The sequence below is a fragment of the Ambystoma mexicanum genome, chromosome 10 (genome assembly GCF_040938575.1).
Source record: "Ambystoma mexicanum isolate Mex_15411 chromosome 10, UKY_AmexF1_1, whole genome shotgun sequence".
NCBI classification, from domain to species: domain Eukaryota; kingdom Metazoa; phylum Chordata; class Amphibia; order Caudata; family Ambystomatidae; genus Ambystoma; species Ambystoma mexicanum.
In genome coordinates, this window is record NC_090932.1 from 160,255,010 (window position 1) to 160,327,098 (window position 72,089).

Below are 72,089 nucleotides of genomic sequence, written 5' to 3' on the forward strand. Positions count from 1 at the left end.
GTGACCCTCTTGGCCCTGAAGCCTGCTGCAGTGAAACTGGCCTGATCCATCCATCAGGAGCGGAGAAATCACCACTGTCCCGTAGGGAAATAATCACTGTATCGCCGGAACTGAAAGCCGCAGAGTCATCCTTTTTGTCACATTTGAACCTGCAGCCGCAGTGGACTCAACTGGCGAAGTTTGGTCCGAAGTGCGCCTGGTACCCGTGCCTAACCCTAACCGGTGGCCCCTAGCACCTCAATCTGTTTTTATGCACTAGTGGCCCCTGGGGGTCCCTCTCCTTTCCACTGCTAGTGCGAACTAGCGACCTATTCCCGAACCTTGGAATCACCTCTGCCTTCAAGTGGCAGCCTTCCTCGAATAGTGGGAATCTATTATTCATCGCCTCACCCACCTTCCTGAGACCCCTGAAGAGGCCCCGTTTTGCCCATTGGAACAACCGCATGCGCCTGCACTACATGTACTATTGAGCATAAGGCTCCTCTCTTCTTAGGGTTTGGACTGCCTCTTAGTTAGGTGTGTGTTTGATTTTTAAGGGGACTAAAGACTATCTGCACTGCCTCGTTTCTTTCCCCTCTAGGTTGTGAACATATTTTGTGCCTTTTAACCCTTTAGACCCCAATGGTCTTGTATATATCTTGTACTGATCGTGTTGTGTTGGTTTAGTACGATTGCTGTGATTGTTTTGCTATGTGTTGAGTTACAAAGGCCTTGTAATAAATGTGTTTATATTTTTGTTGTATACACCTGTCTGGGAGTAATTTGTAAGGGTCCTTGCTCTGTGTGCTCATTGAGGTCTTTCAGTCACCCTCACCCCTTCCTGAGACTTAGTCTTGACCGCCTGCCATAGCTACCTTGATTGGTCTGGCTTGTCCAGAGGTTACCCTGTTCCAAGAAACTAGGCTGGCCTTCTGAACCTCTGCACACCAGGTCAGAGTTCAGAAATCCGTCTTAACACGCATCCCATCCAGACCTTCAGGATGGTCAAGGGTGATGTCCCTGGCATTGGGCACCCGTCTCCATGTGGGTCGACCATCCCCAAGCCCAGCCTGGAGCTCTGGCTGGGCTACATTACAGCCTTTCCCTCCGGGAAGAATGTATACCCTGCCGGAACTGCCGCTGGACTTGGGGTCGGTCGACCCACATGGGAGACAGCCACCCAAGCCCAGGAACATCACCCCTAACAAATCCTGGAGCTCTGGCTCAGCTGCCTTACCGAATTTCCCTCGGCGAAGCGATGGGGACCCTGCCGGGGCTCCTAGGACAGCCGCTGCACTTGCGAATGGTCGCCCCATATGGGGGACAGCCCACCAAGGCCATGGACATTACCCCCAACTATCCTGGAGCTCTGGCTGGCCTGCGTTACAGCTTCTCCCTCTGGGAAACGTCAGGGACGCTGCTAGGGCTCCCTGGGACTGCCGCTGCACTTGGGAATGGTCATCCCGCATGGGAGACAGCCACGCAAGGCCAGGGACATTACCCCTGACTTTCCTGGAGCTCTGGCTGGCCTGTGTTAGTTTTTCCCTCTGGGAAAGGTTGGGGACCTTGCTGGGGCTCCCTGAAACCGCTGCTGGGTTTGGGGGCGGTCAAACCACATAGGAGACAGCCACCCAAGGCCACGGACATCACCCCCGACCATCCTGGAGCGGTGGCTGGGCAGGGGGACAGAAATTCCCTCGGGAGAGGGAAGGGGACTTTCCCGGAGGAAGAAGCTGTAACTCAGGCCAACCAGAGCTCCAGGAAGGTCGAGGGTAATGTCCCTGGCCTTGGGCACTGTCTTCCAAGAGGGTTGATCATCCCCAAGTGCAGCGGCAGTCCCAGGGAGCCTCGGCAGAGTCCTCGTCCTTTCCCAGGGGGGAGAAGCTGTAACGCAACCCATCCAGAGCTCCAGGGTGGTAGGGGGTGATATCCCTGGCATTGGGCGGCTGAATCCCATGTGGGTTGAATGTTCCCAAGCTCAGCATTGGTTCCAGGGAGGTTTGAGACATTCCCTGTCCTTTCCCAGAGGGAGAAGCTGTAACGCAGGCCAGCCAGAGCTCCAGGAAAGTTGGGGGTAATGTCCCTGGCCTTGGGCAGCTGACTCCCATGTGGGTCTTTGCTGGAGCTTGTGGGTAATAAATTCTGGGGTGATTCACGCAAGTCAGACATCTTTGGATTCCCAGGCGTGTCTTCTTTTGAAATGGATGGACTTCCCTGTTTTCCTTGGTGGCTTTGACACCCTAGGCCCAAATCTGTAGGTTGTCTCCCCAAACCCTTTGGGGGTTACCAGTGGTTAAGCCTTTTCCCTTTGCGCGCAGGTAGGTGCACCCACACATGTGAGGAACCTTTTTCGTCCGGGACACCTGTGAGAACGCGGGATGGTAGGACATGTGTTGTTGGCGGCATGTTTCGGTGGGTGGGCGTAGTGAAATGTCTGAAAATGTTGTTTTTTCCCCAAATTTCGAAATGTGCCGGGGGTTGTGGGTCATAAGTTCTGGAGAAATTCACGCAAGTCAGACCTCTGTGGATTCCCACGGGTGTCTTCTTTTCGGAAATGCATGGGGTTCCATGTTTTCCTTGGTGGCTTCGACACCCTAGTCCCAAATCTGTAGGTTGTCTCCCCAAACCCTTTGGGGTTTACCAGTGATTTAGCCTTTTCCCTTTGCGTCCAAGTAGGTGCACCCACACATGTGAGGTACCGTTTTCATCGGGACACCTTTGGGAATGTGGGAAGGTACGACATTTGTTGTGTTTTGGTGGTTTTCATAACGTTTCAACCCATTTGCTGCTGCCCTTTGTCACACAACCCTTTCATTTCCCAAATGTGACCTACATTTAGTTACTGATTTAAGTACTATACACTTTTGTAACCTGCACAAGTCACCTACCCTTCAAAAGATCTGCCTGTGCTCTTTCAAAAAATGTATGCTTGCCCTTCCTCATCACATTTGTTTTCCTTATTTACACATGCTAAGTACGTCTGTTTAGATTGTAAGCATAAAACTCCTGTGTACCATAGCTCAATTTTTGGCTTGTGGTATTGCTTGTCTTGTGAAACGTTACAAACAATGTGTGATTTCCTAACTGGAAGAGTTGGGGTAATGTAGCTGAGCATTGTTTTTCTCAAAATTCACAGAAGCCATTCCCTTACCGGGCCAACTATGTCCACCACATACCTTTTTTTCTGTCATTTTCCTGATTTTTCCCAAAACTATGGAATTTTTCCCTTCATAGTTGTTGCCTGACCTGCGCAAATCACCCTTTCCTAAACTTGGAATTTTGTCTACTTTTCGGAAATGTATGCGTTTCTGTCCTCCCATTCAACTTTCCTACCCTTTTCTTCCATTCCGTCCATGCATGTCCTATTGGAAAAAAGGCCAAAATCGCCTATCTCTCACGAAATGGTTGATAACCATATTAAAATAAGTTCTTTTCGTTTCCACTCAATCTGTTCTTGAAAGCCGGAAAAATTAGGAATTCAGCACAGCAAACCATTTGTTCCTAGCTCTTACAAGGAAAAAAATCACAGGCTTCTTTGTACATCATGTTATTGCCATTTTCTGAAAAAACCCAAAATGTTCTCCTTTTTTGGTTATTTTCTCTCACCACCCTACAGCAAACTAGGATTCCTGGGTGGCGTTACGACCGCCTACATGTGGGAAAAAAAGGGGCCACATTTGGCTGAGATATCTCATGCAACAAAAAAGTTACAAGAGATTGAATGGCGACATACTGAAATCACCAAAAAAGGCCTTGGCACTGAGGGGGAAAACCCATGGCAGTTAAGGGGTTAATGCATAATCATTACAATTTATTCCTCTAAAATACAATCTGAATACAACTACATACAATGGGCATATTTCATAGAACCCACGGTTGTCCTGTTTACATCACAAATTACTATATATTCATAGTCTTAACTTCACTGAATTACGCCTTTAACATTTAAATCGCTTTGTATGTTTGGGGATATGTCTCACCCCCCTTCAGTAATTCTTCCTCACAGCATTTTGCACCATTGTGTGTTATTAGTCCTGACGAAACAAATAAAGGGGTCCGACTGGGTACACTGCACTTAAGTATCTGGCTATATTTTCAGTAGTAAAGTATCCATAAGACTGCTCGGCATGTCCTCAAATGAGTAAGGCCTGAGAAGTGGTGGAACAAGCAGGTTTTAGGGAGAATTCTCCAGAATGGCTAATTTCCCTTACATACCGAGTACCTCAGCAGCTTTGATGGATTTCTAGGATTTATTTTTTTCATCTGGTAAGAATGTGAGCCTTTTTTGCCACTCTTACATGTGTTTTACTGTGTGTGTTTAACATTTTTATGTTCATAGACTGTGGAGCTTCACCTACTCCATAGGCATCATCTTTTTACTGTGTGTTACACAGCACCTTTAGTGCAGTGACACAGGGTAGTCTTTTTCAGACTTCCCTCTTTAAACCCAATTTTCTGGGACTGACTACCTTCTCCCAGAACATGTAACGTTGCCATTGACTTTATTAGTCTTTTTAAATTCACAGACCCAGTACACACAATCTTACATAGAGTTCTGGAAACGGTTAATAGTTATCCCTTTTTGTCTGTTTCTCAGGGAACATTATTTCATTCCTCTTTCTTTAAGACTTGGCTGGTGGCTGTGGTATCTACCGTATTTCTTCTACCGCTGTCTATTTAAATAGTCTTGGCACTGTTTTAGGCTAAGTTAGTAGCCCCGAACTTAAATCCGCTGGACCCCATTTACCTTTATTTGGTTCCAGCTGGGTTTATTCGCCATTTCTTTTTGTAAATGTCTTTCTCGTGTTTTACTCTACACGCCAAACCAGGTTTGGTTCCTTTGTTCGCCGTCATTTGGCGGGCTTCTTCACAGAAGCCCTCCTTAGGCCTCTGAATGTCTGAGGGGGACAGGATGTGAGGGAGGGGTTTGAGACTCCCTGCACAGGGTCTCCTTGGAGACCCATGTCGCACTCTGTATGATTGGCTGTTGTGACTGTCCCGCCGGGACAGCCACCCTGCTGTGTGATTGACAGCCAGGCTTTGTGAATGGAAAAAGCAGGCCTCTGGGACTGAGAAGGCAGAGTCGCCACTGGATCGGGAGAACCGAGGAGAAGCTGACAGAAGAGGACCTCTACCACGGCTGAACCTCCCAGTGAAGCCCTGCTCTGGGTCTGAATCTCCAAACTTCGACGACAGAGAAGATCTGCAAGGAATCTTCTCCCCTTGAGCTGGTGGGACCAACCAGTTTGCCAAACTACAAGCCAGGCCTCCCTCCTCTGGTCGAATTTGCTGTGCACAGCTACAGTGAACCGGATAGCCAGGCGGACCGGACCCTTCTTGGGTTTTAAGGAGCGCTCCTTTTATTTGTTGCTTTGCTCTGCTGCTGGTTTCTTCCCTGGGCAGTGCAGGACCCTGCAGTCTTCCTACTTCGTGTCAGTCCGACAATCGCTTCAGGAACCGTGAGCCTGCAGGACCTGCCAGGAACGTCTGCCTCAGCTACAGCCTTCTTCTTTGTTTAAGGTACTGTTCTAACCCGGATGTTTGTTCTGTCCGACTGTGGTGAAAGTGTTTGAAATCTTTCGCTAACCCGAGGACTTGTCCTTCTCTATTCTTTAAAGTAACTTTTCTTCTGACCAACTCCGTTCCGAACTCTTGGCAAAGACTTAACCGCAAACTACTCTGAACTGTGTGATCCTCTGCAAAGACTCTGGTCCATTGCCTTTGGCTGAGGCCTCTTGATTTGATTTCCTCACCTTAGTAGCCTTTTCTAGATTGCTCTGCTTACTTACTTGTTGGTGCTGCTTAATTTTTGTCTAACCTTGTCTTTCCCTCCCTTTTAAATTGCTGGAGTGCCAATTTGCTCACACTTCATTTTGAGCTTTACTTGTCCAGAATCTATTGGGAGGTGTGTAGTATATTAAGAGTGTGATTTTTCTATTGCTTTAATTTAGTGAATTGTTTTATAACTGATGTGTAAATAAATGTATATTCTTTTACATGGTTCTCAGCAGAACTAAAAGATCTCTGTAACTTAAAAATAGCGGCAGAAACCAAATGGAGAAAAGCACCCTCTCCGTCCACTAAAGATACATTCTCATCGGCAGCCTCCTCCTACAAATCCACTATCTTAAATGCTAAAAAAGAGATTTATAACTTGAGAATACACAACGCCAAATCTGGCACGAAAAAACTATTCTCGATTCTAAGAGAGCTTGAATCACCACTACCACCCACTGTGGACTGTACCAAGGATAAAGCCTGGTGCAATAATATCCAACTAGCCCTTTCTAACGAAATTGCCATTCTACAAGCCAAAATAGAGTCAAAAAAGCCAACCTCTCTTCTAAAGACCACCCTCGTAGCAATAAGAGCCACACCATTCCCGACTGCCCGCTTTTCCACTTTTCCTCATTCACTGAGGATGAAGTTGTAAAGATAATTGCCACACTCAAAGCTTCTAATTGCAAAGGTGACCAATGTCCGGCCTCAGTCATCAAGGATGGAGCGAAAGAGCTAGCACCATTTATCACCTCTCTGATTAACTCGTCCTTTAAGAATTCAGTTGTTCCCAACAACCTCAAAGAAGCCTGGGTCCTACCCCTTCTTAAAAAACCCAATCTAGATCCTAACACTCCCACAAATTACAGACCCATCACTATAGTACATTTTCTTCTCAAAATACTAGATGGAGTGGCTTACCTCCAAATACAACAGCATTTGGAAGACAATAACCTTCTAGGCCTGCGACAATCCGGCTTTAGACCCATACACGGGAAAGAAACAGCCCTCCTGGATCTAAAAATCAAAATGGACAAAGCCAAAAACAAGGGCATGGATGAAGCCAAAAACAAGAGCAATCTGGCCATTTTGCTCCTGTTGGATCTATCCACTGCCTTTGACCTGGTTGACCACCAGATCCTCACACAACACCTCTCTTCGGCTGCCGCATTCTCCCAGAATGCCACCAAATGGATTCAGTCATTTTTTTCTGATAGGTCGACTAGGGTGTTCACCCCTTCAGCTGCTGCTGACCCTGTCCCAATCCATTGTGGAGTTCCCCAAGGCTCTTGTATTTCTCCTGCACTTTACAACATCTTCACTAAGCTTCTCTTTGACCGTCTTAATGATCTGGGTGTCAGCTACACAAATAACACAGACGACACCCAGGTCCTCATCACACTCACTGGGCGCTATGATGAAGACGTTGCAAAACTCAATGAAATGTACCTAGAAATTCAAGCCTGGATGGCCACACACAGCCTCTGTCTTAACGATAACAAGACGGAACTGCTCATCGTAGGTTTGTAGGCTCGCCTCAATAAACTGGACACCAGATACCAATCCTTCACCATTGATGGCAACATTATACAAGTCTCCAAAGAGGTCAAAACACTAGGTGTTTACCTTGATTCCACCCTATCACTGAAAAAACAAACAAATACCACCATCTCATCTCCCACCTATACCAACAAACTTATTTTATTTTTATTTATTTATTTATTTTTTTGCTTACAACCTCAAAGGTTTTAACAAAAGGTTGCTGGTTTCCGTTTAGATCCTTTGCGTACTACGTAGCGACACCACTGACAGAGGAGAAGAATTTAAAGTGTTGGTGTTAGTGTGTTTTGGTGGATTTGTGGAGTGCTTGGCGTTTCACTTTGGACAACAGTGACTTTTTTGAGTGCCACTTCAAGAAATTTGGCCGCAGCCCTCGACCATCTGGCCAAGTCTCCTGCTATCATTCTACACCAACAAGTTTCTTCGTCGAGGCTTGCAGACTGGTTGCTCAGTGGTGTCAAAAAGGCATGCCTTTCCTTTGTTAGGCCCGGACAGGATGTGAGGAGGTGGCAGATTGATTCTACTTCGTTTTGGTTAGCGCAGAAACGACAGTCTTGGGTCGGTGCAAGAGCTCTGATGAAAAGGATTTCTCTTGTCGGAAGTAAATTTAGGCGAGCCCGCATGAAGCTTTTCCTTAACTCTTTTTCCGGAATCTCTCGCAGTATTTTAATGGGACTTTCAACCTGTTGTGCGTTGTTGGTAGGTGTTTTAGCGATTTGTAGGACTGGCTTTTTTCGATTGAGTTTATCCAGTCTTGCTGTTCCAATTTGATCTTTACACGCCCTGGATTGTGAATTAGCGTTTCTTCGTCACACGCTACCTCTTCTAATTTTACTTGAATTTTTGCAACCCACTCCAGTAGTGGTTTACAGGATCCCTTGTCGATCTCGGAAGCGACCACCTGGAAAATTGGAGGTGAGTCAGGGATCAGGATTTTTTCGATACAGCTGTTTGGCACTCTGGGTTACCGCCACCGCTAGTGATGACAAACCTAGATCTCTTCTAATCGCTGGCATCGGTGCTGCTTTTGGCAAACCCAGTACTGATTTCCAGAATAGACCTTCCAGCTGAGTCCATAGTTCTTCTTCCAAACACAAGTTTGCCGACATCCCATAGGTTACTGCAGGAACCACTTTTGATTTGTAGAACAGGGTTGTAGGGCTCCACGAGAATTTTCCAAACTTTCTGTCTATTGCACGAGCTTGCGCAGTTAAATTTCTCATTTTGTCCCATAGTATTTTTTGTTGCGAGTTCTCTTTTAAAGAGTTGTCGAGCTGGATTCCCAAGTATTTATATTCATTTACTTGCTCGATTTTTGAATTTTCCATGGTCCAGCAGTTGTTGGATTGTTCTTTCCTCGGCGCCTTGGTCCATATTAGGATTTTGGTTTTTGATATATTTACTGTTAAGTTGTTGCTTTCCATGTATGTGGCTAGGTTTATCAATTGTCTTTGTAGGCCTATCGGTGTCTGGTCCAAAAGGACCAGATCGTCGGCATACCACAGTCTTGATATCTGCTGAGCACCTACTTTCGGCGGAAAAGATCGCAGTGTTCTCTCTGAATCTTGGAAGTCTCCAATAAATGCTACAAATAGCGCTGGCGCCAGTGGGCATCCTTGTTTGACCCCACGATTAGTTTGGATCCTGTCCGAGAGCGTGCCTTGCCGGCTTAGGCGGACCCGAAGCAATGTTGAGGTGTGAAGGGCTATTATGGGCTCAAGCACCGGACCTGGGCAGTTCCACGTTATTAGCTTCGACCAAAGTCGGTTTCCGGTCTACCATATTGAACGCTTGGGATAGGTCCACCATCGCCAAGAAGACCTTAGGCGCTCCACTTTTTACTTTCGCTTTTATAATATTCAGAATTAAGAGGTTCATTGTTGTTCCTGCCCCTTTCTGGAAGCCTGTTTGAAAGATGTCTGCCGAGGGAGAATTTCTGGCCCAGTTCTTGAAATGAGGCAACAAAAGTGACGCAAAGATCTTGCCGATGATATCCAGGAGTACTATTGGTCTGTAGTTTGCCGGCACACTTTTGTTTCCTTTCTTGAATATTGGGACTAGAACTGCCTCTGTCCACGTTTCTGGTATCTGCCTCTGAATTTGACATTGCTTAAATAATTCACTGATGGCATAGGCCCATTCCATCGGGTGTTCTTTAAGATCTAGGTTTGACAGCCCGTCCGGGCCCGGAGCTCTCGATGCTTTTAGGTTGGTAATTATTCTAGAGATGTCTTCTACGTCAGTCAAGTTGATCCATTGGTTTGTGCTCGGCAGCACAGTACGTGGTTCCTGGGTTAGAGGAGCTTGGTATAGATCTGTAAAGTGCTGTATCCAGCTTTGTTCATTTACTGAGTTTGAAATCAATGGTACGGTCTGGCCATTAGCAGTCTTTAATAGTGACCAGAGGTCTCTTGTATTTCTTGAGGCGAGAGTGCGTGAAATGGCTTCAGCATCGTTTTGATATAACATTTGTCGTTGTGTCTTTAGCCTTGATTTGTAAGATCTCGCTAAGGAGTCATGGGCGGACCACAGAGCGGTTCTTTTCATTTTTACTGCCAATTGTTTCGCTTTTTTTACTTCTCGTCGTTTTTCGGCAACTGTGTTGTTGAATACGAGGGTATGTGGAACCTGAGTTCGTGGTTTCCCGTTGAAGGACACCTTGTGGGCTACCAGTAGGGATGTATATTCAGGTCTTGTTGGCTCCCCCGGCTCCCGGTCGTGGGTCCTTTTTAGGTTTTCCCTGAAGGCTGTAATGTCTGATGCGGTAAGCCGGAGGCGATTTTGTTGTATATTTGTCTCCACGTCTGGTAGATACTCAGGTCTTTCCAGCGAGTCTCCGTTCCATGTCATCTGAAGCAGATTGTGGTCGCTTTCTGTCGTTTTCTTTACTCTATAGTCCACGAAGTAAGGAATCAGGCTTTCCGAGATAAATATGTAATCTAATGTGGCCGAGGATTCAAGCCTTTCCCATGTTGGAATTTGGGGGCCACCGTCGCCTAGCTCTGCCACGTTGTAGAATTTTCTCGATTTCATTAGGTTTCCCCACGCGCGGCCCCTTTCGTTGTCCTGGAATGTGGCCGTTTGTATTGCACTCTTTGATGGGTCAACCTTACACTTTGCATTCAAGTCGCCACAGATTATGATATTTTGGACTTTCCTGTCCATCGTTATTTCGTCAATGCTCTCGGCTATTGAGTTACAAAAATCATCTGTTGTTGTTCTTTCTGGATTCCAATATAGATTTAATATTGCCAGGTCGGAGTTTTCCCAGGCGTCTTGGGCATGATTGAAGTGAAGCCAAGTAGTTAGTGACGTCAATTTGCCGTAGCTCGCTGCGAGTATGCCCTTTGAGGTGAGTACTGAGCCCACTCGGACGGCGGTCAGTATGCCCGCTGAGGGTCGACCAGCTTTACTTCTGGTTGCCCGGGATATTTCGATTTCGTATACGTCTAGGGATGGTTTGGTCGTTAGCCAGGGTTCCTGTAGACAGATCAAGTCAAAGATGGCCAAGTTTAGGTTGTTTGTTCTGGTTAGGTGGCGGTGTCCTTTGGTATTCCACAATGCCATTTTTAAGGTGCTGTTGTGGCACTGGGTCAGTGGAGTTGTGATTATCTTTCTGACTTCAGAGGGACCCGCTGGTCATTGCTATTTTTTTGTTGTTGGGAGAAGGTATCTGTAAGCCATCTCCATGGTTTTGAGGCAGATACTTCTTTAGATTCTCTTATTGCCGGGGTCGCCCCTCGTTCTGAGTGGAGGTTCTCGTGTTGTCTCTCATCGCACCTGTATTTACTAGTGCTAAGTGCTGAGGTTCTCCGATTCTGTTTGTTTGAGTATTCTGAGTCGACTTTTTTGCCCTCCATCTCCACTCTCCTCTCTGGCCTTCTGGGGTTGGTGGACGGGGGAATCCTGTCTCGTCGGCTCTCCGAATGCGCTCCTTCCTCTCTCTCTCTGAATCTCTGGTCTATTTTTGGTTTCGCGAGCAGTTGAATTTTGAGTCCTAAGCGCTGGAGATCTTTTGTTATTTCTGGAGTGATTGTACTTGTCGCCTTGCTTCTGATATGAAGATATGCTTTAGCTCTATGTTCTCGATGGTAAGGCTCAATTAAGGTGAGGTCGTCAGATGTTGTATGTCGGAGGTTTTCAGTTTTCCCTAATAATCTTAGGACTGTTCTTCGGTTGAGGACCAGGTAGCTGTCTTTGGCTGACGTTTGCTCTACTTTGAAGAGCACTGAGTCTGCCAATTTCGAGTTTTTTCTTGTTTCTGCCTCCCGTGCTCTCGTGTAGTTCTTAAATGAATGCGCTCTAGGTCTCGGATAACGTAGATTTTGATTTGGTCTCTCTTCTCGTTCTCTCTTTGGTCGGTCCTCTTCAATTTCATTTAATTTCTTTGCGGCTTCGAGGGCTGTGCTTGGGGAGTTTGAGCGCACCCTATTCTTACTGTCGGCCGGCTCTCTAGCTGGCGCCCAGTTTTGGACATAGAGGGCGTTGTTTCTTGCTCGTTTGCGGAGACTATGGGGTCTTTTTGGGCACTCGCTGTGTTTGTGATCGAAGTGGTGGCTACCGTTTCATCTACCAGGTGCTGAGAGATGTCCATTGGGTCCGCGGACGTGTCTTGGGCGTCACTTATTATTAGAACCACGGCTTGACTCTCCTTTTCCTGTGCATTGGATGGTGTCGATCTGCTATTTGTATGTTGTTTTGAAGCTGTTTGTACATTGGTGTTGGAACTCAGTTGGAAGTTTGGTTCTCTGGGCTTTGTTTGTTTACATAGGTTACAATTTTGGAGGTTTTTCACCCTTCTTTGGGGACCGGTTTTTGACTGTTTGGATTCTAGGTCCGCTGAGGCGAGCATGGCAGGTTTATTTCCCATTTTGACGAAAATTGGGGCCATGTCCGATTCCTTCTCATGCTCATCCGTCTGAGTTGACTTTGAGGGGGCGGATTTCAGATTTTCAGCCTGGTACGTTCTAATTTTAAGGATCTCCTCAGTCAGCTTGTCTATTTTTTCTCCAAGTATAGACTCTCTAGATTTAGAGTTCTGGTCTACAGCAGTTAGGTAGCCCTCAAAAAAGGACAGTTTGTCTTTCATATTGCTTATCATGGCTGTGTTATTTGTAAGCGCCTCGTGAATGGCTTCATACAATTTCCCAAATGGATTTAGGGCAATTGTAAATTCCGACATGATGGACAGCAGGTCAGTTTTCTTTTTTGAGGGAGACTCTTTTTCTGTGAAGCTTGGTATTTCACTTGGTCGCCGTGATTTGGTTGGGGTTTTTGTAGCTTTGTTAGGTGAACTATGGTGGGATCTCTCTGAGGATCTTCTTACTGTGGACGGTGTTTCATCTTGGATGATGTATGGAGGTTCGCTCGAGGGTCTCCCAGGCTTGCTCACAATGTGCGGCCGCGTCCATGCATAGTGATCTTCGGCCTGGCCGTTCGTGGTATCACTTATGGACCTTTCTCTTGCCAGGGGTTCTGGGGAACTCATAGTTAAGCTGGGCGTAGGAGGCATGATGTTGCGGGTGTCTTTTGCAGAGTCGATGTTATTGCCTTCTAGGAGACTTTTTTCTCGCTGAGGCAATTGGCCGTGTGTCTCAGAGTCGGGCTGATTAGATTTATTTTTAGCCACCACGTTTTGGCCCCCAAGTAGGTCTTGTTATGCTTGTGGGGCGTCAGTTTCCATTGAGGTCTGTGCAATCAGTTCTTTTTTATCGTGCTTTAGTCCTCTGAGGTGGCTCTACAATCGCCTCTAAGATTTCCGCGTCGGACAGCTCTGGGTCCTGGTCTAATTTTCTCTTGTGTTGAATTATAAAATATTCTTTTAGGGAAGCAAATATTAGGGGGGCGGGCAGACATTTTAAGCCCCCCTGGTTTTTCAATGTTGTTTTCCTCTGCTTCTTTGCCAGTGTTTTTTCTAGCAACAGACGTGGCTTTGGTAATGCTTTTGTATGCGAGTTTTTTTCGGTCCTACTCATGATTTCAGATAAGTTGTCGTTTCCTTCTTGAGTCTACTCCAATGGTTCCTCGACTGGCAGATGATCGATTTCGCCTACAACGCCAATTGTGGCTTGTGTAGGTTCTTTAGCCTGATCTAGGGGCATTTCTGCATTATTCAGGTCTTGGTTGTCGGACCGCACCAATGAGGTCCTCTGGTCTGCGGTGCCCGACTCCAGGGACATTTCAAATACTGAGTCATCTGAAGAGAGTGTTTGCTCCTCGTTTTTGGTGTCCCACGAGTCATTGGAAGCGATGTTTATTTGGGCGATTTTTTGTTTCTTCATTAAGCTTTGTTTTGGTCGCTTTTGGAGGTTTCTTAACAATTTTGGTGATTGGTGAACTTGGGCTGCACTCATCGTGCCCATCCCGGCTGTGACCGATGGCTTCGACGTGGTGTTGTCAGGCTGCTTTCTCCCAATTGTAGCGTGGAAGCACAGTGCGCCTACGGGGAGCCGGTGGAGCATTTCGCTCGTTGCCGCAGGGGATAATGTGCAAGCCACGCCCGGCCGTTCAGGGCCCCGTCGAGACTGTCCTCCGACCGTCAGCGGTGTGGGCTCCCTCGTCGAAACGGTCAGACTGCCGGGAGCAGCGTGTGGCACGGATCCCTGCGATCGCAATGAAAAATGTTCAAAGGTGACTTCTTTCAGTGGGGTTTTATGAGAGTTTTCCACCTCCCACTTAGGCACGGCAGCGGAGTGTACACCTTCGCCGCCCGCCCTCTCGTCCCTCTCTTCGAGCGTCACCACTGCTGTCACGGCCACGCCCCCAATGTTCTTGGATTCCGGGGGTGCGATGCCTCGCTCGGGGGCGATGGAGAGTTTACGGGAATCAGCGGGGGGGAGAGGAGGGCCTGAAGCGCTCTCACCACAGGATACCACGTCTATGACAGGGTTTCCCCTTGCCTTTTTCCGCGACTTGGTTTCTCTGGGGTCTTGAGAGTCTTGTTGCGAGCTCAGCTCTTGTGTCGGTTTGCTGCTTCGAAGACGGCGACTTAGATCGTCGTCAGTCGGTGATAGTGGTGCCATGGCAGCTGATTGGAGCTGATTGGAGCTGGGAGTTGTGTGATTTGGATGGACACACGATGTAAAGGCCACTCTTATATAAGGGGGACCTCTTTACATTTGGCCGGCAGCCGCCGGACACCAGACACACCGCTTCGCACACGGCGCCGCGCTCTGTGCCTGCGCGGTGTATTTGTAGGAAGTCCTTCTCGAAACAGTAGAGGTAGAAATAGGACTGCAGAGACACAATTTCAGTGTGGAAAGCAGGAGAATTCATGCAGCTGTCTGTACCTCACCGCTCTCACCAGACACACTGCTTCGCACACCGCGCCGCGCTCCGCGCCTGCGCGGTGTATTTGTAGGAAGTCCTTCTCGAAACAGTAGAGGTAGAAATAGGACTGCAGAGACACAGTTTCAGTGTGGAAAGCAGGAGAATTCACGCAGCGGTCTGTCCTCACCGCTCTCACCAGACACACTGCTTCGCACACCATGCCGCGCTCCGCGCCTGCGTGGTGTATTTGTAGGAAGTCCTTCTCGAAACAGTAGAGGTAGAAATAGGACTGCAGAGACACAGTTTCAGTGTGGAAAGCAGGAGAATTCACGCAGCTGTCTGTCCTCACCGCTCTCACCAGACACACTGCTTCACACACCGCGCCAAACTTATTAATGCCTGAAGGCCATTTCTATCCACTACAAGCTGCCTCACCTTATCCAGAGCGCTGATATTATCCAAGCTAGACTATTGCAATACACTCTTCCTCGGCACCACCACCAAAAATCTCAACAGACTCCAGATCTTGCAAAATAACGCCCTTAGATGCGCTCTCAACCTCCCACGTAAAGCCCATATCTCCACGGCTAGCAAGGAAGCCCACTGGCTCCCTATCCGAGACAGAATCAAACTAAGATCCCTTGTAATTACACACAAATGCCTGTCGCTGAATGCCCCATGATACTTATCTGACTCATTTTCTAGACATGCCTTGTCCAGACCCACCAGAACACTGTACCTGCACCAACTGCAGATTCCCAAATTCAACCTAAAAACTGCAGGAGGCTCTAGCTTCCCAGTTCTCGCCACACAATGCTGGAACACACACCCTCTATCAGAGCGGAAGCCTCCTTCTGGCCCTTCAGAGCCATGGTGAAATCATCTCTCTCTGCCTAATTTACTGCCACCCGACCGTTCACTGATCAGATCTCTGTATATCTCCACCGTACATGCTAGCCCATAAATGAACCAGACCACCCTGTATCCTATACTTTCTATTGCCCTTGTACCCTGTCACATACTGTATTCTTCTATGTACCATTGAATGTATGCACTTTTGTCGCGCAACGATATGTAACTATTTTGTCCACAAGTTTTAATGAGCCCAGCTACCTGAGGGTTTGGCTGCGCTCTATATAAATAAACTAAACTAAACTCAGAAACCTTGAGTCATTGTTTGTTTGAACCATAGTAATTGCTGTCCTTTGTGCAACTATTGATACTGCTCAGTTGACTCTTGAGATAAGTCTGGCTGCTCAGCCATCGCTACCACTTTACTGTGTAGTACAGGCTTGTACCAAAGGTGAATATGTACTGTCACTTGTAGTCCTAATTGTGTGTGGTGTTCCCAAAGGGTACTGCATATAATTCTGCCTAACAGCAGGTAATGACTAGATTACTTACCAGTATTTGCATTAATCTGAGTCCTTCACATCAAAGTCCCCGTCCTATGATCTACTTCCCCCACAATCCTAGGGTGGATATTACAAGGGAGGATACTGCTAAGGTATTGTCTGGAGAAGACATGGTGCCTCCTATACTACTCCCTAGCCCAGGGCGGAGTCAGAGGTCTGAATTCTTGTTTCTTTTTCTTTTTTAAGGATTAACAGCAGAGTGCTCGTCTTGGAGAGTGTGACTAAGGACTGGGGAAAGATAAAGGACGACTCACAGTACAGGGATTACCTTAAGTAATATAGGCCCTGGTGCCGTAGAAATATCGATGTGAGTGGTGCCATAGAAAGCCTAGAGCTATTATGTAAAGTAACAGAAATGGGAAGGCTGTCCATCAGGGTCCAGGAAATACTGCTTTGGTTTATAGAAGCATTGCATGATTTGGAATGTGTGGAATGGTGATTACAAACATGCTATTTTCTTTCAGTAGGAATGTGACCATGAATTGCTGTGTCAGTGTAAGGAAGGCTGGGTTCCACCCGACTGTGAGACCCCCACCCCGGAAAGTAGTAAGTATGCACCAGTATACAGTGTCAAGATTTATCGCTGAGAGCTTCAGTTTTGTGACAGCAGACACAAAACAAACGATCTGTTTTTGTATAGGGTATCCTATCTGATGCTCATTCAGTGGCACGTTTACATAATCTTTGCTTTCTGAAGTGTGCTTCCAAATGTCTACATTTTGCATGTATTCATTTATTTAAAAAATATTTTAGTTCGGGTTTTTGCATGTTGTGGGGGAGGGAGAATTATTTGCTGCTTATTAAAGGCCAAAGCAGGCATTTCTGCACAAACTCAGAACCTTGTGTGGTCAATGAATAGAGTATGATGAATAAGGTCAATGCACAGCACCCATAGCTTAATGCTAGCTCTCCAGCCAGTCAGTCAGAATACATTACAGATACTTGTCCCATTGCTCCTCAAACCTATCTTCCTTGTTTGTCAGTCTCAGGATAACTCTTTCAATGACGGCAAGCTTCCCTAGTTCATCCATCTGGCCTGTCACCTGTGACGATTTGTGGGAATTCGTCCCTTCTCTCACAAGGAGGACACACCACGCACAGTATTGTATGTTTCCGACTTCCAACACCTAAGTATTAGCCTTTACACTCCAGAATTTGTCACAGAAAGTTGTTGAGTACGATCATCTTATTGCTTGTTGTAAAATGGATGTTTTGTTCCAAGTTGATTCTTTACACATGTTGTGGGGTTCCTGTATGTTGAGATTGTTGGCATCTACTCGTAGGTCTTAATTGTGTTAATGCACAAAAATAACAAATTCGTCCATCTTCTTCCCTCTTAACATTTTCTTTAAATTTGGTATTGCAGTTTATCAAACAGCCTATCCAGAATGCTGTGCCCCTGTTGGCATTAATGTACACAAAAAATAGGTCAGATCATCTATACGCGTATAAAGAACAAAACAAGGGATTTGTGAAAACAAAGGCATGGACAGCGCACAACAGGTATCTCCTGCTTGCCTGACTTGCCTGCTTGTTAAGTAGTAATTATTGAAACTCCGAACATGCTGTTCGGAGCTGATTCGCAATGTCCAAAAAATGTTATTTTGCACGTTTCGATACTGTACCAGCCACCACCATAGTGGTCTAAATCACCAGGCTTGTCTGGAGAATGGCATATTGCGTCGTTGTCAGAGTTATCCAGACTTTGGCCAGTGAGGGAATGGAAAAGTGCAGCAGATGAGAGGAAGGATACATCGAGAGGAATGGTAAATGGAGAGGGAGGTTAAATGCGCAAGAACGATTTGTACAGGAAGAAAATAAATAAGGTGTCTTGCTGATACATTTAAATCCTTTAGATTTAATGTAGAACTATAAAACCATATCAATGATGATAAAAAAGGCACATCCTTAATGCTCGAGTGAAGGGATATATGTCAGCTCTGGCAGGTTGTTGTGGTAACAGGAAGTACTGAATCTAGTCAGTAAATGGTTGCTTAATGAGCTTGATATTTGCTCGAGCATACTCGTGAAGTGTGGAGAACTGTTTGTCTGTTAGGATCTGTTGACTAGGGTCATAAGAATGTTTTGTAATATGTATTCCTGATAGAGTGCTTTTCAGGTTTCTGGATGATGCCTCAAAAGATTAACCTCGTTTAACTTATTTATCTTACCTTAATTAAGTAGTGCTCGCCCTTCCTTTTTCGCTTGTCGGTTAGGTATTGCCATAACCTGACAGAGCCCACGAAGAGATCTGCAATTTCCCAGCCAACTGTCAGATGGGACATAGCCTATAGTCGACTGTGTGGATGGCGAATACTGAGAGAAGAGAATAGTAGGGATGGGAAGTGAAATTAACAGAATATACGTGTACATGGCTGGGCCCATGCTCGCATGTTCACAAACTTGGGAACATGTATAGTGGGAGGGAATAGTGTAGTAGTCTGTGAGAACAATGTGGCACACTCCCTCGTCCTTCCATATGTCTCACTGTCTGCCATTAGAGCATCATATAATGTTCTGGTTATTGAAGGGTGGCTCTGACAGATATCATGTATAGATGAAGTTAACTCTAAACTCAAAGATGGAATGATAAGTATACAAGTGGAAGGTAATGTGACATGGACTAACTAAACAATAAATACAATTCACTAAAAGAGATAACACCCTATCTGGTGTGGCGAGGTGGAGTGAGAAGTCGGACACAGAGGTTTCATTTTATAAATAACTCTTTTTTAATAAGTAAAGACAATAACCTATCTTTCCTTATCGCTGGAGGGTTATCCCTGCCTAAGGTAAATACAACTTGGGTTGCTGTCGTCAGGATGATTGTCTGAAGAAAAAAGTATCTGGTTCTGTCCAAAACCTACTCTAACCCTACCACTAAGTTACAAAATAATGTAGCATTCATAGAAAACAAAATACCAGGAGAATGGCTCCCTTCTCCTGGAAAACTTGTTCAGTCTTTTTCACTCTTTTGCTTCTGTTTCTGCTTTAACTAGGGGTTATGGGGAAGGAGGATGACTCCCTTCTCCTGACCCACCCAATAGTCCTCAAAGTCTCTTTAGTTCCTCCAGCAGAGTTTCACAGTCTTATTCAAATGGTCCTTCTTGCCATTTTATTAGAAAAAGCCAATTAAGGTAGCATAGTACAGTGAATACAATTCTGTTTTAAATGTGATGAAGTGAATGCTGCTATTTATATGCTTTCATTTAATGATTAATTTTTTTTTTTTGACGTTTTAAAAAAATATATATTTTTATTGAATAATTTTCCTGTCGAGAAATAATTTGTTTGGAAAACTTTTTTGGAGGGAATAATTACAAAATAACTGTTTTATACATCAGTCGTGCAGGTATTTCTCTCCAGACGGACTCTTGATTCCCAGTCAATTTCTTTTATTTATTAAATGCTTTTATTCGATTTCTGAACCAAACAAAACAACATAAACACATCCTCAATGCCCCCCCTCCTCGCCACTCCCCGGAAGCATCTGTCACTTTTTTATGTGGGCACCATTGCTCCATATAGCCCGATTGGAGATATTCCAGCATATCACCCCATTCTTTCACGAAGTATCCCCTTGTGCCCTGTATGTTATGAGTTAGTCTTTCCATAGTCACTAAATTCCACACCTTCTGAAGCCAGCCAAACATGAACGGAGGTTCCCGCTGCTTCCATTGCTGGGCAATCGCCCAAACAAGCCGCAATTAATAATAGCCTAAAACATTACCACGTTTATATAAGATAATCACGGTAGAAAAGTTAGGGTAGTTACCACTGCCACCAGCCATGTCTTACTGTAAAGGGAGAAAAACAAGGCTCCAAGAGACACAGACAAAAAGGGATAAGAGTTAACCCTTTCCAATACTCCATGTAAGATGGGGTGTACTTTGTCTGTGATTTAAAGTGACTAAAGTAACGTTAATGACAACTTTACCCTTTTCTGGGGGACAGTAGTCATCCAGCAAAGCTGCTGAGGGACTCAGTAGGTCAGGGAAATTAGCCATTCTGGAGAATTCTCCCTAACACTCCACAGTCTATGAACACAAGAAAATGTTAAATACACACAGAAAATCACATGTAAGAATGTGAAAAAAGGTTCACAAACTTACCAGGTGAAAAAAATTAATCCTAGAAATCCAGCAAAGCTGCTGAGGGACTCAGTAGGTAAGGGAAATTAGCCACTCTGCAGAATTCTCCCTAGCACCCATGTGTTGGTACATGTCAGGTAAACGGCTCTGGTGTTTGTCCGTCGTCTTTCGTGATATGCGAAAGTGTTTGTGTTGGAAAAGGGGGAGAGGAGTAGAGTTTACAAGCATCTTCCAGGGTCGGAAGGGAAAAAGGTGTGATATGGAATTATAACCTTCGAGTTAGGGGGATTGGTAAACTTAGAAGGGTGAGATGGGTAGAGTTTGGGAAACAAACAGGAATGACCATGGTTATTATCATGCAATGAACAGGGGGGATTATAGGAACGGTAGTGTTTTGTCAATGCTAATTGAGAGGTCGGAAAATAATGACTGGAGTGATGTGGAAAAGAATGACAGAGAGTATTCAGTCAGACGCTTGAATACAGGGATTCTGGGAGGAATAGTTTCTGGGTGTAACAAGGTTTGGGATCCTAGGGAATTTGTTATATACAGAGGGGTAGTTGGAACGGGGCCAGAAAGATTCAATGGGAGGAAGAGATGCCAATGTTGTGCAACCTACAAAGGTTTTAGGGACCTCTTCCTCCTCTTCTTCTTCTCCGGTATAATACCACGTATCACCTGGGGTATTCCCCTGATCATAACCCCAGGTTCCCTTACCCAGGTGATCCTCCCTCATTCATCTACCCTTAGGGTTGGAATCTGAGAGGGCCAGTTCTTCCCTGTCCACCGGGTTATGGGATTACCAAAGTCTACTTGGGAGACTACCCTCAGGGTTTTCACAGCACCCATTGATGTGGACAGAAGATCCATACTTTGAATGTTTCCCATAACGTGGACTGGAACTGTACAGATCCCTCATTGACGGAAAATAATTTGGCAATGTCACTATACAATGGGCCTCATCACGAGTTGGGTGGTATCGACGACGCTATTAGCGCCAGCGCTAATAGCCCTACCGCCAACCCCCCGGCGCTATTAGCGGCGGATCACGGTTTTGGCGGAACAGTTATTGCCCATTTCCCATTGGGCCCATTCGGGAATGCCTCATTCCCCATTGGGCCCAATGGGGAAAATTTGCACTATTACCGCCAGCGGTAAACACGCCGGAAATCGGCAAATTAGCTGCAGATTTCCCCCCAGCTCAAAGCTGGGGGGAAATCCGCCAAGGTCATGATCTGGCGGACCCTTAAATGCAGCGGTAATAGCGCTACCGCCGCATTTAAGGGTTACTGCCAAATTCGTGATGAGGCCCAATGTCTCTACAATATTTGAATCTTTCAACACAGCTGGCTCCATTCTCCAGAGAGGATGTGGTCTAGGGAAATTCCCAAATAATAATGAAAGGCTGACAGGGGAGTGGCAGATAAAGTTCGAGGGTAAATACTACAATCCTGAACCATGGCCATCAACTCGGGAGTGAGTAACCAAAAATCTATGCCAGAATCATGGAGTGATGAGTAAAAGGTGTACTCACTCCCACATTGGTGCAATTCTCACCAAACGTCAGAAAGGGGAATGTACAATGACAGTTGGTGCACTGTCTGGGCCACCCTGGTGAGCTCTCGAAGGGTACTCAATCTTCTGTCAAGCTGAGTATCAAGGATAGTATTAGAATCCCCTCCACAGATTATCCATTCTCCATCTACAGTAGACAATGTATCAGAGATCCATTGGTAAAACTCAGGGTCGTAGGCATTTCACCCGTACGTATAGACCAATATAACCTGGCTGCCCGCCAGAGTGCCCCAGACTATAACAAAGCAGCCCAGCGGGTCAACACTGCTCCTGGAGACCCAGAAACCCAAACAATTGTTAATAAGGGTGAGGACCCCCAGTGACTGTGAGGAGTAATCTGTGTAAAAGCTCAAGGGGGTCCATCTGCATGCAGATGTCTCATGCACCTTCCCCAAGACATGCGTTGCCTGGAGCATGAGAATTTTGGGCCAATGCCTTTTGACATACGATAGAATCTTCCTGGTCTTAATAGGATGATTCATTCCACGTACATTTATTCATTCCACGTTAGTAATCGGGAGACCTCCCCCTCCGTTCCCATCACCTGCCATGTGCAGCTGCTTGCATCAAAGTATTCGAAACATCCCACAATGAGCCACGTGCAGCCGCCCTCTGCATGACCATCAACCATTTACATTTTTTAATCCCTTACTCTGCCCAATAACCCCCCTAGCTCACCATCCACCCCAACTTGACAGTTTACCCCCCAAAAAACCTTGGGCCTCATTACGACCCTGGCGGTAAGCGAAAAACGATGCCGGTAAATGATTACCCGCATCGTTTTCCGCTAGGTCCGATCATGACCCGTGACCGTTAACTATGATGCCATTAGCAGCATCGTAGTTAACGCTCCCGCTAACTGCACCAAGGTCGCGCGCACACGAACTGCCACGGCATAAATACCGGCATGGCGCAAAGCTAAGCGGATCACGACCCAAGCGGACATGCACCTAACGCCATCACAAACCCCTTTAAGTACCTTACCGCCATGGTGCTTATTACGCCATCGCGAACCAACCGTAAATGGCCATGAAAAGTGAACCCAGCTGCCACAGGTGCACAGAATCAGCACAGGTGGAGGCAATACAGACTCAGGAAGTACAAAAAGAGCACACCCCACCCCTTCCCACACCCAGTCACACTCCACAATGAAACCAATAGGACTAGCAATGTTAGGGCTGGAGGACCTGATAGCAATGCAAGTGCTACAACTTCAACTACAACAACAACAACAACAGCAACAATAAGAGGCAGCACAGAGGAGATGCAGGAGGAGAAGGAGGGCAAGGCAGGGCCAGCAAGCCCCACCAGCACAGCCAGTGCCACCACGCAGGCAGCCCCCAATCCCACGCATCAGAGCCAGTCCATTCAACCTCACTGCTGAGCAGATCCACACCCTGTACCGTTTGGACCGGGACACCATCACCGCCATCGTAGACATGACACACAACAACATCGTCAGCATGATAGAAACACCAACCGCCATCCCACCCCTACTGAAGGTAGTGTCTGTACTCCACTTCCTGGCCACAGGCACCTACCAGCACACAGTGGGGCACTTGCATGGCATTTCACAACCATTATTTTCACGTACACTGATCCAAGTGCTCGATGCCCTCCTCAAGCACACAGACGACCACATCTCATTACCACGGACTGCCCAGGAGATTGCAAACACCAAAGTGGGTTTCCATACACTAGCCGGCATACCTGGTTGCATTGGTGCCATCGACTGCACCCATGTGGAATTGGTGGTTCCACATGCCATGGAGGTACCGTACCGCAACCGTAAACTATTTCACTCAATCAACGTGCAAATGGTCTGTGACTCCAACAGGATCATCACACATTGTTGTGCCCGATTCCCAGGAGCAACCCATGATTCAATGGTCCTGAGGAACTCCACAATACCACGCTACATGGAGCGACATGCAGGCCCAAGATCCTGGCTACTCGGTGAGTCTAATGTCATGACCATGGAAATGTGAAGTGGGTAGGTGAACGATGTACCAATGCATACTCCACCTGGCTGAAAGGGGGGGGAATGATGCATACTCCACCTGGCTGAAAGGGGAGGGGAATGATGCACACTCCACCTGGCTGTGAGTAACAGAGACAACGGAGCCAGATCATACCCTCAAGCAACACAAACTTCACCCAACACCAGTAAACCCAATGCCTGATGTATGCAGCCCTACCATGTGAATGAGGTTGTGTCCCAACCATGACACAACCATCTGCAAGTGTATTGTACCAATTCAGACCACATTGACTACAACGAAATGCACCTACATGCACGTCACCAAACACCATCAACCAAAAGGCCTGTCCCCCATAACTGCGCACGAAGGAGGCACATGACGGACAGAAACATCAACACACCATCACACAGACAGCAGTGCCCCCAAAATGTCCCAATAAACATGAGTATTGCTCACTGGGGTCATGATGAGGCCGACAGCAATGTTGCAATGATGTGAGCATTGACATCACAGGACACGTGCCAGGCCACCAAAACAAACGGCATGAACGAACACAGTGGATGGGCACTCACAAGGCACTTGACCCCCTGCATACATTGGTTGATTGCATGCAAAACAGGCCATGAGAGCCATGAGCATATACCGGTCGCATAGTGTGAATCAATTAGTGCATTTAGAAGTGGTCCAAAATAACAGTTGGATGCAAGCTATGGTGGCACATCATGTTTCGAATTAGGCGTCATGGCTGACACATACATTCTTGCCCACATACAGGTGATGCAGGCTATCCCCTGAAGAGGTGGCTCCTTACACCAGTCCGGAACCCACAGAACCAGCACGAGGAGGACTTCAACCGTGCACATACACGTACCCGTGTGGTCATTGAGCAGGCATTCGGCCTATTGAAGGCATGGTTTCGCTGCCTCAGCAGGTCTGGTGGGGCACTCCTGTACCGCCATGAGAAGGTGGCAAAGATCGTCATGGCATGTGTCATGCTACACAATATGTGCGTCAGACGAAATGTGCCCCTGCCCCCTGACGCAGAACTGCAACCACCTGACGGTGAGGATGAGGAGGGTGCAGATGGGGCCGCACCTCATGGAGGAGGTGATGCGCAGGAGGGGCGTGAAATGCTTCAAGATATCATCAACCAATGCTTCTAGCACACACGGCTGGTGTGTATGACATGGAGACGGCACTTGGGGCACTGTGTGTGTCGGGGACATGCACACTGTGGACTGTACACCAATAAAGCACACATACGCAATGAACAATGTCCACACATTTGATTTGTGCAAAAGGAAAATGTGTATTTTAAATGTGAATTGTTGTGACACACCCACTCCCCCCTCCCCCCTGAACACCCCAACACACCCACTCCCCCCTCCCACCTCCCCCTGAACACCCCAACACACCCACTCCCCCCTCCCCCCTGGACTCCCCAAAACACACCCTGTGACTAAGTGGCTAATGTTGCATGATAACGGTGGGCAGCCGCTATTGCAAGCCCCCTCTCCCGGCCCCCGGGGCACCCCTGCCTGTGCTGTGCAGGTTCCTTCCCGATCGGCGGATGGGGCTGCTTTGGGTGGAACTGGCAGCAGAGGAGGTCCCTGCCTGCTCATGTGCACACATGTCCCAAATTGAGTTGGCTAGCTCTGAGAGCACGCGCCGCACGGCGGCAAGTTCCGCACACATGACCTTTGAGGAGGACTGCATTTCAGCCCTCAGGGTCTCTGTGCTCCGCTCCATTTCAGCCCTCAGGGTCTCAATGCTCCGCTCCATTGCTGCCCTCAGGGTCTCTGTACATTGTTCCATAGTTGCCCTTGCCCCCCCACATTCTGCAGCATGCTCATTCAGAAGCGAGGAGAGTTGTTGCTGGCGCGTGATTATCTCCTCCAGGGAATGTTGGCTCTGCTGGCCCATGCCTATTGCAGATGGTGTTACAAAGGGGCTGCTCCCCTCCTGCTGATTTTCAACAAGGCATGGGGTGGATGGCCAGTCCTCATCTTCTGAATGCCCCTGTGTGGGATCCTCATGGGGGCTGCTCTGGGACAGACAGGGGGAATGATGGTGGTCAGTGGGGGGTCTGACATCGGGCTCCTCTGTGTCACTTTCAGAGCATGCTGCAATGGCAGCAGTTTCGCCTATGGTACTGCTTCCTGCAGAACCTATGTCTTCTGTGGCGAACATTGTGGGGATGTGTGGTGCTGCTGCTGCTGCCATGCTGCCTGCTGCGGTGCCTGTCAGTGGCCCGTCCTGTGTACTGGCAACGGATTTCGGCTGCTGCAGTGTCTTGGTCACTACAGCTGAGGTGGAGGGTGTTGGCACAGTCGTCTTGGCCCTCTTGGCTGGTGTTGTGGCAGGGGTGTCCTCATCCTCGGGGTTGGAATTGGAGCCTGTGGTGGAGCAAAGGAGGGAGAGTGTTATTGATTGGTCTGCGGACATTGGAATCGCGATGACTGACATCATTTTGGTTACTAGATGCAGCACATTTGAGGCAGGTGTATGCAGGTTGTCTCCTTTTTGTGTGGCTTTAGCATGGAGGTATGTGGGTGCCTGCAGTTAGGGTGTGCATACTACATGTGTACAGGGTGGAGGTCGGATGTCGCTGTGGGCAGTCTCCTGCTGATGTGTTGCATTTACACTCTAGGGCAACATTGTGCTACACATGAATGGACTTCAGTGACTATTGCATGGCTTGATTTGAGGCACCTACCTGCATCACCTGATGTTGGTGCTCCTCTCTCCATCTCTCCTACCCCTTCTATGCTCTCCATGCCGATTGTGGAGGCACAGATTTCCTCCCATGGCTGGCGTTTAATTGGGGAATCCGATCCTCCCCCGGTTGCCAGGCCCAGGTTGCGGTTTGCGGAGAGGATGCTCCTGACGCGGAGCCTCAGGTCGTCCCACCGCTTTCGACACTGCTGTGCGTTGCGGGGTACGGTTCCCACCGCACTGACCCGCTGTGCCACCAGGGCCCATATGGCCTTTTTCTTGGCAATTGCCGGCCTGGTCATTTGTGTGGAGAAGACCACCGCCGCATTCTCCTGGAGGGTCTCCGCCAGCATAGTGAGTTCCTCCCGAGTGAAGCGGTCCTGCCGCTGCCGATCGCAGGCTTTTTTGACAACTTTTGGCATTTTGTAGTGGGAAAATGGGTGGGTAATGGGTTTTGACAGGTCTCAGGGTCGGATGTAGACTGGTTGGGGAGGATGCCAATGGATTGTGTTTTTAAAGATGGCCGCCGTGCTATTTCCCGTTCTTCCGCGATGATGCTACTTCTGGTTCTGCTTATTTACGGTCACCGCTAATTGCGGTGTCCGCTAATTACGGTCGCTGCTGTGATGGATGGCGGTAGTGCACCTTGCGCGGGGTATGATGCCGGTAGGGGCCGTTTTGGAGTCTTTCACGGCATGGCGTAGTTTACATTACCGGCATGGCGTAATGCTCGTGCGCGATGGGTCGGAATGTGCACGACTTTACGGCATCGGGCCAGGGCGTAAACGTTAATTCCGCCATGCCGGTAATGTTGAATACTTACCGCCTGGGTCGTAATGAGGGCCCTTGTGTTTACCACCAGGGAGCACAATGCGAGCACCAACTGAAACTTGGGAGTTTAGCGAGGATCGGCGTAGCGTCCAGTGAAGCAAAGTAGAACATAACAACATGGAGCTACAAGAAGTAATGCCAGATATAGTAAACCTGAAGTCAGTCACCAAAAGTAGGCTGCACAGTCGTGGATGCACAGTCTTTCCGTCCTGCCTCAGGACCCCGGCCAACCAGCGCCGGACTGGATAGCTCAATATATGCCAAGGCCTCCTCAGGGGATTAAAAAAATGTGCTCTTCCTCTGTGCTCTATGTGCAGCCTGGCTTGGAACATCATAGTGTATTGCACCTATCTGTCTCATAGGAGGTGTTTTACATGGTCAAATACTCTCCTGGCTGCCTGGACCCCAGAGGAAAAGTCTGGGTAAATATGTACTCTTGCAGACTCATAATGAAGTAATAATTTCTCTCTCGCCAGTTTAAGGACCAGGTTGCGGTCACGACAGTTTAATAGCCTAGTTATCATTGTAAATGGCGAAGCCACAGACTTTGAGGACTAGGCAAGCAAGTAGAGTGCTCTCTAAACCAAGAACTGTGCGGAAAACGGCCCCTCGCTGAACACAGACTTCAACACGCCCTTAACAAATGGCTTCATAGGACCCTGGACTGCCTTCTCAGGGATCCCTATTATTATTTTTTTTTTACTTCTTTTTATTGAGTTTTTTTTAAAAAAACATTTTATTGGCATTTTAGTTATCACAACACAGAACAACCAAATTACATTTCTTGATAATTTCAACCCAAAACAACCTTCACCCACCCTCCTCCCCCCTGCTATGATTTTCAAAGTACACACCACCAGAAAGTTGGACATCTAATAACCTCTCTTCTGCAAGTCCATATTCCTCTTCTGAATGCGCCCGAGTGCCAGGCACATAAACTCCTCCCTTAGATTCCACCTTTGATCCCACTTACATCAAGGTCCCTTCCCCTTGGGGGGGGGGCACTTTCCGCTTCCCCCTGCCCAGCCTCTTCTGCACTGATGACATCACATATCTGTGCCACTTTTTTTTGTTCATTGAGATATATAGGCCAGGTCGTTTTGTTCACTGGCAGTCAGAATAATAACATTGAAAAAGGTGCTATACATCTAGACGTTAACCTTGTCATATGTTCTTTAAGTACTTTCCTTAGGGGTTGGTCTCAGCTCATGGTGCACATACATGGGGAAATGAGCAGGCCTCAAACACACGATTCATTTGTATACTAACATTTTCTGATGATGCAGTTTCTTTCTTCTTTACTTTAGTTTCCCTGTATGTGCCTCTGATTTGTATGCATCGTGGTTCTTCATATGTATTGTTTGTACCTGCACAAGTGTTGCAAGTCTTGACTTGTTAGCTAGTTATTACATGTTTAACATTACTCAAAATTCTGATAAGGTAGCACTCATTATTTTACTATCCAAAATTACAAGATTTTAAATAGTGTACTTCTATGGTGCATGCTGCAGCCATTGCCTATGTTTATATATGATTAGGTTTCTGTATGAACAACAACACTCCAATACAATGATATTAGATGAGTACATTCTTTAATAGATTAAGTAGTTCATGATAGGTCTCCCGATCACCCCTGACATCTTGTTACCAACAATATAAACACAACTCATTGTAGGGACTTTTCATCAAAATTAATTTCACACGTGATGTCATCAGTGATGTCATCAATGACATTTGGCATGTCATCTTTGATGTCCTGGGTGTTAGTCTTAGAGGTGCACAGTGGTAGCGCAAGTTATAGTTGTTTAGCTTACCATAACTGGCGAATTTCTGGGGTTTTCGGTTTTACTTGAAACCATAACGTCCCTTTAACGTTTTTTCATTGAATTTCATAGGTTTTTATTAGTGCAACTTAACGATAACGTCCCTTTAACAAAGTTTTTTCATTGAATTTCATAGGTCTTTATTTGTCCAACTTAACCATAACAACCCCTTTAACAAAGTTTTTTCAGTGAATATACATATAAACAATAACACTTTGCACTCAGGTAGTTCTATTCAAAGAATAGCAAATATATACACTCTATATAGGGCTTGATCACGAGTTGGGCAGTATGCCGGCGGTAATACTGTCGGGATACCGCCCAGTGTTAATTGCGTTAGCGCCACCGGGACTGACGCTATTAGCGCCGGACCACGGGTTGGGCGATAAAGGGAAATCCCCATTTCCCATTGGGTTCATTGAACCCAATGGGGCATTTTCAGTGCAATTGCTATGCGCTAATGCCACCGGTGGTAATTGTGCAGAAAACGGGGCACTAAATGGGATTTTCACCTCGAGCAAAAAGCTGGAGGTAACACAGCCCATTAAGCACCCAACTCATGATCAGGCCAGTCCTTAAATGTGGAGGTATTAGCGTTACCGCTGCATTTAAGGGCTACCGCCCAACTCATGATCAAGCCCTATGAAATACCACAAAATACTTAAATTCAGTCATAAATACACCAACTGCCGACAGTTTTAAATAGGCATGTGATTTCTTAAGTGAGGTGTAACAGCATAGATTAGGGACGAAAAGCAGGTTAGTGATGAACAGTGGCAGAATGCTTTCTTTAGACTTGATACACAATTTTGTGTGAGGATCCCCCACATGGGGAACCTGTAATGGAAAACTTAGGGTGTAACTTATCTTGTCGTTTACAGCCAAGCCAAAAATGCTCAATAGCCCTTTACTTTCTTTTTAAAGTTTCTACGACCCCAAAAGTACCTGAGAGGCAACGGGAGAACAGGATCCAAGATTAATCTGGGACCCCTGGACAACTCCTGTGGCTAGGAGATGCTCTTCCTCGTGACAGTACCTTTGGTGCCTTGGCAAACAACGTGGCAGAGTTTCTCAGTTTCACTAATGCTTCCCTTCGAGAATGGACCCCCCACCCTAGGAAGAAGGAGCCACTGGGATGCTGAGTCCATAGAAAAATGGAACCAAAGTCTTTCAGAATTGCAGTAGTTTGGCTCTTCGAGGGGCTCTCCGTTGGTCGATGATTTCTCCGATTGTAGAAGTCCTGAGAAGATTAAACTTGCTGTGGGCACCTAAAAGGCTGGCAGATGAGAGTAAGACCCCTGGGGATCTTCAATGACCTCCGCCAGCGACGGGTGCATAGGTCACTTTTGGTGTCAGGTTTCGAGATTACGCAGCTTTCCGACTTTCGGTTCTTCGGTGCAGTAGCCGCAACACGGACCTCTGGACAGCTTCCAATGACCTGGACTTTACCACTGGAATGGACCACGAACACTCACCAAGTCTGGACCCTCTGGACGTCTTTGTTGGATTCTGGTGGCGGGAAAACCAGTGGCAGACTTTCCTCTGCACTAGGGTTGTAACGGTACACCGTTATACCGGTATAAATACCGTGAATCATTTCATTTACAACTAATAACCGTTATCTGATCTACACCGGTTTACCGTGGGGCCTGCTTGAAAGCCTTCTGCTGATTTAGCCCAGGGAAGCGCCAAACAAAGTGAGGGCTAAAGCCAGACGCAGCCATAGCCGACATCCCCCTCCCCCCACCAGCTATTCCGGGATGCACAAGGGGATACCATCACCCCTAAAGCTTCAGGTCAGGCAGAGAGAGTGGTATGATATGTTATGGCATTTATAATGTGCCTGTGCACAGTTGTTGCGTAAATAAGTGCTAGGGTGCCAGGTCGGAAATAAGGTAATGAAGTGGGCTGGCGGGGGCGCCGCAAATTTGAAGTCGCTTATCCTTGGGGAGGCAGCTTGTTGGGGATTCATGTGGGCCCAAAGGAGTAGGAGGGGAAGGAGAGCGTAGGGTAGGAACAAACCGTGTGGGTTATGGCAGCAAGTTGGGGAGAGGCGAGTTGGGGGGGGCTTTGCAGGCAGTCGCTAAGGCGAGCAAAGATCAGCGCGGGTAGCTAGGGCGCAACATGGGAATTTGATGATTGATATGATATGTTATGTCATTTAGAGCGACAAGTGCGGTAGTAATGCGAACAAGATCAGCGCAGGTGGAGAGGGTGCTACACGGATATGAGGGGATGGGATGCAGCATTTATAACGTGCCTAGACACAAGCGTTGCAAGATTGACATGCGGGCCTGAGCGCAAGGAAGCCCAAGGTGTCCTCAGGGTCCAGTCCCAGTCTTGGGCGGGCGCGTGCGAGTCCAGCGTGGACAGGTGCCCCCCTTTTCGGCCTGCGCTCGGAGGGCATGGGGGGGCATATGCACCACTGCGAGCGGGACTGGGATAGGGAGTCGGGTAGGACAGGGCAGTGGATCGGGGAGCGCTCGGGAGAGAGGCCAAGCATGTTTAGGGGCAGCAGCGCGGGAAAGCGGGAGCAAAAAAAAAATAATTATTATAATAATACAGTGTTAGGGGGAGTGGAGGGAGCAGGCACTGCTGAAGTTCGTGTTAAATATACATGCCAGCGGGGATGCATCCAACTTGCCAGGCAAGGACGGATGCTTTATTTGAATTTCGAATGCGTTTCATATTAATATGTCGTAGTGGTAATAACAGCTCGCCTGGGGGAATCAGTTGATGCATAGACGGCGGCACTACGTTTATTATTTTTTTTTAAAAAAGGAAAGGTTTAGGGTCAGGGACTGGCAATTCTGAGAGGTTTAGGCCGTAAAAGAGTAAATAAGATGCCCAGGATCACACATGGCTTAAGGGTGAAGCTGGGATTGGTGCCAACCAGGAAAATCGGCATTTGAACACTTTCTTTTCCAGCTCTTACCATGTACTAAAACACTAAAACAATCTCGTTTAGAAAAAAAAAAGTAGTCGCTAAGTAGACAAATCACGTTTCCAAACCTGATAATTTAAAACCAAAATATTGCATTAGGGTGTTACTCAAATAGGGAATGATTCCAGACTAATTTCTCCATCATCAAGGGCACTGGATAAGTACAAGCATACCAATCGAAGTGATTTAATAGATTAGGTCTTTGTACTTTTAAGCTTTAAAATACTCCAAAACATTGGCTTGTGTAATTATAATTAATAAACGTGCAATAAGCCACAAGTTTCCCCAGAGCCAGTACCGCCTAAACTAAACCCCTCGGGTCGAGAAGTGCGGGTCACGATGTATTTATGCAAAGCAGTTGAAAAGTATGTATTACATACGAATTAGCCATGGATAGGATGTTTTGAGGTGTTGGAGATTGTTTAGAAGTATTGTATGAGATGTACCGAGGATCAAACAAGTCATCGACGCATCACAAATGCAGGGTATTGATAGTAAATGTTTGGGAAAAGTAATAGAAGGTCATATTGTAATGTTTGATGTCTGTGCAGTGAGACGGGGCTTTTCAGTCCGGGTTTCAGGAGGAGGAGTAGCACTGGTTGGCAGAGGGCAGCCATTATGATGGTGAAGTAAATGAATGTCTCACGACCTATACTAATACAATTTGCCTTTTGTTTTCAATGTGGCCACGTGTGGGGACAACAAAAAAGAAAAGGGGGGCCCACAGTTCCAAGACGGCTGTCCTGGGTACAGAAGGGCAAATGTACTTGCGCTTAGTGAGTTAATAATAGGTTTAGGCAAATAGTACACATACGGGTTGGAAGACGTAAAGGATGCAACAGAACGAAAAACAGGTAAAGTAAAACAGGACAATGCCCGCTGTCACCTAAACGGAGCTGTTAGATATTACAAAGGTGCGGAGTACTCACACAGCTAGGGCAATGGATGGGCAAAAAGGGTTAAGGTAGGGCTTGCAAGTTGGATCCTTTTCTCCCTAAGGCAAGAAATTGCGGGGGAGAGGAGTGCTCTGGCGGGCGTTACAAGGGGGGGCAAGGGAGTTATCTGGGGTAAGGGCAAGGAACAGCGCAGAGTGTCTGGGGGCAGGAAATGACAGCGGTTGAAAGGAATAGTGAACAAAAGGGCGGTATAGGGGGTCAATGTTAAACAATGATGGAAGGTAGTGGCTGACGTCACAGCGAGGTTAAGGTCCAAAAACAACCGCAGCAACAGGGCTTTAATGGGAGAGGACGTCACTATGCAAGGGGAAACGGTCAGAGTTAAGATAATAAAGTCTAAAACAGACCAAGAAGGGAAAGGCAAAGAATTGGTGCTAAACAGGTTGGGTAGGGAGAGATACTGTCCGGTGGCATTGACCAGGGAGTACAAGGAGGTGAGACCAGGGGTAGGAGGATTTTTTTTTTTTTTACACAAGGTTTGAAACCCATTGACCCAGTATCAGTTTAAGCAAGTACTACGGATGGCCTTGCCCGAGAGAGGGGAAAATAGTGGGAAAATCACGTCACACTCCTTTAGAATAGGGGTAGCCACTACCGCGAAAGATGAAGGACTAGGGGAAGAAGAAATAAGGAAGTTGGGGAGGTGGGAATCAAGCAGAATAAAAGGTTATATCAGGACAGGCACACTATTTAAAAAAAAGGAAAGGGGGTTCAAAACAAGAAAGCGTAAAATAGGACACAGAAATGCCACGGATGTTAGCAGGAAGGGATGAGGAAGGATGGCCGCGACAAGACAAATAATACCATTCTCATTTTTTCTCAGGGGCTACCGTGGTATGGGTGATGGGTCACTCATTTGTCAAAAGAGAAGCCAGAGGAACCAGTGAAGGCGATTGGAATCATAATCTAGGCCTGGCACATATGGAAGTTCGCTGGATGGGGAAAGGGGGGGATGGTATGGGGGCAACTGGAAAGAGTTGTACAGAAGGGAACAGAGAGATACGGAGCTCCCGATATATTGATTATTCACTTAGGGCGAAACAAATTAGTGGAAATAGGAAGGAAAGCATTGGCACAACAAATGAGAAGAGCGATGGTGAGATTGGGGAAGGGGTTACGCTCCACGGAACTATTATGGTCAGAAATTATCCCACGGCAGAACTGGAGGGGTGTGCACGACCAACGCAGGGTAGAAGAGTCGAGGAGGAAGTTGAACTCTGAGTTCAAGACATTTTTAATGGGGATGGGGGCCATAAAACACACACTAATTTCGTTAAGGTCACCTGGATACTTCACAGAGGATGGGGTGCACCTCTCTGGAGTAGGAAACAAAACTTTCAGAATGAACCTCAGGGAAGCGCTGGAAAATATGGGATGCACATCTAAGGGTAAAGCAGCCAGTACGGGTATATAAAAAAATAAAAATAAAACAGAGTTGGGCCGCGGGTAACAAAGGACAATGCGGGCAGGGTGGGCCAGGAAGAGGCAGGTGGGGAACTCTTGGGCACCGGAAGCCGCACAAGAGTTATGGCAGAGGGATATGCAACTGAAGGTAGGGCCTGGCAGGCACAAGGAAACAGGGCGCAAGGGAATCCAAGTAGTCAAAAGGGTGTAAGGGGACACATGTACGCAAAAACAGCCGCTTCAGTTGGCAGAGGACTAGTGGTCAGGGGCCAGGGAGGAGCTAAGGGGGGGAGTCTGGGGTGGGGGAGAAAACCCCAGGGGAGCGAGGGGCAGACAACGGCAGTAAGAGAAGGTGGAACGAGGGAGAACAGGAAATCTAAGGGGGCATGCAAGAGGGTAAGTCACACAATTAACGGGGAGCGAGGAGTGGCCATGTAGACCGGGTGGAAAAGGCAGAGGTAGGTACCGGGGATGGGAGAGGGGGGCGAGGAATCACATAGGGACCTGGAAGAAGCTGGGGATCGGGGTACGAAGGGGTGGTTAAAGGGAAAGCATAGAACACTTACACCTGGCCTTACAGGGAGAAAAGGGGGGGGGGCAGACAACAGGGTTGAGAAGAAACTTAACAATCCTGCACCTAGGGAAGTGGTAAATGAGCACCAGCTCAAAGTAAAGCCGTCAAAAAACGTGGCGTAACGGCGTCAGTTCCGCTTAATGGATGCTGCTTGCCATCAAGTTGAGCTCATGATAAGTAAGGTGGAAAAGTAACGGAGTCAGCTCCGCTTAACGGAAGCTGCTCGCCATCAAGTCTGAAGTCAGGCAAAAATTTAAGTGGAAAAGTAACGGCGTCAGCTCCGCTTAACGGAAGCTTCTCGCCATCAAGTCGGAAGTCATGCAAAAAGTAAAGTGGAAAATTAACAGCGTCAGTTCCGCTCTACGGATGCTGCTCGCCTTCAAGTCGGAAGTCATGCTAAAAGTAAAGTGGAAAAGTAACGGGCGTCAGTTCTGATCTACTGATGCTGCTCACCAACGAGTGGGGAACGTAAGGGTGTGAAGCTGGGAGTAGAATATCCAGAAGCAGTACTAGCGAATTCAAGTAACGGAGCACCTGTAAGCTACCTCGTGCTTAATAAAGCAACTGCGGCCTATACATCCACAAATGTGTCAGTGTGTTATTTCAGGTGGGGGTGTTGGGTTGAGGGCAGAGGAGAGGGAATGGATTGGGGGGGGGGGTGGCGCCGAAGTAGCCAGGTCGCTTAGGTTGTATTGTTTACAGGTACCACAATACAGGACCCAGGATGGCTCAATGTGAGGTGTGGCGGCTATGCAGTTGTGTTCAAAATTGGCTGCGCACAGAGTAAAGTCTTTAACACTTTCAGTGGGATTTCTGGCACCCAAGCTGGGTGGCTGTGTGCCTGGGCAGCTTCAGTAGCATGACTTGCACTGAAGATGGAGGTGGTGGCAAGCAGCGGCTCCGCATTGGAATTCACACACAAACAGCCAACGTTGCTGCTGTTTAACCCTTCCCCAACTGTCGAGATAACAGCTGCAGGTCCGGACCACCAGCCAGCAACATGAGAGGCTCACTGAGCAGAGCATGCATGCAATGGGCAGTTTGAGAAGTGCCCGGGGTCTCCTAACAAGGTGCAGCGTGTAAAATACTGAAGGAAAAAATGCACACTTGGAAAACGAGCAGGGGAGTGCTCTGATCTTTGTAGCAAGCTCTGGTTGCCCATCTCCCCCCTGGCACCTGGGCAAGGCGTGTGCAATTTAGATGGTAATGGATAAACATCCCTGCTGCCTGCACCGTGAGCCCGGCACTGACACTTGCAGGAGCTGCTAAATCGTTCCGGGCTGGCGCCAAAGGGGTGAAGTGAAGAAGCAACAATACGCCATGGGGGAAGTGATCTCCTATTTCAATCATAGAGTTAACTTCCCCATGGCTTTATTGCTGGCTTCTTATCTTCACTTCACCAGCGCCAAACCCTGCTGCTAAGTTTCATTTCAGGGCTGCGCAGCTCATGGAACAGAGAAGGGCAACCCTGCAGAATAACTCAGTAAGATTGATTTAAATAGACCATGCATAAATATGTGGTTTATTCTCCAATCCTTTTCTGTATTTCCCATTTTAAGCGTTGCTCACTTAGCAGGTTTTTTTGCACATCGCTTGTTCCGCTCATGAGAAAAGGGTGCATGCTGGATCACCCTTATTAACGCTCTACCACACTATGTCCAGTCACCATTTAACCCCATGACACCTTGTGCATGCAGTTTATAAACAATTCCAGGGGCAATATGTACACGTAAATTAACAACACAACCACAGCAACAAACCTGGTGATTCCAATATTCAACTTAAGCAAATACATTCTGAAACCAGAAGACACAGAAGTTCTCATGAAAGGATTTAGCTTTGTCCCAAAAAGTAAGGCGGACTGTTTCAATACCGAGGTGGAAATCAGAAAATTCTTTAGACTAATACGTCTTCGATATTTTTTCTGACATTCCACAGGGGAAAAACCGATTGATCCTACAACAACAGGACTAAAACCCAAGTCTACCTTCACCCCTATAACTCCATGGTCTGCCCAGAGATACTTAACTTTGAAAATAAAATACTCAGCGAAATGGAGACCATTTTTAAAACCAAAAACAACTACAGAGATAACCTCACACAGACAGAAAGAAAAGCCTTGAGAAACCTAGAAACCAACGATCTGTTCCTAGTAAAACCAGCTGACAAGGGAGGCGGCATAGTCCTTTGGGGAAAGGACCTATACGAAGAAGAAATCCTAAAACAACTCAGCGACATCCGTTTCTATAAAAAAACTGGACTACAACCCTACAACACGCATTTCAGAGGAAATAAAAAGCCTCATGCTCTACGCCATCACACAAGGATGCATCGATGAAGACGAGAAGACCTTCCTCATTAAAGAACACCCAGTCATACCAGCATTTTATACTTAGAGCAGAGGACGGTAAAATCACAACTACTCTGTACCGAAAACCTACAGACAAAAACACACTACTGAAATACACAAGCTTCCACCCGCAAGCCCTAAAGGAGAATTTACCTTTTGGACAGTTTCTCAGAATCAGGAGGAACAGTACCACATTACCAATATACGATCACCATGGCAAAGATCTAGAGAACCGCCTCAAAGTGAGAGGATATCCGCCACCAATCATTAGGAAAGCACGCAAGACAGCAGGAAACACCAACAGAACGGACTGCTTAACGAAACGAGTAAGAGAAGAACACAAAGAAAAAATGACATGTGTAACTACCTTTTCACCAATCAGCAATGCCATCAGGAAAACCATCCATTGGAACCTGCTACAAACAGACAAGTTTGCACCAGAGACACTGCGTTTCACGCTTAAAAGAAGCAAAATCTTTAAAAGACCATCTGGTACATACCTACCCCACAGAGAGACCCAAGAGGCCAGACCAAACCATGCTTTGGCACCTCCCACCAGTAGTCGGGCCCTACCGTTGTGGAAAATATTCGGTATGCCATTTTACACAAGACCAAAAATAAGTCGCACTCAATGGAACCATCTGGAAGTACAAAACCTTCTCCAACTGCCTTACAAAATTGAGCATCTACATGATAAAATGCCCATGTGACCTAATATACATAGGGAAAAGCAAGCGTGAAGTGAGGCAAAGAATATGTGAACATAGATCATGCCTCAAAAACATGATTGAAGACAAACTGATGGTGGCACATTTTGCGAAAGAAAAACACAAACACACAGAACTCAGATGGCGTATCATCCAAACCATCAGTGCCAAAGCCAGAGGGGGAGACAGGGACTTAGAATTAAGGAAACTGGAGCAAAAATTGATACACAGTTTAGATACAGCAAAAAATGAGTTAAATGTGTGTATTGAATGGAATCTGTTCTTCCAATCACCCAAGTTGCCAATAGGCTTATACAATGTACACAATGAGTAATGTGGCACTACATCAGATGCTAGTCACAAATGTAACTGCATGTAAGTGAAATATATGTATCCTGCTGCCGTATGACTATTGCATGTCCTGACCCCAACCCTAAATCATCCAACCAACAATACAGGGTGTACTCTAAGAAAAAACATAGACTAAATACCAAGTATCACCCGAGGTGCTAATGTGTTCAGATAATGCATAAAATGAGAAATGTGGCACAGCAGCAGATACCAGCCACGTATGTAACTGCATGTAATTGAAATGTTTTTGTCATTGTAAAATCATTTGCCGCATGACCAACACATGACTGTTCAAATCCATGACATCTCCAGATAGACACCACTCATAATATAATGTACACCTAAAACAAGCGTCTATACTAGTATTAAGTGGTACAGGTATAAAATGCACACATGTGCATGAGCATCACACAAATGGTGTATCAACATCGGAACTCACATGTTCAATGAGAAGAATTGATCACAGTAGGCGCCCTATATAGGCACGATGCAATCAAAATTGACACGCAGCTTATCCCAACGGCTCGTAAAGACACTAGTCTCTCGTTCCGAGCACTCTCAGCACATGCACAATGCGATCAATGGTCGCGCAGCAACACACGACGCGTCTTCATAATGGACACATGCATGCTCACCTCACCAGCCATTACCGCGGATACAGCACATCGAATTAGGAGGCTGACAGAGGTAAGACAAGAGATCGCACTGCAGCGGTTTGTTTGTTTTTCAGATTGCCAACGAGCAGCTATAGACTGGACATTATTTCTAAGATGTTATGGAGGGGCTACCTTCACTAGCTCCCATAGTCGGTCAAACGCCGTATACCGGCTTCCTCATGTATAGATAATGCCAGCACTTAGCGCACCATAACGGCCACGCGTTAATAGAAACAGCCGACCATTTGTTTTGTCGGTCTTCTGTGTAATAGTTACACGCCAATCATTGGCACCCTCAGAAACACAGTTTGCCAGAAGAAAAGCACCACAATAGCTGCACGCCAATAGATGGAGCTGGTCTTGTTGTGCAGTGTGTTTCTATAATAACTGAGACAACATAAGGTTAATAGAATCCTTTATTTTTAGAGCTGCACCAGCCAGATACCAGACCTGATCCATACAGGATTAAACAACCAGAGGTGCACAGAAGGCACCTTGAGAGAAGAACTCTGCATATCTTCTCCACTTCTGTGACACTGACATCAATGGTGCAGGTAGGACATCGTATAGCACACACACCAGGTACCTCACTCCCTGTCGAGAAACACCACTGTACTGATTTTATTCCTTTAATTTTAGATGTTACACTAATGGGGTACACCAGTGACACCATCCAGTCCACGTCCACAGTCCTGAAGACGGCATTAGAATATAAAATCATACACTACATGCCAGAAACACCACAAGTGTGGACTAGACAGATGTTTTGGTTATAACAGCCACATTCTAAGTCACGACAAGTACTAACCCCTACAGTGCAAAAGAAGTTTCAAATTGCAAACCGTGTATTATATGAATATTGAATATGATACAATTTGTATAAACTCTTGTTTGTTTAACGGCCTCACTAGGCCTTTTTAGACCACAACAGATAATAAAATGTGTTAAATGTGTAAATGTATACTTGGTGCTCTCTATTTCATGTACAGATCTAATAATATGATCGGTCACATTGTGCTATAAACACTACCAGCCAGTGTCAGACAGGCAGGGTAGTCTATGTCCTTGTGTTCTATAAACACGTAAATTAAGCGCCACATCTTGGTTGAAGCCTAGTTGTAGGTAGCACCGACCATCACTAACCAGAATTTCTAAATAAATGAAAATACCTCCATCTCAACCCATTCTAGGGGCTTCAATTAAAAGAAAGGTATCTTTATTCAGACTGTCTTTTTGACACAAAGGGAAGAAACTGCCCCATTCCAAGAGCAACGTAAAGCAGCACCCTGTACTTGCAACCATTCCCCAAGGCCCTCTTGTTGTAGGTTTCCAACTTTCCAGACTGGTAGGGCAATGAAAACTAGGCGTTCTAGCACTAGGCACTCGAAAGATCACCCCACCTCGCCAGGCTGGGAGGGAGAAAAATTGACTGCAGCAGTACGACTGGTGCTAGTAGCCACAGACTGGTTATTCACAACACAGGCTGGGGATAACACTAGCAGCCTGCATGACAAATGGCACAAACCAAAGCGCACGCTGAAACTGGACGCAGAAAGTGCTTGGATGCCTGGGGGTAAGCACTATACAAAAATCTAAACACAAAGACGAAAGCCTTGTGTGCTTCTACTCCACTTTCAGCAGCCCACAAATGCTTTGACCTCCCGCCCCCATTGAAGGGTTCGTTTTTCCAGCAGCCCCCATTCACCAGTGAAAGCTGCCTGGAGAAAGGGGGCTGGGATTCCTGCAGGACGGTTCTGAAGTACCAAAATGACCCCCGAGCAGGCAGGTCCTAAGGCTCAGGACCCGAGAAGGACTATATTTTAAACTTGACAACTAAAAGCTGGAAAGAAAAGATACCCAATCCTATTCCAAGTGTACAAAGCCCACTGAAAGCATTTAATTCATACATTTATTTAACAAGGTGGTTGCTTATCGAAAATAAAGTGGGCGTTGTTCATATTAAAAGTCTCACGTTATTTTATTGTGACCATTTCATCTTGGTCGAGGTTTGCCTTATTTACAATAACACCTTGTATTTCACGTAGCACCTACACAGTTGACTGTGGCTTTGTAGCGCTGTAAATAACAGGCGTTACTATTATCTAGCACACTTAAAATATAGTAACTCTGTATCTTTTTTTTCTTTCCGTTTTCACGCTGGTGTCAGGGGTAGATGGAATAGCCCCCAGAGCTTTCTTTATTGACTGGGTGCAAGTCTTTAGTAAATTGAAATATGCAAAATGCAAGAGGTGATAAGGAAGAGGTGTGTTTTAGCGGTTATGTTATTGTTAACAAATATGGATCCATGAGATCCGGGTCCTAATCCCACTTGAACTACATTGTGTGATCCTGTTCAAATGGCTTTGCCTCTCTGTTGTTCGACCATGTAAGGCTTTTGTGTTAAAAGTGCTGGGCAAAACCGAGAATGAGCGCTGCAATGCGCTCAGCTGCAGCGCTGAAGGGGTTCCCCAAAGCAATACATTACAGCTCTACAGAGGAGCGCTGGGCTTTTTTGGGGCAGATTATAATATTGGACATTTAGTCACACTCCACAAACTAGTAATTTGGTTGCTAAAACACATGTTTGTTTCACTTCGGCTAACCTAACTCAAGGGTCCTCATTTCAATGACCACTGAAGAACAAAAGGCAGATTCTGCACTGATAGGATTCGAAACGCTTGGGCACATGTTACAATTGCGCCTCTGCAGTGAGCAGGCAAGTCACAGAGCTATCTTTCCAGGAAAATGTATTCTAGAGTGACACATCGTAGGGATGCGGGTGAGGGGGGGGTGGTTGGAAGCAAGAAACCCACTGCCCACCCTCCTACAGCTGTTCTCTGGTGGTGTCTAACACTGAGCACAGATACACAGTGCATAAATATTCTGTCGCTCACACACACACACACACACGTGAATGCGTGCATAACAATATGAACATGCTCTTTTTGTCTTCAAGTAATTAAACAGTTGAAATAAAAGATGTTTTAAAAAGTTTTAGAAGCAATGTGAAAATGCTATGAAATAAAAAGCAAATGTGGGATGAGGGGAAACAACTAGGCAGAACCTGTTTTAGTTACTTATAATATAACAAGTACCTGCAGTGGCGTCACTAGGGTTGCATTAACTCATGGTGTCACCCATGGGGTGACACCAACCCTAGTGACGCCACTGGATAGGGGTCAGGCTCCCTCAATTTGTTTGCTTTCTTGCTTGTATTCAGGGCAGGGGGATTACTGCTCCCGTAGTGAAAATCAAAAGTTGGCACCAATGGTTCTGGTTCTTTTTTTTAATTATTTGTATTTAGTTAATGAAACCTTTACAAAACATGGTACATTCATTATTAAATCCATTTCATATTTACAGTACTAAAACAATTTACTTTCTAAAGAAATTCATATCCAAGATATATAAAAAAAAACATTAAAATAGCAAATTCATCTTTTTCAACATAGATCATCTTTAGGCATTCCAGGCCAGCTCGTTTTCAATAATCCTTAAGAGATGGGCTAGTGAAAATATATAATAGGGTAATAATTGCAATTCATCAACCTTTCCCACATAAATACTGTTGAGTCAGCAAAATCAGGATTTGCAAATTTCATTACGAGCATAGAGTGTGCTGATTTAAAGTGCTGGCATTCCAAAACCAAATGTTTCAGCGTCACCAAGGGCTCATAACAATCAGGAAATCGGCACTTCATACATTGCATTTTAGGTGACATATTGGCCCAGTTTCTACATTGCTCCTTCGTATGAAACTGCTTAAATATAAAACGCATATAATATGCTCCTATGGTCATACTTGGAAAAATACAGATATACTTGGTACACGGTAGTCGCTTATGGATAAATTTGGCATATTCAGTAAATTATGAATATTGTTGTATTTGTTCAGTGGTGTGAATCCAATCTTTCTCAAACTGTTTTTTTTTTTACATACGCCGGTCTGAGGTAAAGATCATCTTGAGAGACCAATAGACCGTCCAATACATTCAGTATAAAATACGTATGCAGATTGATCGAAGGGTTGGTTCTGCATGTTCACTACACTGACCCACTTCGAGATAATCGTGCGATTGCCAGGAAGAAAGCTTCAATTCAGAGTGCTATCACCAGTGTTTGAAATTGAATTACACGCCTCATTGCCAAACGCCAGAACTTAATCTCTCAGAGAGAGTACTTACTTTTGTGCAGTTAGCTTGTTGATAAGAGTACAAGTCTGTGAGAGCGGGATATTGCACAGTTTACACGTGTGCAAATAAATGAAGGCAGATTTAGCAAAAGATGTGGGATAGAGTTTATCTGATAAGTTTATTTTTGCAACTTTAAGAGTGGTGGATTCAGGCCAATAGGGTGTCAGAGCCGTATGGGAGAATGTAGTACGAAAAAAAGCTGATTGTAATTTACTGACACACCCTTGAGAGCATGTAAAAACTGTGGCTCCCAAAAAACATTTAAAGACTAGTCGCTTAAAGGGATGGTCTAGTAAAAATTTTTATTTCAAAAATAGATAGGCCACATTAAAAAAAAAATACTAGCATCCTCCGTTTTAAAACTTCCTATGTAAAATATTGAGCTATTCAAGCTCAAAATTCGAAAAAGCAAGCACAGGGGCGCCGCCATTTTGTGAAATGGAGGCCATCCTGTGCTGGCTTTTACTTTTGCGGCACTAATGAAGGAAAAGCCAGCCAGCTGTAGTAAACAAAGTCTACCGCTGGGTGGCTTTCCCTTCATTAGTGCCGGGACTCGGAGGACGCGGACCGGAGAGCAGAGCAGGAAAGCTGCAGCTGAATCTCGGTAAGTGCTATTTATTTTTTTTACAAAAAATAAGCACTAGCTGCGTTTTTTTTTCTAAGTTTTCCGGGCTGGAGGAGCCCGGAAAACTTAGAAATAAAACCGCAGCTTTAAAAACGTTGTATTTATGTTTGCGGTCGCTTTTGAAGCGACCGCAAACATAAATACAATGTTATTGTGTTGGAAAACGCTGCGGTTTTTCGTTTCAAGTTTCTCAGGCTCCTCCGGCTCGGAGCTCAGATTCAGGCAGACACAACGCGGTTGTTTTCTGCAACGCCGCGTTGTGTCTGCCTGAATCTGCTTTTCCATTTGGGGCTCTCGGGCTCCCCTTGGGGAGCCCGAGAGCCCCAAATGGGAAATGCTACGTTGTCTGCCTGAATCTTCTTTTCCATTTGGGGCTCTCGAGAGCCCCAAATGGAAAAGAAGATTCAGGCAGACACAACGCGGTTGTTTTCCGCAACGCCATGGGGAGCCCGAGAGCCCCAAATGGAAAAGCAGATTCAGGCAGACACAACGTGGTTGTTTTCCGCAACGCCGCGTTGTGTCTGCCTGAATCTGCTTTACCATTTGGGGCTCTCGGGCTCCGAGCCCGAGAGCCCCAAATGGTAAAGCAGATTCAGGCAGACACAACACGGTTGTGTTGGAAAACGCTGCGGTTTTAAAACCGCAGCGTTTTCCAACACAATAACGTTGTATTTATGTTTGCGGTCGCTTCAAAAGCGACCGCAAACATAAATACGTTTTTAAAGCTGCAGTTTTATTTCTAAGTTTTCCGGGCTCCTCCAGCCCAGAAAACTTAGAAAAAAAACGCAGCTTGTGCTTATTTTTTGTAAAAATAAATAAATAGCACTTACCGAGATTCAGCTGCAGCTTTCCTGCTCTGGTCTTCGGTCCGCGTCCTCCGAGTCCCGGCACTAATGAAGGGAAAGCCACCCAGCGGTAGACTTTATTTACTACAGCTGGCTGGCTTTTCCTTCATTAGTGCCGCAAAAGCCAGCGGCGCCCTTGTGCTTGCTTTTGAGCTTAAATATCTCAAAATTTTACATAGGAAGTTTTAAAACGGAGGATGCTAGTATTTTTTTTTAAATGTGGGCTATCTATTTTTGAAATAAAATTTTTTACTTGACTATGCCTTTAAGTCATACCGGCTCCCTTAGCATTGACTGAACAAGACAAGTATTGTAATCCCATTGAGTGCTCTCACTGCACAGCATTGTGAGAAAATATGCCATTTATTATATGTAAACCTTTGTTGAAGCAGCACAGCAAATCACTGAGCGAGCACCGAACAGGGCACACACAACGAAAGTGCATCAGTAATGGTTACTAGTGCACGCTGAATTGTTCTGCAGAGCCTCGTCCTTCTGTAATAGGTATATAAACTTCTGCAAAGGTTGTATTTTATGACAGTTAAACTGGACTACCAAACTACATTTGGGTGACTTTTCCTAGCAGTATAAAATGTAAGTAAATGTTTAAGCATGTGTGTGCTATACTGCGATAACCACGATATACCGTATTTTCATTGGAAGGTTATCATACCGTCAAAAAATCAATACCGTGACACCCCTGCACTCAGCAACCTTGGACCTTCTCTGGTGGGAAAAGGTGGTCAGTGATGATGGAAAGTATGTCCCTTGAAGCATTCATTGGCAGTTTAAAACTTTCATAGCTCTGGTTGTGTAGCAGCACTATGCCAGGCTACCCCCTCTTCTGCCCGATAGACAGCAACGGGCCTCCAGCAATCAAAAAAGCTCCTCTGTACCCTGGGTGACACCAGTGGACTTCTTAGACTCAAGATGTCAGGGCACTCCTCTTCAGGACTCACAAAAACCCCTTCTCCGGACAGCAGGCACACAGGACTGGCTTCCAGGGTACTTTGGGTGAAGAGCAGCAGGTTGCATGATGGTCCCTCGTAGCTCGGGGAGAGGTCTCCTAAACAGGTCCTCTCTGTATCAGTCCTTGGAAGAACACAGCAGCTTTCGGATTCCATGAAGAAATTGCAGCAGCAGACTTCTCCTCCAGCTGGGCTTCAAGGAACAGCTTATTTTTGCTTCAGCTTCGACTTCAGCTTCTGAACAAATTGGTGAGTGAGAGGTCCCCTGTTATACACATTTGGTCCCCATTCAATAAGGCTGAGCCAAGCTTAGTCAACCAATCACGCAGAAGGGCATTCATGCAGGAAGGCAGGCAGTCAGGCTCACAGGTATTCAGGCCATTCACTCCACCCAGTCACCCGTAACAAAGAATGTGGATTGGGGTAAGCACCCAGCCTTTCAGCACACTACCCTGCTTTCATACCAGTTTCAGTCAAGGCTGTCTCAGGCATTGTGTCACACACAGAAACCAGGCATCCATAACACAGAACGTGAGTTCACTTCAGACTCCATTCATACAGGTCCCACCCCAAGGGTGTACCCACAAAACACAGCCCCTGGGAAGGCTCCACTCAGTCTGGCACGAGGAAACCTTAGAGCCATATATGGTATTTCCAGCCAACAGCCAGTCAGGGGGAAAGAACAGAGTCAGGGCTTCCCAGGACTTTGGGAAACAAGGTAAAAGGTGGAGTGTGACGAGTGTTTTGTGACAATTCCTGGTGAAGCATGTTGTTTCTGGAGGACAGTCTTTCAGTTGGGGCAATTGTTGGAGGCGGGCCTAACTCATTAAACACTCCGTACCTGAGCAGTGTGGAGTGTGACAAGTGTTTTGTGGCAATTCCTGACAAAGCACGTTGTTTCTAGAGGACAGTCGTTTTATTGTGGCAATTGTTGGAGGCAGACCTAACTCATTGAACACTCCATACCTGAGCGGAGTGTGACAAGCGTTTTGTGTTCTGTGCTTCTGAGCTCCGTGCGACCGTGAGTGTCTTTGGTCTGCCTTTCTACTGTTTATCCAGCAAGCTGCAGAAATGAAGCCTGCCACTGTAAGTTCTGTTCCGTGAATTGTTTTGTGATTTATATTTTGGGCTGCCGGCTTTCTGATTCTCTGACCCTACAAAGGAACTGCCAGGTCCTTCTCTGTAGTCTCTGTAGCCTCATGCTAATTGGTAACTGTGTGGATAATCTGTTAATAGTCAGGTTAACTTCAAGTGCTCCCAAGAGTTCTGGTAGGATCTCCACAGTGTTCAGCATGCAAGTAACAGGAATGCAGAATCACCAACCTGGTCTTCGGATTCTGCTTGCAGAATGGAGTGATTCACATGACGTCCTCTCCCTGTGCCTAGACAACAAGCACTGAGTGCATACGCCAGGGAAACCCTTGTGGGGGAGAAAACCCTGTGATGCTAGTGTGCGTTGAAAGTAACGTCAAAACTGCCTCTGTAGTTAGGGAGCATAGAGTGGATACAGCAGGAAAGAAATGTACTGTGTTCTGCCTGTGAGTCCTACACCATAGGGAGGCAGACACTTTGCATGAACTGAAAGGGAATGTGGTCACGTTACCCCGAGAGATGGAGAGCCCTGGGTGGAAAGGTAAAGCTTAGAATAGACACCTACTTTGTCGGACAGAGACTCGACAGGAATCCTGATTGAGAGGATTGCAGAAGGAATGACTGTGATGTCTACGGTTGAGCGCAGGTTTCCCGAGAGGAGATAAGGAGACAGAATGAAATACAGAGCAAAGGGAAAGGGTTTAGTAAGATGCTGATTAGGAAAGCACAGATAAGCAAAACTTCTCCAGCATGGGGTCTGGCATGGATTCACATGCTCATGAATATTCCCCGTCGTCAGGCTGGGAATCCTCGGTAAAGAAAAAACCAGTATCAGTTTCGTTTCTGATCTGTCTTTCGTAGTAATAACCAATCACTGGTCTCTGCGTCATACTGACCACAGCCAATGACTGCCCTCTACCTAAGCACCGCCTCTGGCAGCCATCTTCAGATTTTTACCACACGTTCATGTGTTGGGATCCTCGTGCTATTGCTCTTGAGCGTTAGTGCTATTTTTTCACGTTTTTGCTCAAAAACTTCATTTTTTTCGGTCAAAAGAGCCTCAAGCTCCACCGACTCTCCATCCGATCAACGGGGACCCGTGTCGGATTCGTCTGCGCCCCTCAAGGGTGAAGATTTCATCGAGCTACGTTTTTGGAGGACTCCAGAAGCTTCTCAGGCCCGGACATGGCCCTGGAGAAGGGGAGCTCGACGCCCGGAAAGCTGTTCAGGGTCTGCCCTGGATGCCAGCTGCAGAACGTCTTTAAGGAGGACGAACACTCCTCTTGTCTCTACTGCTTACATGAGGACAAGACGCACGTGGAGAAGGACTGTGCGTTTTGCGGCAATATGTCGGAGCGGACCATGAAGGACCGCCATCAACGCCTCGCCAACTGGCTGGAAGGGAAGAGCCCGTCAGGCGAGAAGAAGAGGAAGAAATCCGAGCGGTCTTCTAAGACCTTTGAGGACGCCCCGGCGACGGGGGTCCAACACAAGGCCAAGCACCGCGAGTCCGCTGGCACCGGGAGCGCAGAACGGTCGGGCTCTACGGGCACCAGGCAGGGCGCACCCTCCCCGGCACCTTCAGCCACAAGCCAACGCTCTGGGTCGGGTAAGAGGAAGGGCGAGCACCCGGCGAGGCTCCTGGAGAGGCCCCGGTCAAGCTCGAAGGCCCCATCGGAGGGGGAGCGAGGCAGTGTCCCCCCCCTCAAGGATAAGGCGGTGAGCGCACCTAAGGTGGTGAAGGCCTTAATCCATCCGGCCAAGCCCTCTATCGATACTGTTGCGGCGGCCCTGGCTCAGCCTGTGGAGGCTACACCAGTGGTGGCGATCTCGGGGCTCAGAGTCTCACTGCCACCTCGGAGGGAGTCCTCTTTTGTGCCCATCGATAGGACCCCCGTGAAATCCCCGGCGGGGAAGAAAAAGGGGGGGCAGGGCGTCGTCGTAGATTCGGCTCCAACCTCGGAGGAAGAGCTGATCGAGGTCTTAAGCCACGGCCTTGGCGTGGATGAAGACCGGCCCGTCGGGATGGATCCCGACGCAGGTGACGACGACATCGTCGAGGGTGCCGACGGGGCCCCTGATCGCCCGTCGGATTCCCCTCTGCCAGCGCCGCAAGACAACTCGGCGGCCATTTTGTTGGCTATACAGTCCTTATGCTCAGAGATAAGGACGAGACTACCGTTGCCGACAGAGGAACCTCTCCCGTCGGGGGATCCTGAACCGGGACCTTCGGGTGTTCCCCCACCCAAGAAAAGAAGGATTCACCCTCCACCTCCTTTTCAGCCGTCGCGACCCGTCCAGCCCTCCTCCCCGTCCACCCGAGGGGATGATACGGGGACTGACACGGCAGCGACGGGTACGGACGACGAGGTATACGACGAGGATCTGCCGTCGTCACCTCCCACCAGGGCTTCTCCGCCCGACGAGATTGGATCGTTCCACTCCATGATCGCAAGGGCATCCGAGCTTTTCCAACTCTGCCCTGAGGAGAAGAAAAAGGAAGGATTCCTTTATCAACGTCGCAATGCCAAGAGGAAGACGGTCCTCGCGGTGCCTCTAATCGATGACATTTGGGATGAGGGCCTCGCCCTCCTCAAGAACCCTTCCACGACGCCAGCTAGAAGAGACCGGTACGAGAAGAAGTACCGGGTCCCGGATGCGGCCCCCCTGTGCCTCCGGGCGCAGCCTACCCCGGACTCCGTCGTCTCCGCGGCGGCCAGGAAGAAAGCGGGGGGGGGGTGCGGCCTCCACATCGACTTCCCCACCGGACGGCGAGGGAAAGAAATTGGACGCTATGGGACGCAGGGTCATCTCGTCTGCAGCGACGACGATTAAAGCGGCTATCGTGGCCCGCTACGACAGGGAGCTATGGTACAAACTGGCTCCCCTGCTGGACTTCCTACCGGACGACAAGAGGGCGGATGCCCTGGAGATCCTACAGGAAGGTGAGGTGGCGTCGGACCACGCCATCACTATTGCGACGGACATCGCCGACAATGGGTTTCGCCAGTTGGGCAACGGCGTGTGCCTTAGGCGGCGTGGATGGCTCAAGGCTACGGACTTCCGTCAAGACGTACAGACCAGAGTCCTGGACATGCCGTTCGATGGGAACAACCTGTTTGGGAAAACAGTGGACTATTCCCTTCAGGCCATTAAAGCGGACACTGAGACGGCCCGGGCCCTTGGGGTTCTGCAGCAACGACGGACGCCCTTTCGGAGCAGCGGAGGCAAGGGCGCCTCCAAAGGTTCCGGCGGCGGTTTCTCCACCTACCGTCAAGCGGCCCGCTCGTCGTCTCAGGAGGCCTACAGAGGACGAGGCAAGTCTGGCGGACCCCGCCGTCGTCGCCAAGGAGGTCAAGGCGGCAAAGCCTCGTCGAAACAGGATTGAACCGGCCGTGGGGTCGGGCCCCCGCCGAAGCACCCCGGTGGGAGGCCGGCTGGCGAGCATCGTCAGCGTGTGGGAGTCCATCTCCACCGACCGTTGGGTGCTGGACGCCTTAGCCCGGGGCGACGCGCTCGAGTTTCAAAGAAGGTGCCCGCGCGTCCCCCCCGTGGCCAGGAAAGAGCTTCACGTCCCTCAGCTTCTCCTGGAGGTAAAGGCGATGCTCAGGAAGGGCGCCATCGAACTCGTCCCAAAGAGGCTTCGGGGCTCCGGAGTTTACTCGAGATACTTCCTCGTGAAGAAGAAGACGGGAGGATGGCGCCCCATCCTAGACCTGCGACGTCTGAACAAGTTCATCAAGGCGCAGAAGTTCCGGATGGTCACCCTCCAGCACGTCCTGGGTCAGCTGGAGGAAGGAGACTTCCTGTCGTCGTTGGATTTGGAGGATGCCTACTTCCATATTCCCATCCTAAAGGGGCACCGAAAATTCCTCAGGTTTGTGGTCCAAGGGCGTCACTACCAGTTCAAAGCCCTCCCCTTCGGACTACGGTCGGCACCCAGGGTATTCACCAAGTGCCTCGCACCGGTGGCGGCGCAGCTGCGCCGCGAGGGGATCCACGTCTACCCCTACCTGGACGACTGGCTCATCCGAGCCAAGACGAGGGAGCTCGCCGTGTGTCATGATCTCTGCTTCCAAAAGGTCAGGGTTTTCCCAACTCCCTTGGAAGCAGATCCATAACCCAGGTTCCGAATGCCAACCAGTCCCAATTGGGACCTTTTGGACCCAGTCCTGGCGCCAGTGGCACCAGGCTCATAAATATGCCCAGTCCCAGCGCTGGAAGCGCCGGGCTCATAATGCTTGGGTGGACTTACCTTCAGCAGACCATGCTGCTTACTTGCCTGCCAGTTGAGCCTCTGATCCTCTTCTGTTTGGAACTACTTTTCCTGTTGGGTGGGGCTGGAGCCACTCCCTAGATTCAGAACACTGGAACTCTTCTGGAAGGCAGGAACTCTTTTCTTACTTAGGCGTGGCTGTGGAAGGAGACACCTAAGCACTACAGGAGGCTATTCAAACCACACCCGGTGGATGAATCTTGCTTTGCGTTATTCTGCAACCTCTGCAGCAGAACGCTCATCGTGTCTTCTGCATCCGGTCCTGGGCCTAAGGAAAAAGGCTTACCATCCTGAATCCAGTCTTCAGCAACACCTATAAAGACAAGAAAGAACAGGTTAGCATTCCGGCATCTGAAAGGCAAAGGCTTACCATCCTGAATCCAGTCTTCAGCAACACCTATAAAGACAAGAAAGAACAGGTTAGCATTCCGGCATCTGAAAGACAAAAGTTTACCAACTCTTCGCACGCTCCGGAGGCCTTCGGCGCTGCATCCCGCATCTGAAAGACAAAACAAGGTGCGTTTAAAGACATTGGGGAACTTTAATACTCACGTGCCATTACTCCTTTCCACATCTAATCCAGTGGGTATTCCGGCACCCTGCAGCCGCTCCAAACTCGTACCTGCAAAATAAAAAGACAGTTAGAGCGCATAGTGAAGCAGGCAACAAGCGCTTACTTACGTGCTTCCAGGCGCTTCTATTCATCACACGGGCTCCATCTTCAACTCACTTCAGCCCGTCATCCGCCATCGCCGGAACCCTGCAAAACAAGAGACATCATTACTAAAGACTTTAAAGACATTTGAATGACTCGAAACTTACCGTTCGTGCAGTAAACGACGGACAGCAGTCCTCTGAAGTCAAGAGGCCTGCGCTACCTATCCAGTGAAGAAACTGGTTACAGCACCCTGCCCCGAGGCAGATGGAGAGCTTGGCATTCACTTACCTAAGGTGAGAGCGTTAACCTTTGGGGGTCTACAGGAGAGGAGAAGAGGAAAGAGATAGGGACACCCCAATAACCCCAGTTCATTAACCCCATATTTTCTATCTGCAGACATCTTACTCTACACGTCAGGCATACAGTGCACAGAGGTCCAGCCCAAAGAGCCAACCGGGTGCTACACATCACCTTTGAAGATACGGTAGTCGCCCAGTCAAGACCGGCGCCTCTGCGAGAATCAGGTGAGCGTTACAGAACGCAAAGCCTACCGCAAAACTCTCGCCCAGGCGCTATGGAAACCTCGGATACTGACCCCCTAGCCCGGTTACTTGGGGAACTAAGGGCAGAAGTGCATGCAGCTCGTCAGGAAACGAATGCTCTAAGAAGGGAACTAATTATTTCCAAGGAGAGAACAGACAATCTTGCTAGACAAGTGCTACAGTCACAAGCCGGACAGACCCCGTTACCCGCATCAGGGGCAAATCTTCCTTCAACATCCTCTATGAATCCAGTGCAGATCAACCTACCTGGGAATGTACCTCTGGCTCCGCCCGAACGATTTTCTGGTGACCCAAAGAGGTTTGCAGTATTTATCAATCAGTGCCGGTTGCACTTCTTATGCCGGCCAGCAGCCTTTCCAACTGATCAAGCAAAAGTAGCTTTTGTACTTTCGTACCTTAGTGGCAATGCGGCAGACTGGTCGATCCCTCTAGTTAATCAAGATGATCCGGTTCTCCATGATTTTCAAGCCTTTCAGCTTAGTATGGAAAAACTGTTCGCAAGACATTCACAGGGGCAGGCCTTGGACAATGAGCTTCTTTCGTTGCGACAGGGTAATCAAGACCTTTTGGCTTATATTGCATCTTTCAATAGACTAATAGTGGAAACTCAATGGCCTGAGGACAAAAGGATTACGCTGTTTTATAGAGGTCTACGTGGAGAGCTCAAAGACATTTTAGCCCAAGTAGTGAATCCCCCACAAGACTGTTCAGATTATATAGACTTGGTCGTTCAAATAGATCACAGGCTGCAGAACAGGAAGGCCGATCGTTCCAAGTTTGATGCTCGAGTATTTTCCAAACCGCCAACTCCTTCCAAAGGAGTAGACTCTGGGGAACCCATGCAAATAGGGGGTCTGAAAGGTCCTCTAACACAAAGGGAGCGGGAAAGGAGGAAACAGTTGCAATTATGCCTATATTGCGGAAACTCAGGGCACTTTCTTCGAGACTGTCCGGTGAAACCTGCCAAGAAGGCAGTAGGAGCTGCAGTTACCAAAGTTACAAACTCTGAGCAGGGAAACGACCTCGCCCGACAAGAATAGAGGTCCTCTTGCCGAGCGTGAAAACCAGTTCCGTGACCTCGCATTTCGTGATACCTATGGTCCTCATTAGCCCTGATAATCCGGATCGATTACATGCAATTGAAGCTTACGTCGACAGCGGTGCCATCGGCAATTATGTGGATCATGAAATGGTTTTGAGGATGAATCTAACTCTTTGTCCCAAGGCTGTAAAGGACGTCATTACTACGGTGGATGGTACGGAGATAGCCTCCGGGCCAGTAACGCATACCACTCAAGAGGTGACGCTAGTAAGTCAAGATGGACACCATGAGAAGATTGTGTTCGATGTGATCAAGGCCCCTCAGTTTCAGATTATTCTAGGAATACCTTGGTTAGAGAAACACAATCCTCTGATCGATTGGCGAGCAAGAACGGTCCAGTTTCCAGAATGTGTCTCTACTTGTCACCCTCCACCTGGTGTTGCACTGGCCGCAATTTCTTCAGAGACTCCCCAGTTACCTCCTGAATACCTAGAATACCAAGATGTTTTCCGGAAGGATCAGGCTAACTCTCTACCTCCTCATAGGTCTTATGACTGCCAGATAGACCTGATACCTGGATCTACTCCTCCTTGTAGTAGAATTTATGCCCTCACCGAGCCTGAGAACCTTCACCTTCGACAATACCTGGATCAATACCTGGCAAATGGGTTTATTCGTCCTTCCAAGTCCCCTGCTTCTTCAGCTTTGTTCTTCGTTCCAAAAAAGGAAGGAGACCTTAGAACTTGTATCGATTATCGCTCCCTGAACCAGATCACCGTTAAGAATAGATATCCGTTACCTTTGATCCCTGAACTCCTGGACCAAGTCAGAAAAGCATGCATATATACAAAGCTGGATCTTAGAGGAGCTTACCACTTGGTACGAGTAAAAGAGGGCGATGAATGGAAGACGGCCTTCCGCACCAAGTATGGGCTATTTGAATATCAGGTCATGCCCTTCGGACTTTGCAATGCCCCGGCCGCCTTTCAATATTTTATGAACGATGTCCTCAGAGAGCTCATAGATGTATGTGTTGTTGTTTACATTGACGACATCCTCGTTTATTCTTCATCGGAATCTGAACATCGGAAACACGTGAAAATGGTCCTCGAAAGATTGCGTCAACACAAACTTTCGCTAAGTTGGAAAAATGTGTTTTCAACGTGACTGAAGTTGAATTCTTGGGATTCATATTATCACCTGGCGGAGTGCGTATGGATTCAAAGAAGGTCGATGCAGTTCTCAAATGGCCATCACCATCCTCTGTAAAAGGTGTGCAAAGCATGTTAGGCTTCGCTAACTTTTACCGCAGGTTTATCCCCGAATTCTCTCGAATAGTCCAGCCCATCACTGCCTTGTTAAAGAAAAACAAACGTTTTGAATGGTCTACCGAGGCGGAACAAGCTTTCCAGGATTTGAAGACTAAATTTATCTCTGCACCAATCTTAAAACACCCTCGCCCCGAACTCCCCTACATCGTGGAAACTGATGCTTCAAGCCTTGCCATGGGGGGGGTTCTATCACAAAAGGACCCGGTAACCAATCAGTTGCATCCCGTGGCATTTTGGTCCCGCAAATTCTCGCCTCCTGAAATCAATTACACGATTACTGACAAGGAACTTCTGGCTATCAAGTCTGCCTTTAAGGCTTGGCGGCATTATCTGCTGGGGGCCCGACACACCGTTACTGTGATTACGGATCACCGAAACCTGCAATATTTGAAGACCGCAAAAGCCCAATCCTCTAGACAACTCCGTTGGGCATTATTCTTTGCCGAGTTTGACTTCATAATTACCTATCGACCTGGTACAAAGAACGGTAAAGCCGATGCCCTTTCTCGGATGGGAGTGGAAGAACACTTGGTCAACCCTAAACCTGTACCAATCATTCCCGAACAAAGAATTCTGGGTGTAATCGCCACAGAATCCATAGAGGAAGTTAAGGATAAAGCCAGGCAACTTGTAACTCCAGCAGACATACAGAATTGGCATCTGCAGGGAAAGGACTTTGCAGTAAAGGACAACTTATTGTATTTCCAAGAACGATTATACCTACCCAGCACAGATTTACAGAAAAAAGTAATCTCTTGTTATCACGACTCTTTAATGGAAGGTCATCCCGGTATAGCCAAGACCTCAGAAAAGATCAAGCACTACTTCTGGTGGCCGTCTTGGAAAAAAGATATCAGAGACTTAATAATGTCCTGTGGAGTATGCGCCCAAAACAAGAGTCAAAAGGAAAGACCAGCAGGCCTCTTATTCCCTATTGACATCCCACCTCGCCCTTGGCATACGCTTTCTATGGACTTCATCACCGATCTACCTCCATGCTCCGGATACAATACGATTCTAGTAATCGTGGACTTATTCTCCAAGATGGCGCATTTCATTCCGCTCAAAAGCTTGCCAACAGCAGCAACTCTGGCCCGAGAATTTCTCGAAAACATCGTCCGACTGCACGGTTTTCCTTCGGTTCTAATTTCGGATCGAGGTAGTCAATTTATTTCTCATTTTTGGCGAAGTTGCTGTCGGTCGGCTCAAATTGATGTGAGACTATCGACCAGTCACCACCCTCAGACCGACGGACAAACCGAGAGGACCAATCAAACTCTGGAACAGTATTTACGCTGCATGCTGCAACAAACTGAAAAAACTTGGAAAGATATCCTTTGGATAGCCGAGTATGCCTACAATAACTCTGTCCATTCGGGAACTGGGAAAACCCCGTTTTTTCTTTTATACGGCAGTCACCCTCGAACCTCGGAGTTGGATCCCCTCCAAGATCTTGAAACACCAGCAGTAGACTACCTGCATTCTACAATCACCCAAGCCTTTAAGGAAGCTGTTTCTCACCTTCAAAGGGCTAAAGAACAATACAAGAAAGGAGCAGATCAACATCGGAAGGAAGCCCCTCACTATCAAGTAGGGGATCAAGTCTGGTTATCCACCAAATATCTATCTCTAAAGGGGCCACGCACATTCAACCCAAGATACCTTGGTCCCTATTCCATCACTACCATAGTAAACCCAGTTGCGGTCAAGTTGGACTTGCCCCCGCACATGAAGATACATCCGGTCTTCCACGTCTCTCTATTAAAACCCGTGCAACCTCAAACCCGACTAACCAAATCTCCAAAACCTATCCTAGTGGATGGAGAACTCGAGTTTGAAGTCAAAAGCATTCTGGACTCCAAGATCTCCAAATCTAAACTATTCTACCTAATTGACTGGAAAGGCTACGGCCCCCAAGAGAGATCCTGGGAACCTGCTGAATATGTCCACGCTCCTCGCCTAATCAAAAGATTTCACCGAACATTTCCTGACAAGCCAAAACCCCCGGAGAAGCCCGGTTTGGGAGGGGCCTTGAGGGGGGGGTACTGTCATGATCTCTGCTTCCAAAAGGTCAGGGTTTTCCCAACTCCCTTGGAAGCAGATCCATAACCCAGGTTCCGAGTGCCAACCAGTCCCAATTGGGACCTTTTGGACCCAGTCCTGCGCCAGTGGCACCAGGCTCATAAATATGCCCAGTCCCAGCGCTGGAAGCGCCGGGCTCATAATGCTTGGGTGGACTTACCTTCAGCAGACCATGCTGCTTACTTGCCTGCCAGTTGAGCCTCTGATCCTCTTCTGTTTGGAACTACTTTTCCTGTTGAGTGGGGCTGGAGCCACTCCCTAGATTCAGAACACTGGAACTCTTCTGGAAGGCAGGAACTCTTTTCTTACTTAGGCGTGGCTGTGGAAGGAGACACCTAAGCACTACAGGAGGCTATTTAAACCACACCCGGTGGATGAATCTTGCTTTGCGTTATTCTGCAACCTCTGCAGCAGAACGCTCATCGTGTCTTCTGCATCCGGTCCTGGGCCTAAGGAAAAAGGCTTACCATCCTGAATCCAGTCTTCAGCAACACCTATAAAGACAAGAAAGAACAGGTTAGCATTCCGGCATCTGAAAGGCAAAGGCTTACCATCCTGAATCCAGTCTTCAGCAACACCTATAAAGACAAGAAAGAACAGGTTAGCATTCCGGCATCTGAAAGACAAAAGTTTACCAACTCTTCGCACGCTCCGGAGGCCTTCGGCGCTGCATCCCGCATCTGAAAGACAAAACAAGGTGCGTTTAAAGACATTGGGGAACTTTAATACTCACGTGCCATTACTCCTTTCCACATCTAATCCAGTGGGTATTCCGGCACCCTGCAGCCGCTCCGAACTCGTACCTGCAAAATAAAAAGACAGTTAGAGCGCATAGTGAAGCAGGCAACAAGCGCTTACTTACGTGCTTCCAGGCGCTTCTATTCATCACACGGGCTCCATCTTCAACTCACTTCAGCCCGGTATCCGCCATCGCCGGAACCCTGCAAAACAAGAGACATCATTACTAAAGACTTTAAAGACATTTGAATGACTCGAAACTTACCGTTCGTGCAGTAAACGACGGACAGCAGTCCTCTGAAGTCAAGAGGCCTGCGCTACCTATCCAGTGAAGAAACTGGTTACAGCACCCTGCCCCGAGGCAGATGGAGAGCTCGGCATTCACTTACCTAAGGTGAGAGCGTTAACCTTTGGGGGTCTACAGGAGAGGAGAAGAGGAAAGAGATAGGGACACCCCAATAACCCCAGTTCATTAACCCCATATTTTCTATCTGCAGACATCTTACTCTACACGTCAGGCATACAGTGCACAGAGGTCCAGCCCAAAGAGCCAACCGGGTGCTACACATCACCTTTGAAGATACGGTAGTCGCCCAGTCAAGACCGGCGCCTCTGCGAGAATCAGGTGAGCGTTACACCGTGGAGCACACGGCAAGGACCGTCCAACTTCTCACGGACCTGGGATTCTCCGTGAACTACGCCAAGTCCCACCTGGTACCCGCGCAAAACGCACTGTTTCTGGGAGCGAAGCTCGACACAGTGTCCCTTCTGGCCTCCCCGTCGGAGGAAAGGACCAGGTCCATCCTGGGCAAGGTACAGCGGATGTTGGTTTCCGACGCGGCCAAGGTGAGGTCCATCAAGTCCCTCCTCGGAATGATGTCTTCTTGCATCTACCTCATTCCCATCTGCAGGCTCCGGATGCGCCCGTTGCAGGAGTTCCTGGACGCGCACTGGATCCAAACGACGGGCGGCTTCGAGGAGAGGATCACACTCAACGAGAGTTTCCGCCGAGCGGTCCGGTGGTGGGGCACCCGCGCGCATCTGACGGCAGGCATGGACTCCCAGACCACCAGGAGACAGTGACCACGGATGCCTCCCTGGAAGGGTGGGGAGCGCACACCGAAAATCTGCACGCGAGAGGCCTTTGGCTCCCGACGGAGAAGTCCCTCCATATCAACGTCCTGGAGCTCCGTGCAGTGTTCTGGGCCCTCAGGTCCTTCCTTCCGTCCCTCAAGGGCAAGGTGGTGAGGATCTTCACCGACAACACCACCACCATGGTTTACATCAGGAAACAGGGCGGAACCAGGTCCCCAGCACTGTCCAAGGAGGCGCAGGACCTGTGGCATTGGGCCGTCGCCCAAAGGATGTTTCTGGTGCCGTTTCATCTGGCAGGCGTGGGAGCTCAACTTGGTGCTGACCAAGCTCATGGGACCTCCGTTCGAGCCTCTGCACTCGGCCCCGTTGAAGTTTCTGTCGTGGAAAACAGCGTTTCTTGTGGCCATCACCTCCGCACGACGGGTGGGAGAGATCCAGGCCCTTTCCTGCAAGGCCCCGTACTTGACTTTTCACGACACGAGGGTAGTGCTCAGGACGCACCCCTCCTTCATGCCCAAGGTACCGTTGGACTTCCATCTCAACGAACCCTTGGTGTTGCCTGTGTTCTTCCCGTCGCCTTCGTCGCCGGCTGAGAGGACTTTGCACTCGCTGGATGTGGCTAGAGCGCTGAAGTTCTATGTGGACCGCACAAAGTGTTTTCGGAAGACGTCACAACTCTTTGTGAACTTTGGACCTGTCAATCAGGGGAAGGCTCTCTCGAAGGCTTCCATTTCCAGATGGCTCTCCGGCTGTATCATGTACTGTCATCGGTTGGCAAACCGACCGCTGCCTGGCCGTCCGAGAGCCCATTCCACCAGAGCGATCGCAGCTACCACGGCGTTCCTTTCTGGTGTGCCCCTGCTGGACATATGCAGGGCTGCTATGTGGAGGTCGACGCACACCTTCACGAAATTCTACTGCGTCGATCGGGATTCCAGGGAGGAGTCCAGGGTCGGCCAAGCAGTGCTGCGCAACCTGTTCGCCTGAGGTGAGCCTGGTGAGGAGGTAAGATGCTTAATGTTGAGTTTGATGTAATGCTTAATGTTGAGCCTTTGCCACCTCCCGTGGTTGTGCATGTGTGTACTGCTATGTATTCTTTATTTATGAGCATGTGAATCCATGCCAGACCCCATGCTGGAGAAGGAACAAGTTACTTACCTGTAACTGTTGTTCTCCAGCATGGGTCTGGCATGGATTCACATGCGAACCCTCCCGCCTACCCCTCTGCGGCTCTTCACTTGGTCATACTGCCACTTCACGTGCTTCCAAATCTGAAGATGGCTGCCAGAGGAGGTGCTTAGGTAGAGGGCAGTCATTGGCTGTGGTCAGTATGACGCAGAGACCAGTGATTGGTTATTACTACGAAAGACAGATCAGAAACGAAACTGATACTGGTTTTTTCTTTACCGAGGATTCCCAGCCTGACGACGGGGAATATTCATGAGCATGTGAATCCATGCCAGACCCATGCTGGAGAACAACAGTTACAGGTAAGTAACTTGTTCCTCACGAAGCGCGGCTGCTGAAAACAGTAGCAACGCACTGTTGTGCTGGATCCGAGACCAGAAATACAGGATCCGGGTGAAGGGGAGGAGCCCTATCTTCCGCTCCTTCCCGATGAACTATACTGGCACGCCGCGGAGTAGACACCATCTTGGGGGAAGACACCTGAATTCCTGAGAGATGACGCCAACGGCACCACAAAGACTAGCCCCGAAGTCCATCCATGACAGCATGCCCCCTCCAAAGGGAGGCGAACCCCGGCTTACCCGGGTGACACCAGTGAAAAGAGCGAACCAGCTGTGGGGCGTGAACAGCCAAAGCTGGCTCCCAAGACCACTCTGCCGACGAATACCCCTTCCAGTCCACGAGGTATTGTAGGACCCCCCGCCGGTAGCGGGAATCACAAATACCCAAAACCTCATACTCGGGACTGGTGTCGGTCAGTACCAGAGGAGGAGACCCAGCAGCAGTCCGATGAAAGCGATTCCGAATGTCAGGCTTTAGCTGCGACACGTGGAAAGTAGGATGGATGCGCCTCCAGGAATGCGGGAGCTGTCGCTTGAATGCAGCGGAACCCCTTTTAGCCAAAACGGGAAAAGGGCCAAAGAACTTAGGAGACAGCTTCTCCAGCATTGGATCTTTCATAGATTCAGATGCTTGAATATTCCCCGTCGTCAGACTGGGAATCCTCGGTGATAAATTAAATAATAATAATAATAATAATAATATTTTTTTTAAAAAAAAAAATATATATATATATATATATATATACACTGCCACCTAGCAGTGCATGTACATAGCCCATTATAGCCTATGAGCCACTTCATTGTGTAGTCCCTCCACCTCACTTTGGTCCTTTATGGCCCCAGCTTAAGCTCCGCCCCCGGCAGCCATCTTCAGATTTTTCACCGCAGTCTATCAGACACAGGGAATCCTCAAGCTCTCTGAGCTTTCTCAAATTCTTTCTACCTTTGTGTGGAATATATTTGTATAATATATTCCATCTTGTTCCCCTTCTTAGGGGCTTTCTTTCCAATTAACCTTGGTGGCAAAACTTGTTGTTTTCCTCTCAAAATCGTCGACTGAACTTCTCTTCAGAAATGGAGGCACCTCAGGCTGTCAGGAAGCCTTCCCTGTTCAGGGACTGCACGAGGTGCAAGAAGAAATTGGTTTACTACAAGGACCCCCACAAGCATTGCATTTATTGTCTGTACCCACATGACATTAAATAATGCGAGATTTGTAAAACCTTTTCCACTAAGACCCTTCATGACAGGCATAGAAGACTCCTTTCATACCTGGAATCCAGGGATCAATCTTCGGACGAAGAGTCTGTCAGAACAGCTCCTGTCCAATCCAGCATTCCATCTGAGAGGCAAACTTCAAAGAGAAGGGCCTCTTCAGTGGAAAGGAGTTCCTCTCCCAAATCCAAAAAGAGGAAGCTGGAATTGATACCCTTTCTGCCTCCAGTTGACCTATCAAGCCAGAAAAAGTCAGCAAAATCTGCCTCCAGAGGTAAGGAGGAGTTTGCAAAAAACGGGGGGGGGGCAGTCGTCGGCGGGTAAACCGCCCACGAATGAAGGGAAAGGTAAAGGCCCGTCATCGGCCATACCGTCGACGAAACCAGCATCGACGACGACGACGCTTAAGACATCATCGACAGTTAGATCATCGTCATCGGACATGTCGACCGCGAAGCAATCGTCGACGAGCAAGAAACACCACTCGTCCACGAAGCATTCCTCCATGACGCAGTCGTCCACGGAACACACTCCACATTCGTCAACGAAGCCCTCGTCGACGGGAAAAGGTCAGTCGTCGACGGGAAAATCTCTGTCGTCGACTGGAAAATCTCAGTCGACAGCGAAGCCTTCGTCGACGGGACAATCTCAGTCGGCGGCGAAGCCCTCGTCGACGGGAAAATCTCAGTCGTCGACGAGGATAACATCATCCATAACGCCTTCAGAGGCACCGCAAATTTCGGCAGTTACAGATGAATTACTGCCTCTCACTCTTGAAGCTCCTGTCATTACAAGCAATATCATTGAGAAGAATACTGTAACTGAACCTCCGGTGCAGCAATTTTCACCTTTGGGGCACATGGCAGAACTTCCGGATATAATTCTTCAGGAAGAATTCTCTGATGCGGAAGTGGTGGAAGAGTCCATCGGTCCCTTACCGAAACAATACAGCCCTCCTTGGCACCCGTCCACGGGAGAATCCGAATATCCTCATGACCCGGTGCTCATGTTATCCGTGCAGAGGATTGTAGAAGAATTTTACAAACGGCAAAGGGAGAAGCAAATTCCGATTAATCCCATTCCTAGAGAGTCATCCCCGATTCCAGGCACATCGGGTTGCTCTCCTTACAGGAGTAGACCGCAAAAACGGATGAGATCACCTGCTCGAAGACCGAGGAGCAGCACCCACAGTCCTTCACCTACAAGAGTCCCGTCACCACAGTCATCGCACAGACCGCGATCACCGGACGTAGATCCCACCATGGTACCGTCCACCATCTCGGTATCAGACTGGCAGGAGGATCCTTTTGGTGAATTTTCGGAACCAGAAGAAGGAGAAATAACTCAGGAGCCAGATGCACCCAGTGATTGGGATGACTACGTCGTCGAGAAGCCCAGGAGGAGAGACTCGCCGGGCAAGGCCTCACCACCGGATGATCTCGTCTCTTTCCACACCATAATAGGTAAAGCCGCAGAACTGTTTAAAATTCAGGTTTCTTCGGAGGAAAGGCAATCAGTGCTCTATGAGCACAGGGACAAACGAAGGAGGACAGTGACCACAATTCCCCTCCTCGATACCATCTGGGACTCCGGATCCAAGATCCTATCTACGCCCTTATCGACTCCGGCGTTGGTGTTCAGGCCAGAAAAGAAATATAAAGCTCCGGATTCGGCACCGCTTTGTTTAAGGGCTCATACGAAACCGGACTCAGTTATTACAGTGGCGGCCAGAAAGAAACTCGCCAACCCCTCCTCACCGTTGTCGGCCCCACCGGATAAGGACGGACGTAAATTGGAAGCCATGAGCAGGAAAGTGTCATCTTCTGCATCACTTACAATCAGAGCCGGTAACGCACTGGCCATGAGCGCAAGATTCGATCGCGAGCTTTGGCTCTGCATGTCTAACTTGGCGAAACAATTACCACCGGAGTTCCAGGAGGAGGCAAAATCCATAATCGCGGATGGTGAAGCAACATCGGATCACATGATCGACGCAGCAGTTGATGTGGCCGAATCAGGCTTCAGGCAGATGGCGCACGGCACAGTGCTCAGAAGGCAGGCCTGGATGAAGGCTACTAACTTTAGACCTGAAGTTCAGGCACAGATTCTAGACATGCCATTTGATGGCCAAGATCTCTTTGGGAAAAAGATAGACGACCATTTGAAGGCAATCAAGACAGACACTGACACAGCCAGAGCCATCAGTTCTTTAAAGGACAAAAGTAAGGACCATCGGTCTTTTCGTCCCTTTAGAGGTTCATCTTCCAAGTTCAGGGGATTAGTCGTTCCTCCTATGGTCAAAAAGCACAAGGCGGCACGTACCAAGCCAATAAATATCAGTCATCCAACAGATACGCCCATAGAGGCAGACGTGGCTCCGCCCAAGGGAAGTCGCAAGGCAAGCAGAACTGACGACCAATCTCCCCCCCCCTTCGCCACGCCCCGGTGGGGGGAAGGGTGAGCCAGTTTTTCCAGCGCTGGCGGTCAATTACATCGGACAAATGGGTGTTACAGGTGATCCAAAAGGGTCACACCTTGGAGTTTCTGGACCAACCTCCTTCCCTGCCTCCAACTCCCCGCAGAGTGCATATGCTAAGACAGGTCATGTCCGAAGTGCAAAAACTGCTCCAGAAGGCAGCAGTAGAACCAGTACCCTATTCTCAGAGGGGAAAAGGTTTCTACTCCCGATTCTTCCTCGTCAGAAAGAAAAACGGTCAATGGAGGCCCATCTTGGACCTGAGGGCTCTCAACAAGTTCATCAAGCGCATAACTTTCAAGATGGTAGCTCTACAAGGGGTGCTACCTTGGTTAAACAAGCACGACTTCTTGGCCACTTTAGACTTGGAGGATGCATACTTCCACATTCCGATCCATCCAGCACACAGGCAGTTTCTCGGGTTCACAGTGGGAGGGCTCCACTTTCAGTTTCAAGTGCTTCCGTTCGTTCTAAAATCGGCGCCAAGAGTTTTCACGAAATGCCTGGCACCGGTAGCGGCAAGTCTCAGGAGAGCAGGAACGGACGTTTTTCCATACCTGGACGATTGGCTGATAAAGGCAAGTTCAGCTGCAAAGGCTCGTTCGGCAGTGTCGAGGACGGTCAACCTCCTAAAAGAGTTAGGTTTCTCCATCAACCAGACGAAGTCCTGCCTCGTTCCCAGCAAGGTAGCTCTCTTCCTAGGAGCCGAGCTCGACTCCAGCATTCCCAGAGTGAGACCATCCACAGAGAGAATAGCAGCGATTCTACGCTCAACTTCGAACTTCCTACAGAAAGAGACAACATCTGTACGCTCTTACAAATCCCTATTGGGCATGATGTCATCATGCATTTTCCTCATACCGAACTGCAGGCTTCGCATGAGGCCGGTTCAGGAAGCTCTGGACCACCAATGGAAACAAGCTTTCGGATGCTGGGAAGACATTGTCCAGATTCCATCGACTTTGCACAAGGCCCTTTGATGGTGGAACGCTCCGAGGAATCTTCTACAGGGAATGCCGTTTCAAGCACCGACATCGACCCTCCTGCTGCGGACGGACGCTTCCTTATCAGGCTGGGGCGCTCGTCTTGCGGACCTCCAAACCAAGGGATCTTGGTCGGCACAAGAGTCCCAGCTCCACATCAACGTGTTGGAGCTCAGGGCCGTAAGGTTGGCGCTGAAAGCCTTCCTACCGGTTATAGCTGGTCAAGTTCTTACGGTCCAGACAGACAACACGACCTCCATGCACTATACAAACAAGCAGGGAGGCACGAGGTCTCAGATCCTGTCGCAAGAAGCCCAACAGCTATGGGCATGGGCCTTGCGCTACGGGATACAGATCAGGGCAGAGCACCTTCCAGGAGTAGACAATGTCCTAGCGGACAGATTAAGCAGAGAATACACAGCGTCACACGAGTGGGAGTTGGACGACAGAGAAACCCGACGGATATTTGCCTTATGGGGCCATCCGCAGATCGACCTTTTTGCCACCAGGAACAACAAAAAATGCAAGAGATTTGCGTCAAGATACCCCGAGCACCAATCGCTGGGAGACGCGTTCTCAATGGATTGGTCGGGGAAGCTCCTCTACGCCTTCCCACCCATTCCCCTCATGTCGAGGGTACTTCGCAGGGTGAAAGAACAGGATTGTTCCTTGATTCTTATTGCACCCGATTGGGCACGGCAAGTCTGGTACCCGACGCTGAGACATCTATCCTGCAAAACCCTGATTCGTCTCAAATCGCATCAATATCTACTGACACAACAGAACCGCAAGGTCCTCCACCACGACCCGAGGAGCCTGTCCCTCAAAGCATGGTTCCTGAGCAGCGTAAACTGATGCACCTAAAGTTACCATCAGAATGCTGGGATATCATCAGGGCCGCTAGAGCCCCGTCCACGCAACTCACCTACACCAGAAAATTGACCAGGTTTTCCAAATGGTGCGAGACCTCTGCGATCGATCCCCTCACGGCCTCGGTTGATCAAATTCTGCCTTACTTGTTGCACCTGGCTAAATCAGGGCTCTCACTGTCCTCTATCAAGGTCCATCTGTCAGCCATAGCGGCCTACACAGTAACCGCGGAGACGCAAGCCTTACTCTCCTTACCAGCGATCAAGATCTTCCTGAAAGGACTGATGCGTACTTATCCGCCTACACCTACACCAGTTCCGGACTGGAGCCTCAACACCGTCTTAACAGCCCTCATGCAACCTCCCTTCGAGCCCATACATAGATGCGATATGAAATTCTTGTCCTGGAAGACATCCTTCCTGGTAGCCATCACATCGGCCAGAAGGATCAGTGAGTTGCAAGCTTTGTCTTCAGAACCTCCGTTTACCTTGTTCCAGAAGGACCGCGTCATCTTAAGGCCTCACCCGAAGTTCCTCCCCAAGGTACTTTCGGAGATGTCCTTCACTGAGCGCATTGTTTTACCAACCTTCTTCCAGAATCACGCTTCGGAAGCGGAAAGGACATTACACTCTCTAGACGTTTCTAGGGTGTTGAAGTTTTACTTGCAAAGAACCAAGGAGTTCCGCTCCTCAAACCGGCTATTCATTTCCTTCTCTGGCCGTACCAAGGGCCAACATATATCCAAACAAAGCCTGGCACGCTGGGTATCGTCCTGCATCACCCACTGTCATCAGTTGAAAGGCGCCCTTTAACTAGACCGCCGTCTGCGCACTCCACCAGAGGAAGGGCGGCGTCAACAGCATTCCACGCAGGGGTGGCCTTGAAAGACATATGCAGAGCCGCCACGTGGAGCACTCTGCATACTTTCGCGAAACACTACTGCCTGACTGAAGATACCAACAAAGAAACTGCAGTTGGACAGGCAGTGCTCCGCCATCTCTTTGTATAAGGTAGGACCAGCCTCCTTTCCCACCTTTCCCGAAGTATGTAACCGTTGTGTTGCTGCATGGTAAAGGTTTGATCAGAAATATGTTTTTCTGTAATTATGCATATCTGTTTATAATGGTGGCATGTTTTAACTGCTTGGTATTCTATTCAAGCATCTGAATCTATGAAAGATCCAATGCTGGAGAAGTCTTAGTTACTTACCTGTAACTGTATTTCTCCAGCATTGGTATCTTTCATAGATTCACATGCACCCGCCCGCCTCCCCTGAGAGGCTGCTCCTATGCTCGGCATCCATCATACTGTAATCTCTACGGTTCAAAATCTGAAGATGGCTGCCGGGGGCGGAGCTTAAGCCCTGCCACCTCATTGGCTGGGGCCATAAAGGACCAAAGTGAGGTGGAGGGACTACACAATGAAGTGGCTCATAGGCTATAATGGGCTATGTACATGCACTGCTAGGTGGCAGTGTGTGTATATATATATATATATTTTTTTTTTTTTTTTAATTTATTATTATTATTATTATTATTTAATTTATCACCGAGGATTCCCAGTCTGACGACGGGGAATATTCAAGCATGTGAATCTATGAAAGATACCAATGCTGGAGAAATACAGTTACAGGTAAGTAACTAAGACTTAGAAGGGACAAGCCTCCTAGGGAGGAACTTGCTAGCCAACCAGACTGAATCCCTGATCTGAATCGAAGGTGCCGGGGTCCGATGCTTGTCTGCATGCTTTTTACTCCTGGACTGGGCTTCCTGTAGAGCCACACGAGCTGTCCAATGACCTTGTTGGATAGTATCCACAAGTCCGTCTATGTCCAGGAATGAGGATGCCTGAGGAACTAACGTTGGAAACATTGAAGGATGAAAGCCATAGGTGCAGAAGAAAGGGCTGGCTCGGGTGACTGAGTGCACAGCGTTATTGTACGCAAACTCAGCCAAGGGTGACAGACCCTTCCAGTTGTCTTGAGCAGCAGAAATATAGCATTGGAGGTAGCCTTCCAAGATCGGGTTGAGGCGTTCCGTCTGCCCGTTAGTCTGTGGATGGTAACCCGAACTCAGGGCACGAGATTTCCCCAGTATGTTACACAATTGTCTCCAGTACCTTGAGATGTATTGTGGACCACGATCAGAAATGATTGTCTCAGGAAGACTGTGCAGAGAAAAGATACGGTCCAGGAATATCCGCGCCATAAGTGCCGCATAAGGGACAGATGGTAGAGGGACGAAATGTGCCATGTTAGTTAGTGAATCCACAGTCACCATTATTGTTGTGCAGCCCTCAGAAATGGGGAGATACACTATAAAATCTGTGGAAATGATTTGCCAAAGTCTTGTGGGGAGTTGCATTTTAACTAGTTCACCTAATGGTGGATTCCTAGAGGACTTGGTGTGGAGACATATGGTGCAGGATGCAATATAATCCTGAACATCCTGCCTGATGGTGGGCCACCAAAAATGACTCTGAATCAACGGTAGCGTATTTGCGAAACCTCGATGCCTGGCTGCTCGTGAATTGTGGCAAAGTCTGAAAACATCCTTGTGAAGATCTTCATCAGGAATGTAAACCTTCTCGTCTTTGAACAGAAGGCCCTTACTCCTTGTCAGCCTATACATAGGGATGAACTCTGGTTGGATGGATTCCACGTCCTTTGATTTATCCACCATCTTTTGCATAAAGTTATGAACAACAGGCACAAACACTGCCTTCCGGAACATGGGTTCCGTCTTGAATAGAGTTCTTCCCAAAGGGTTCCTCCGGGACAGAGCGTCAGCCTTCAGGTTTATTCTGCCTGATGTTAGGCACAATTATATTGTAACGCTCACCTGAGTCCCGTAGAGGCGCCGGTCTTGACTGGGCGTATACCGTATCTTCAAAGGTGATGTGTAACACACGGCTGGCTCTTTGGGCTGGACCTCTGTGCACTGTATGTCTGACTCGAAGGGTAAGATGTCTGCAGATAGAAAATATGGGATTAAGGAACTGGGTTATTGAATGTCTCTCTCTTCTTCCCTTTCTCTTCTCCTGTAGAACCCCAAAGGTTAACGCTCTCACCTTAGGTAAGTGAACGCCGTGCTCTCCATCTGCCTCGGGGCAGGGTGCTGTAACCAGTTTCTTCACTGGATAAGGGAAGCAGGCCTCTTGACTTCAGAGGACTGCTGTCCGTCGTTTACTGCACGAACGGTAAGTTTCGAGTAATTCTAATGTCTTTAAAGTCTTTAGTAATGATGTCTCTTGTTTTGCAGGGTTCCGGCGATGGCGGATGACGGGCTGAAGTGAGTTGAAGATGGAGCCCGTGTGATGAATAGAAGCGCCTGGAAGCACGTAAGTAAGCGCTTGTTGCCTGCTTTACGATGCGCTCTAACTGTCTTTTTATTTTGCAGGTACAAGTTCGGAGCGGCTGCAGGGTGCCGGAATACCCACTGGGTTAGATGTGGAAAGGAGTAATGGCACGTGAGTATTAAAGTTCCCCAATGTCTTTAAACGCACCTTGTTTTGTCTTTCAGATGCGGGATGCAGCGCCGAAGGCCTCCGGAGCGTGCGAAGAGTTGGTAAGCTTTTGTCTTTCAGATGCAGGAATGCAGTGTGAAGGCCTCCGGAGCGCACGAAGAGTAGGTAAGCCTTTGTCTTTCAGATGCCGGAATACAGCGCGAGGCGTTGGTGACAGCCGATGGACCAGGTAAGTGAAGAGCTGTCACTGAAGACCGTAATCTAACCTGTTCTTTCTTGTCTTTATAGGTGTTGCTGAAGACTGGATTCAGGATGGTAAGCCTTTTTCCTTAGGCCCAGGATCAGATGCAGAAGACACGATGAGCGTTCTGCTGCAGAGGATGCAGAATAACGCAAAGCAAGATTCACCCATCGGGTGTGGTTTAAATAGCCTCCTGTAGTGCTTAGGTGTCTCCTTCCACAGCCACGCCTAGGTAAGAAAAGAGTTCCTGCCTTCCAGAAGAGTTCCAGTGTTCTGAATCTAGGGAGTGGCTCCTGCCCCACCCAACAGGAAAAGTAGTTCCAAACAGAAGAGGATCAGAGGCTCAACTGGCAGGCAAGTAAGCAGCATGGTCTGCTGCAGGTAAGTCCACCCAAGCATTATGAGCCCGGCGCTTCCAGCGCTGGGACTGGGCATATTGATGAGCCTGGTGCCACTGGCGCCAGGACTGGGTCCAAAAGGTCCCAATTGGGACTGGTTGGCACTCGGAACCTGGGTTATGGATCTGCTTCCAAGGGAGTTGGGAAAACCCTGACCTTTCGGAAGCAGAGATCATGACAGTACCCCCCCTCAAGGCCCCTCCCAAACCGGGCTTCTCTGGGGGTTTTGGCTTGTCAGGAAATGTTCGGTGAAATCTTTTGATTAGGCGAGGAGCGTGGACATATTCAGCAGGTTCCCAGGATCTCTCTTGGGGGCCGTAGCCTTTCCAGTCAATTAGGTAAAATAGTTTAGATTTGGAGATCTTGGAGTCCAGAATGCTTTTGACTTCAAACTCGAGTTCTCCATCAACTAGGATAGGTTTTGGAGATTTAGTTAGTCGGTTTGAGGTTGCACGGGTTTTAATAGAGAGACGTGGAAGACCGGATGTATCTTCATGTGCGGGGGCAAGTCCAACTTGACCGCTACTGGGTTTACTATGGTAGTGATGGAATAGGGACCAAGGTATCTTGGGTTGAATGTGCGTGGCCCTTTTAGAGGTAGATATTTGGTGGATAACCAGACTTGATCCCCTACTTGATATTGAGGGGCTTCCTTCCGATGTTGATCTGCTCCTTTCTTGTATTGTTCTTTAGCCCTTTGAAGGTGAGAAACAGCTTCCTTAAAGGCTTGGGTGATTGTAGAATGCAGGTAGTCTACTGCTGGTGTTTCAAGATCTTGGAGGGGATCCAACTCCGAGGTTCGAGGGTGACTGCCGTACAAAAGAAAAAACGGGGTTTTCCCAGTTCCCGAATGGACAGAGTTATTGTAGGCATATTCGGCTATCCAAAGGATATCTTTCCAAGTTTTTTCAGTTTGTTGCAGCATGCAGCGTAAATACTGTTCCAGAGTTTGATTGGTCCTCTCGGTTTGTCCGTCGGTCTGAGGGTGGTGACTGGTCGATAGTCTCACATCAATTTGAGCCGACCGACAGCAACTTCGCCAAAAATGAGAAATAAATTGACTACCTCGATCCGAAATTAGAACCGAAGGAAAACCGTGCAGTCGGACGATGTTTTCGAGAAATTCTCGGGCCAGAGTTGCTGCTGTTGGCAAGCTTTTGAGCGGAATGAAATGCGCCATCTTGGAGAATAAGTCCACGATTACTAGAATCGTATTGTATCCGGAGCATGGAGGTAGATCGGTGATGAAGTCCATAGAAAGCGTATGCCAAGGGCGAGGTGGGATGTCAATAGGGAATAAGAGGCCTGCTGGTCTTTCCTTTTGACTCTTGTTTTGGGCGCATACTCCACAGGACATTATTAAGTCTCTGATATCTTTTTTCCAAGACGGCCACCAGAAGTAGTGCTTGATCTTTTCTGAGGTCTTGGCTATACCGGGATGACCTTCCATTAAAGAGTCGTGATAACAAGAGATTACTTTTTTCTGTAAATCTGTGCTGGGTAGGTATAATCGTTCTTGGAAATACAATAAGTTGTCCTTTACTGCAAAGTCCTTTCCCTGCAGATGCCAATTCTGTATGTCTGCTGGAGTTACAAGTTGCCTGGCTTTATCCTTAACTTCCTCTATGGATTCTGTGGCGATTACACCCAGAATTCTTTGTTCGGGAATGATTGGTACAGGTTTAGGGTTGACCAAGTGTTCTTCCACTCCCATCCGAGAAAGGGCATCGGCTTTACCGTTCTTTGTACCAGGTCGATAGGTAATTATGAAGTCAAACTCGGCAAAGAATAATGCCCAACGGAGTTGTCTAGAGGATTGGGCTTTTGCGGTCTTCAAATATTGCAGGTTTCGGTGATCCGTAATCACAGTAACGGTGTGTCGGGCCCCCAGCAGATAATGCCGCCAAGCCTTAAAGGCAGACTTGATAGCCAGAAGTTCCTTGTCAGTAATCGTGTAATTGATTTCAGGAGGCGAGAATTTGCGGGACCAAAATGCCACGGGATGCAACTGATTGGTTACCGGGTCCTTTTGTGATAGAACCCCCCCCATGGCAAGGCTTGAAGCATCAGTTTCCACGATGTAGGGGAGTTCGGGGCGAGGGTGTTTTAAAATTGGTGCAGAGATAAATTTAGTCTTCAAATCCTGGAAAGCTTGTTCTGCCTCGGTAGACCATTCAAAACGTTTGTTTTTCTTTAACAAGGCAGTGATGGGCTGGACTATTCGAGAGAATTCGGGGATAAACCTGCGGTAAAAGTTAGCGAAGCCTAACATGCTTTGCACACCTTTTACGGAGGATGGTGATGGCCATTTGAGAACTGCATCGACCTTCTTTGAATCCATACGCACTCCGCCAGGTGATAATATGAATCCCAAGAATTCAACTTCAGTCACGTTGAAAACACATTTTTCCAACTTAGCGAAAAGTTTGTGTTGACGCAATCTT